The sequence below is a fragment of the Python bivittatus genome, unplaced genomic scaffold (assembly GCF_059951505.1).
Source record: "Python bivittatus isolate LINGU-HERP-01145 unplaced genomic scaffold, Pbiv_v1 ctg000440_np1212, whole genome shotgun sequence".
Lineage (NCBI taxonomy): Eukaryota > Metazoa > Chordata > Lepidosauria > Squamata > Pythonidae > Python > Python bivittatus.
This window is the reverse complement of record NW_028277063.1, coordinates 10,658,564-10,714,050: the sequence shown is the minus strand read 5'-3', so window position 1 is coordinate 10,714,050 and position 55,487 is coordinate 10,658,564. Positions and strand designations below refer to the sequence as shown.

General features: G+C 38.7%; 1 protein-coding gene across 1 annotated transcript; it reads right to left on the bottom strand.

Annotated features, from left to right (window-relative positions):
- Nucleotides 1–12,133: 12,133 nt before the first annotated feature.
- On the bottom strand, nucleotides 12,134–49,227 carry LOC103050897 (uncharacterized). The gene is made up of 13 exons (XM_088142892.1): nucleotides 48,978–49,227; nucleotides 38,700–38,738; nucleotides 35,434–35,821; nucleotides 34,254–34,484; nucleotides 31,591–31,815; nucleotides 28,958–29,047; nucleotides 26,653–27,000; nucleotides 24,319–24,429; nucleotides 22,118–22,348; nucleotides 21,526–21,573; nucleotides 20,443–20,502; nucleotides 17,401–17,967; nucleotides 12,134–16,372 (listed from the first exon to the last, which is right to left on the bottom strand). Exons 3-13 carry the CDS (start codon nucleotides 35,813–35,815, stop codon nucleotides 14,274–14,276), a joined length of 4,392 nt encoding a protein of 1,463 aa, XP_087999018.1. The 5' UTR covers nucleotides 35,816–35,821; nucleotides 38,700–38,738; nucleotides 48,978–49,227; the 3' UTR covers nucleotides 12,134–14,273.
- Nucleotides 49,228–55,487: the final 6,260 nt, after the last annotated feature.

Genomic DNA, 55,487 nt, shown 5'->3' with positions numbered 1-55,487 from the left:
AGAGCGTGTGAGAGTGAAAAATATGAACATGAAACTGTTTAAGCAAAACTTAGCTATACTGTCCACTATCCCCACTATTATTTATTCTGGTTTTGGAGGTACTTACAGATAAGATAAGAGAGGATAAAGATATACAAGGTATAAAGATTAAAAAGGAAATTTATAAATTGAGAGCCTTTGCAGATGACCTGGTTATCACTCTCCAAGATCCCATAAAGTCAACAGATAAATTACTAAAGACATTGCAAGAATATGGAGAAGTGGCTGGTTTTAAAATAAATGAACAAAAGAACAAAATGATGAATCTGAATATGTCTACAAGGGATCAGAAAATTCTTGAAATTAAATCTGGCCTTCAAAATGTTAAGAAAATAAAATATTTAGGTATTGAAATAGCATCAAAGAATGTTGATTTATTCCAAAATAACTACGTAAAAGTTTGGAAGGAAATAAAACAAGATTTAGCAAGATGGGAATGTACAGTGGGGCAAAAAAGTATTTAGTCAGCCACCAATTGTGCAAGTTCTCCCACTTAAAAAGATGAGAGAGGCCTGTAATTTTCATCATAGGTATACCTCAACTATAAGAGACAAAATGGGGAAAAAAATTCAGAAAATCACATTGTCTGATTTTTAAAGAATTTATTTGCAAATCATGGTGGAAAATAAGTATTTGGTCACCTACAAACAAGCAAGATGTCTGGCTCTCACAGAGCTGTAACTACTTCTTTAAGAGCCTCCTCTGTCCTCCACTCGTTACCTGTAGTAATGGCACCTGTTTGACCTTGTTATCAGTATAAAAGACAACTGTCCACAACCTCAGTCACACTCCAAACTCCACTATGGCCAAGACCAAAGAGCTGTCGAAGGACACCAGAAACAAAATTGTAGACCTGCACCAGGCTGGGAAGACTGAATCTGCAATAGGCAAGCAGCTTGGTGTGAAGAAATCAACTGTGGGAGCAATAATTAGAAAATGGAAGACATACAAGACCACCGATAATCTCCCTCGATCTGGGGCTCCATGCAAGATCTCACCCTGTGGGGTCAAAATGATCACAAGAACAGTGAGCAAAAATCCCAGAACCACACAGGGGGACCTAGTGAATGACCTGCAGAGAGCTGGGACCAAAGTAACAAAGGCTACCATCAGTAACACTACGCCACCAGGGACTCAAATCCTGCAGTGCCAGATGTGTCCCCCTGCTTAAGCCAGTACATGTCTGTGTCCATCTGAAGTTTGCTAGAGAGCATTTGGATGATCCAGAAGAGGATTGGGAGAATGTCATATGGTCAGATGAAACCAAAGTAGAACGTTTTGGTCTAAACTCAACTCGTCATGTTTGGAGGAGAGAGAATGCTGAGTTGCATCCAAAGAACACCATACCTACTGTGAAGCATGGGGATGGAAACATCATGCTTTGGGGCTGTTTTTCTGCCAAGGGACCAGGACGACTGATCCGTGTAAAGGAAAGAATGAATGGGGCCATGTATCGTGAGATTTTGAGTGAACACCTCCTTCCATCAGCAAGGGCATTGAAGATGAAATGTGGCTGGGTCTTTCAGCATGACAATGATCCCAAACACACCGCCCGGGCAACGAAGGAGTGGCTTCCTAAGAAGCATTTCAAGGTCCTGGAGTGGCCTAGCCAGTCTCCAGATCTCAACCCCATGGAAAACCTTTGGAGGGAGTTGAAAGTCCGTGTTGCCCAGCGACAGCCCCAAAACATCACTGCTCTAGAGGAGATCTGCATGGAGAAATGGGCCAAAATACCAGCAACAGTGTGTGAAAACCTTGTGAAGACTTACAGAAAACGTTTGACCTCTGTCATTGCCAACAACACCAGTATTGAGACGAACTTTTGATATTGACCAAATACTTATTTTCCACCATGATTTGCAAATAAATTCTTTAAAAATCAGACAATGTGATTTTCTGGATTTTTTCCCTCATTTTGTCTCTCATAGTTGAGGTATACCTATGATGAAAATTACAGGCCTCTCTCATCTTTTTAAGTGGGAGAACCTGCACAACTGGTGGCTGACTAAATACTTTTTTGCCCCACATATGCAATTATCTTTGATGGGCAGAATATCCACGATTAAAATGAATATCTTGCCTAGAATCTTGGTTTTTTTTTTCAAACTATCCCAATGACTGTAACCGACAAAATATTTAGACAATGGCAAAAAGATATATCAAAATTTATATGGAAAGGGAAAAAGTCAAGGATAAGATTTACGATAGTACAAGATTTAAAAGAAAGAGGAGGTTTAGGTCTACCAGATTTAAAATTGTACTACGAAGCATGTGGATTAGTATGGTTAAAAGATTGGATTACCTTAAAGAATAGTAAATTATTAAATTTGGAGGGCCATCATAATAAATTTGGATGGCATGGTTATTTATGGTACAACAAGATTGAAGCTAATAAATTATTTACAAACCATGTCATAAGAAAATCACTACTTAAAATCTGGGACAAATATAAACAAATTTTGTTACCTAGTTTACCGCTATGGACCTCGCCTCAAGAGGCCATTTCATGAAATGATAATTGGGAAAATATGAATTGGCTTAAATATGAAGATCTATTAACATTCAAAGAATTAAAATATTCAATGAAATCGAGGGAAGAATTAATGAGGGAGGGACATGATTTTAATTGGTTTACATATGCCCAGCTAGTAGTACAATTCAAAAAAGATACAAAAAGTTTTACATTTTCAAAAAAAATTGACAAATGGGATAAAACACTACTGAAAGATGAAGATCATCTTATATCAAAAATTTATAAAAATTTGCTACAAATTAAAACAGACAAATTCAAAATTAAGGATTGTATGATTAAGTGGGAAGAAAATTTTGGTTATGAAATTAAACATGAGGAATGGGTAAAGATGTGGACAAAAGATTTAAAAATTACACTTAGTTATAACTTAAAAGAAAACTTCTATAAAATGATGTTTAGGTGGTATATTACTCCAGAAAAATTATGTAAAATGAATAAGAATATATCAAATGTTTGTTGGAAATGTAAAATGGAAACAGGATCATTTTTTCATATGTGGTGGACCTGTAGAAGAGCAAAAAAATATTGGGACGGAATCCATAAGATTATTGGTAATATGTTAAAGATAAATATTGAGAAAAAGCTGGAATTTTATTTATTAGGATTTATGGACAACCAATCTCATCAGAAACATGGAAAAATATTATTATATTTAATTATTGCAGCCAGAATTGTATATGCACAACATGGAGATTAGAAGATTATATACCCACAATAGAAGAATGGACTATAAAAGTTCTTGAATTTGGCTCAGATGGCAAAACTTACAGAACAATTAAAGGACAATAATATGGACAAATTTCAAAATAATTGGAAACCCTTCCTGGAATACATTGAGAAAACACAGAACATACAAATGGATGTATTATAATATTGAAATAATAGAATGAAATATAGGTATAGAAGCAGTATAGTTAATAACAAATACAGAAAATGTTTATATTATTAGAAATAGCTTCCTCAAAACGAAAGTAGGAAGTCCTTTGTTTGCTTATAGGGGTTTGTTTGTTTTGTTCTGTTTAAGATATGTCTTTTGTAAAAGGCTTTTAGATGTCTGTCTGATTTTATGTTTTGTATTGTTTTATGTAACTGTAGATCTTATTTGTGTAATAATTTTTTTCTAAAAAATAAAGAAAAAAAAAAAGAAACACCCCCAACCCCCAACCCTCTTCATAGGGTCCATCAGGTGCCTGGGTCAGATCAACTGAATGTGTCTTACCTCCATGTATCAGGGAGCAACACTCCAGGGCAATCAGAAAGTGATGTAGCCATGACAGGGAGTCATGGTAATCTCCCCAAACTTTGGACCACATTGCCACTATCCCAACAAAAAAATTAGATCTGGTACATGACTTTGATCACCTGGGCCAAGTCCATGACTGTCATGGTGGCCATAAACTCCCAGTTACCTCAGACTCTGCCCCCAGAGAAGACAGGTTGAAGTCTCTCAAGACCATAAGTCTGGAGAACTCCACCTCCAGCCCAGCCACGGACAGGGAGGACATTATGCATCAGGGAAGCAATCCTAACTGATCTCTAGAGCCCAAGTAGGGTCTTGCATTGTTATCTCTGGAGCAGGGCATCTTAACACCACTGGTGTATCCTATATTACCATAATTGCTCCACCAACCCTACCCTGGGCTCTCAGCTAATACCATAATTGAAACCCAGGCAGGCACATTTTTGAGAGGGGAACTCTTCCCTCCATGCCCATCCAAAACTCAGTAATGCACATTAGGTCAATCCTTTCATACATAATTAGATCACACAGGGCAGGGTCTGAACAGCAGCCAAGGGGCCCAAGCTGACCCAGCAACACCACTACCAGCCTACTCATGCTCTCATGTTGCCAGTCTGCCATTGGCAATCACCATTACCAAGCAGGATCTGTCAATACCACCTGATCTTCTGCAGCCACCTGTTCTCAAAAGAATACTGCACTAAGCTCCTCCAGTGCTGCTGACATTATTCTTATGAGAGAGAAGAATGGACACTCATCCCTTCTCCCCAGTGTTCCAAATTTTGGCATGGGAGAGTTTGTAATTAATATAAATTGGATGGTCTCACTGAAGCCTTTCTCACATAGCACAAAATACCTGCAATAGCATCTGCTATGTTTAGAAAAAGAAATGATTCCTGAATCCTGTTTTCTCACCAGATAGGAAACATAATATATCACTTTGTGTAAATGTGGCATGCAATATTTCAAAAACGGTAATGAATTATTTAACATTTACACAAAGAACCCTATATATCTAAAGCATCATTTCCTAACTAAAGTACAATGCATACCTTGGGCAATCCTGTATACGATTCCTGTTCAGATTAAGATTACATTACATTACATACATCCTATATATACATAGGATTACATCCTATGTATATATAGGATTTTTCAGTGTTTTTCTCAGTGGAGAACTGATGGACATGTAGATGTCAGAAGGATTGTGATACATGATTATCACAGCCCTCAACTCTCCACTCTTTCCAGGACTTTTTCAGCATCAGAAATTTCTGAAATTGATACTTTATAATGTCATCCTGCCATCATTATGGGGAGATATTGCTAAGTAACACAATAAATAATTTCTTTACAGTCTTAGCAGTGCTTAGTGTCCAGATAGTGGGTGGATCTATCAAAACATTCCTGTGTCACTATTGTTCCTTGATCGAACAAGAACACAATAATAATTCTTTTGCTAGATTTTCTGATCTACAGCCACAAGAACAAGAAAATGCACAACATTTTTTAGTGTTCTTGGACATACCCAAAAAAAACCCTGTTTATAAATGGAATAATGATTGTAAACAATCAGAAGAATAATTTAGCAATGGATAATTTGGATTATACTTTTCCATTCTCTCTCCTGCCCCTACAAATTTGAAGAATTGGGGAAGATACCCAAATATATTTCCAGTATACACTGGTGGAATGGAACAGAAAACAAAGGTAACTGGTAGTACATTCCTACAATATAAATCCAATTACTTCTCCTCCCAAAATTGTGTGATGACATTTTGAAGTGCAGATTAAGGAATGAAGTGGAAATATTAGTAGTTTCCAACTGTGATTTAGTGAACAAAGGAATATACAGCTCTGAGTCTTTTTTCAGACCAAAAGTAGTTATGACATCTGCTGGACAGCCAGAAAAGTCGACTGCTTTTTCCCCTTTTTGCCAAGTAAATGAGATAATATCAGGAATATTAAGTTCTACTATTGATGACAATTTATTTACTTATAATTCAAATTTATAAGGCTGCCCAATTCAGTACTGATTTGGATAGCATGCAGATTAAAAACAGAAGCAATAGATAAAAACAAGCAAAAAATAACATAACAAGGGGGAACAAAGAAACATCCAGAACAAATAATACACACCAGAGGGACACACCCCAACCTGTCCAGAGCACAGGGAAAGAAACAGATTTTTAAAGATAATTTAAAGGGGTGCAGGATCTGGGCAGTCTGAACCTTCAGGGCAGAAACCATAACACATGAGACGTGCTTCCTAGGTTTTATCAGATGATATTGTTTAACAGATGGGATACAAAGGGCACTTGTTCTGTCAGATGATGTGGAACAGATAGAAATCATTTGGGAGAGGCTGTCCCTCAGATAGCAACTAGAATCGATATTGAATATTAAGAGGCTGGATATGTCTTTCTTTTGCTGAAGCCTGCGCTTTGCACTTGCAGTTCAAATTTTTGCACTAGGTGGCAAGATGAGCTGAGTTGCAACTTATCTTGACAGCTAGCGTTATCATTGAACTGCAGATGTGAAGCCCAAGCTTCAACAATGCTACAGTTTAAAAGGTACAGCTGTGTGTTTGAGCTGGCTAATATTCTTTCATTAATGTTTGATATATTTTATAAAATATAGCAAGGAAACAAAACTTATCCCCAAGAAATTAAACACAGGATTGTAGCCTTGCTGATCCCATTTGGAATGCTACCGTGTACTGTAAGTCTTGCAGGCTGTGTGTGTGTGTATGTGTCTGTCTTAGAGTTGTTCATGCTTCAATGATTCAGAAAAAGTGCTTTGAGATTCACATTAGCACAAGCACAGAATCTCAGTGCTATTCATTAAAGGAGTCCCCAAGAATCAAGCTCAGTTTGAACAAGACTTTAATTCCTGAGTAACAAACATACTAGGTAAAGACTGAACCTTTTTTCCCCAAAAACCGCACAGATGAAATCAGTGAGAATTCACTTATTTTGATCATAAGCTGGTGGTCTTAGTGAAAATACACAGTTGTCATAGCTAATGAATGATAGCTGTTGTGACATTGCAAAATTAGAACACTCATTATCATGTCTTGAAATCCTTTTCTCCAAAGGTTTTTTCCCTAATGGTAAAGAAAGTTTCTGAATTTACAGCAGAGGTTGCCTGTCTAATTAATACTATAGGGAACCAAAACTAAGAACTTCCATACTTTACAACTAAAATAACTGTGAAAACATTAGTATCAACTCTGACTTCATAAAAATCTATCAAGCTAAAGCATCACTTGTTTAAACCAAATTTCCCTCTCTTGTACTAACTGCAGATTAGTGTTCTACTGTATGCTCAGACCTGTACTATTCCTAGTGCTGCTGACCCAAAACACTGAATGATTCTAGATCTATGCTACAACTGCAGGCCTAACTGGGAGAATAGAACTCTAGATGATCGGAAGCACAGATTTTGCTTTAGGAAGAAAGAGAAACTTCATAGGAAAAGGGAGATAGGTCAAGCCGGAAAGTAAAGTGGAGAAACAGGATAAGAAAAAAGTGATGTGATAGACATCGGGCAAGGAGGCACACCAACAAAAGCTTAATCCATCTTGTGAAAATTTCAGAGCCTTCCCTCCCATTATATTTTCCAGTAGCCCCAGCCAGCCTTGCTAGTGGTCAGAGGTTATTTGAGATTAAAGGAGAGTACCAGAGTAAGGAAACAATACATTGTTTAATGACTTGTATAGATTATCTAGAAGAATGTTTCATACAAAGATGGGTGACTGCATCACCTTGGGAGCCAAGTTTTTTAGATAGCAGCTAGAACAAAATAACAAAGTTAAGATACATTTAAAGGTGAATTGTTTCCAATAGAGGTGAATATGTGTAGCTCAGGGTTGAACTTGGGAATCCTTGGGGTTCTCTGAGCTTGGTTCTTTTCTTGCAAATGTTTCATTACCCAGCTAGGTAACATCTTCAGTGCTAAGATGGGATGGGGTTTGCTCTCTCTTTATATACTGTTCATATATAGCTTTGCCAGTGCTGGTGGGGGTGGGAGTTTTGTTTTGCTCCTCTGTCAGTTCCTTGATTAGCACATGTTTACTGCTTGTGTCCCTGGAACTACCAGAGGAGCAAAACAAAACTCCTACCCCCACCAGCGGTGGCAAGGCAGGCCATAGTATATAAATACAGAGCAAACCCCATCCCATCATAGCACTGAAGATGTTACCTAGCCGGGTAATGAAACGTTTGCAAGAAAAGAACCAAGCTCAAAGAACCCCAAGGATTCCACAGGTGTATTGTTTATTGTTTATTGCTTTTATTGTATAGAGAAGAGTGATTTCATTTAATTTTGCCCCTGTATTTAACAAATCTGGATTGCTGACCGTCTACCAAAGGAACACTGGGTGGTGAACAAGGTACAAATGAAAACCAAATTCACAGTTAAATGAAAACCAAGTCAAGGCCATTGACAAAATCTCCATGTCAACACATCAGGCACAGTTACACTCACATCAGTGCTCCATTAACACCTGACTCTAATGTGTGGGGCAGTAGCCAGGTTTTCATGGGCTTCTGAAAGGCCAACAGGGTTGAAGACATCCATATCTGTATAAGACAGGTGCCATGACAGAGAAGACACACTTCTCAGGGCCTACCAAATGACACTGCTTCTCTGATGGCACCCAGAACATGGCCACATCTGGTGGGATGGGCAGAAACCATTGAAGAGAGGTGATCCCACAAGTAACCTGGGCCCGTGCCCTGTTGGGCTTTAAAGGTGACAACTAGCACCATGAATTGTACCTGGACACCTACAGTTAACAGGTCCAGCTCACATAGCAGTGGTGTTACACTGGCATACTGTGAAGAACCCAATACTATGTGTGCTGCTGCATTTTGGATCAGTTGAATCTTCCAAATGCTCTTCAACAGCAGCAATGTGTTGCAATGGTCCAATTGGGAGGTGACTAAGGCAGGAGTGACCATGAGCAGGGCCTCCTGATCTATGCAATTGGTACACAAGATGTAATTGTGCATAGGCCTTCCTGACCATGGCTAGCACCTGCTCCAGTTAATAAACGTGGATTAACCAAACCAAACCAAGCCAATTCATAAAGGTAATTTAATCATTGTACGATGACAATAGTTCTTGATGATTAACCATTATAATCTAACCAATGAAATGGAAGCTTCAATTTGCATGTGTCAAGAAAGAGGACTTGTAACCCCGCCTGTCTCTAGGCCTTACCCATTGGCCTCTGGTACTATAATTGTTAATAAATCAACTTATACTTCAATGTAAGCATACATTGGTCTCTAGTTTAAACAAACCTTAACAAAGGAATTTTTTTTCCTTCTACAAAATTCATGGAAGAACTGCCAGCTGGCCTGACAAATATTATATGCTGTTACCATAACAGTGTAAAGCTACAGGTATTAAAGGCTCTCTTCCTGTGTACTGAAGGCATTCTCACCATAGTGACAAGGATGCAGAATTAGGAGACAATTGTCTGAAAAGTCAACAGCATGAAACAAGATGAGATTATTACTATCAATTGAATTTGGGTGGTATCTGCAAAGAACAGCTTGTTTTATATTAAAAAAAAAAAAAAAGATAGATGGCATGGCAGCCACCATAAGGCATCACATTCCCCCAAACTCTAGTAAATGTAATGCAAAACAAGACTCCCAACCAGCAAGAAAGCATCATCAGCACGAAACCCAATTACTCTTCATGGTTGTGTAGTGGTTTACAGCCATGACATCTAGCAGAACTACGTACCTCTAGTGTTTCAGCAAGGATATAAAATATTAACTCAGCAGGAAGGGCAAAGAGACTGCCTTCTTCTTCAAAATAAGAACGCTAAAACTTAGGAGTAACTGTAGTGGTGATAATTTCCAACCAAGAGAAATTACTGAAAAAGTAGTACATGCAAAGAAGATGGTGGGAATCCAAGCAGATTACAAAGATGATCACAGCATTCTCACTACTGACAATATAAACATTAGGAAAAGGCATAAAAGTGGCAGCAAAACTCTAACAATTGAGATTTTTTCTCTGTCACTCAAGATCACTATACCTAGCATATTTTCAAAATAAAATAGATTAAAATAAAGTATCTTCAACTGACTTAGAAAGTTAACATATATTTCCCATTTCACTAAACAGAAGCTAAACAATGATTTGGGGTTAATGAACTGGCTGCCAGCTGAAATCAAAGGAAACAACAGAAAAGTGTCAGAATGAGAGCCTCTCCAACAGTTGCTACCTAGACCACAACATCATACATACCCCAGACAACACAGGACTTTGTAGGATAATTGATATGACTCAGGAGCATTTAAAAGTCCAAATGGAATGCTATGGAACCTAACAACCACAGCACATGTTAAAGGTTGTCAAATGGAAAGATGCTGGTGAGAATGCTATTTGTCAAAATCTTTGCTCCCATCTTATTTAGCAAAAATCTGTGCATCTTCATTGGCATTCAAAATATTATCTATTGTTGGTATAGGATGGTGCTCTCATCCCAGAGTCTTGTTTACTACCTCAAATAGATACGAAGACAGATTATTAGTATCTTTTTGGTCCAAGATCTTTAAACAAGAAATTGTACTCTTTCACCAGCTGATCCAGCTGACTCTAAGAATGAGCAATAACATTTGTAATATAGTTTATAGTCTATTTCCTGAGAAATATGAAGAGCAAAAGTAATTTCTCAACCAAGTAGTAGCTCTAGGTCTCCTTTAATAACATACCAACATCATCAACCATATTATTGTTCCAAGCAAATTGTGCTGTAAGGTTGTCAAATGACAAGGTGAGTGGGTGGGTGGGGTGTGACTCCTTGCTTGCAATTGTGCATAATAAAGTTTGCTGCAAATAAAGTTTTGTGTACTCTCAGTATCATTCACCATTTCTAGCTGCTTCCCCTTTAACACTCAGTTTCTTTTCTTCAGCATTTAGGGAAAAAAAAATTTCTTGTCATTGCCACTTGACACTTTCTGTTGTCCTACCTGCCCTTACAAACTTTGTTCTTGCATGTAGTTGTTTTATGGACTGCTTCCAAGATGCAGCACTTGGAACAAACTCAGCTACTATAGATGTCCTTCCCCCCTCCCCCCCCCCCAATATAAACAGGTGGTGTTCACTGCACCGCATTATTCTCTGGAATGGTGCAACACAGTGATAACAAGGAAGATCTCGCTGTATCTGACTTGAACCCTAGAATACTTCTGACTGCATTTTGCTGGCCTTTTCACCATATTTTAATTAATGGAAGGTGAATAGCAATGCTACTCCTTGCCACCATGGGCAGCTTTCTCCTTTCATACAATCTGGGCATGGCAATGCCTTACCCAGGTCAGATCTTCTTGCTGCAATTATTATACAATGCTTTTGAATGCATTTTTCCATCATATCTGTTTCTAAATGTCTATACTCACATGCTTGATCTGTATTCTGTCTCCAAATGTCAACCGCTCCATTGCAACATTTTTTCATGGATTGAAATATTTACCCAAAGCAGCTTTAGCTTATAAAAGGGTACCTTTTTCTCCTGCTAAGTCTGAAAAAAACTTTCCAACTAAAGGGTTGTCTATGAATTCTAGCTGATATTATTCAGTCACTGATTGTACTGTAGCCAAGTACTGTTCTTGTTAGATCCTTCCTGACTATGAAAGCCACACCATTCATTGTGAATATGGGAAAACTCAACACAGTGAAAAATGAAATGAATTGACTATATACTGCACTGAGCATCAGCAAATTGAAATGGATTGAATTTTATCACTTACAGTCAGAAGATCATACTATTTACTACTCTGTTCTGATCCAATCTTAAATGTTTTCAGAAGTGATTTTTCTACAACAAATACTGCATGGAATTTGATGTATTACTTACAAACAGTATATTTTATTATTTATCCCACCTTTTTTATATATAACTCAAGGAAGCGAATATACCTAATAGTCCAGCCCATCTATTTTCCCTGCAAGCGCCCTGTGAAGTGGGCTGGGCCGAGAGAGGGTAACTGGCTCAAAGTCAACTTGGTGGCTTTCATGTCTAAGAAAGGCCTAGAACTTATAGTCTCCTGGTTTCTAGGCCAGCACTTTAACTGCTACACCCAACTGGCTATCTCTATAATATAGATGATATGCACATCTGCTGATCTGTAAGTTTTGAGGGGGGGGGGGATGTAGTACTAATAAAAAAGGTTAAATAAAACATGAGAGATTCCTGATCCTTTAAGCAGTTCCAATAGATTTTTGCCCATATCCATTTACATAAAAATATGTGACAATATAATTAAAAAATGTCAAACGTAAGAACTTACCTCTGCTAAAAACATTTTATTATATCTGAAACAAAAAAATATGGCCAAAAGACCAACACACAATAAAATCAAACAAGTACAGAAGTTATTAGTTGTTTAAAAAAACATTACATTGGAGATAGAATGCACTAGGAAACCTCTCTATAAAAAATATGCACGTTTCTTGAATTATTGTTCCTTGAATAATAGATCCTTCCAAATTCTTGTCCTGTTGGGTCTAACTATCCCTAAGAGGTTAACTTCTTTCTCTATAGGGCTGGGGAAGGGGGGCAACAGCTGTTGGGAGAAAAGGCAGTTGCAAAGTAGAGATGGTTGATACTAAGCCAGAAGCAAGTTAGGGTCTGGGTTAGAGAAAGGATTTAAAACAAAACTATCTGCTCCCATTGAGGGAATAGACCCCCCCCCCAAAAAAATGTAGCTTAGTGAAGGCAGATACACTAGGATTTGGAGATTTGTACATGGAAGAGGTTGTTTGGGTTGCACTTTGCCTGAACCAAAACACGTTTCTAACGGTATTGGTCCCCATCACAAGACTGCTTCATTCTAGATGCAGACCAAAATGTGGCTGCTTCTGGAAGTTGTAGTTCCAGAGGAGGGTGGACAACAAGAATAAATCAGGGCTGAAGGATTTTCTTGGCAATGGCATATGCAGACATCTGCAGTGGCAGGGATGGCCAAGGAGCGAGTAGCGAGAGATGCGAAGGCACTGGGAAGAAGGGCAGGAGCTGGCTAAGGGGAGGGTACTGGGAAGACTGATGGACAGGTCATCCAGGGGTATACACTGCTCTGGGACATCAGTGGTAGCTGCAGGGGTGGAAAGAAAAAGTGCTGGGAAAATGGGAAGTGAGCAGGCAAGCACCCAGGCTGTGTGGAGGAGAAGCAGGAGGACAGAAAGCAACACATTTCAACTTAGCTGTATTCATTCTTAAAATCACTCCAGGATCCATCCCTTCAGATTCTGTTTTGGTCATAACTCAGAATCAGAACAGTCCAGGTTTTGTTTCTTGCCAAATCACAACCCAAGTGAAATGGTTCAGCAGAACTTCCAAGGGAAAATACAGACAGCACAACGTTCAACCATTCTGCTCCCAGACATTATCAGATACAGAGGGTAACACCTTCAACATCCTGCAAATCTGCCTCTTTTTCAAAGTTACTGATTCAAATTGCTTCAGAATTAACATTTCAAATGCTTTGTATGCAACAATACAACAAACGTTTGAAAAGCTTGAGAAAGAAGGCCGAAGATTCAGGGATCAGCTTCTTGCCCGTGATTTCAGAATAGAAAAACATTATGAAGTTATTATATGCAATTATATAATGTACGCACATCAGCAAACCAAGCTGCTTCCAGCACAGAATCTGACCACTATGGGCAATTAGAAACTCTTCCCTTTTTCTCTAAAAAATTCTAGTAAGTAAAACTGAAAGGAAGATCTCACAGTGAGTTTTCTGGGCAGGAACCCAGGGCATATGCTTACCTGAGAAAAAAATCCACTGCTTCTATTCCTCATGCAGAAAATGAATCAGCTGACATTGGTTGAATGGTGTTGGTGGATAGTGTTCTCTATCACACCAAAAGCCAGCAAATAAGCTAGAGGGCACTAAAATGGCTGTAATAGCAGCCATCGTTCTTTCCTCTATTACTGAACTGCAGCTCCGTATTATGTGCCATTTGAGGTAGCTATTTCACTGTGTGTAGGGACAGCTCTTTTTATGGGTGAAAAGTGGTTTAATTACGATACTCTTAACACGCTACCCTGTTATTTCAGCACAGTATATGCATACTGATCCCACTAGTCAACCAAGTCTACCTTAGTCAACTTCAGATTTAAATTCTCTGTCTCTTCACATGCTCTTTCTCCATGCCTATTTTATCCTTCAGAATTGGCAGCAGTCTTAGGAAAAACTGCAACATAAAATGGTTCAGGGACCATCACTGCAATTCTTTTTTGGACTGCAATATATAAGCACCATACAGAATTCTCTGAATTTGACACTTAACAGTGGTCACTGGTTGGCTCAGCACAAGGGTAGACTCTGAATGCACTCGTTCAGCACATTCAAGAGGTCATTCTTCATCCCTTTCCTTGAAAAAAGTCTCCACGTGGAGATGTTTTCATATGGACCACTTTAAGGCTAGCTATTACAGGATGAAACATTTATCATAGCTTTTGGAAGGACTATTCTGGGGAACAGAGTAGTAAGGCATTTGCTTTTCCTGCAGAGAGGCAGAAGAACTGTCCCCTTGTTCAGAAAGTGAGGATATGAAGTTATTCTGACTAGGAGGAGCATGGGTTAAACTAGTATTGAAACCAGTACTGGATGAACGATAGGAGGTATATTTTAAAGGGGAAGGTGTTCTGCTTCTTGATCTTGTCCTTGAAGAGACTGCTGAAGCAGTTGCGCTGCTATATTGTCTCTGATGTGTGAAAGCATATGCCTCAGAAGACAAAACATTGGAACTACTGGTGGTCTTAGCAGAAGCACAGGCATACTGGGCAGATAGGTCGGTGGTAGAGTCTAGAGAAGAAATGGAGCTGGCTGTCTTTGTGCTTGAGGCAATTACAGGAGCACTCGCCTGCACGTTCTGTCTCTGATGTGCGAAGGCATAAGCCTCAGAAGATAGAGCACTGGAATGAGTGGTGATCCTGGTGGAATCATATGCAAACTGGTGGGATGAACTGGTGGTGGATTCTGGCAGTGAAGAAGTTGCGCTTGATGCTTTTCTGTTTGAGACTCCAGTAGCAGTTGCCCTGGCATACTGTCTCTGCTGAGTGAAAGCATGAGTCTCAGAAGACAAAGAACTGGAATCACTGGTGATCTTAGCAGAAGCATAGGCAAACCGATCGGATGAGTTGCTGGTAGATTCTAATGGGGAAGAAGCTGGACTTACTGCTTTTGTCCTTAAGGAGGATACAGACGACAAAGCCCTGGAATTATTGGTGACTGCAGATAAAGCATGCAAAGACTGCAGAGATTCATCGATAGAACAGGTACTGAATGATTCTCTGGTTGAGGTGGTTTCAAGAGGATTCACATAAGCGGATTTTTTCTGATATATGGCTGCAGAAGATACTGTGCCCAAAGAAGTTTTGATGGGGCTCTTATCTGCTAAAGAAACAGAAATGGGTTGCAGATCATCTAGCTTTGCATGGGTATGCTGTTGTACTTGGTGATCTGGTTGGGATCTGGAAGGAAAGAAGCTTGCTGAATTTGTAGCCAATGAAGAAACAGAATGCCTCTTTGTAGAGGAGTCAGGAACTGAGCTCAAGGAATGCTGCAGGGCGGTGGATTGTTTCTGTACTTGAGAAAAGGGATCCAATTCGGCAAGAGTGTGATTACAGTTCCTTTGTTCTGTACTCAGGATGGGAGACAGTGGTTGAACTGGAAGCATAGATTGGGCACAATAGGAGCTCTGTGATGTATTCTTTGGAAGGTGAATTCCAGAAAGATTCACAGAAACTGGTGGAACTGGTGCTGGGTCAACTGATAGAACTGAGTTTCCTGGATACAACGGGGTAGGAGAACAATCTACTGGCTCCTGCCATGTTACAAAACTGGAAGGAGACGGAACAGTGTTGTCAGACATCCATGAATTAGCGAGAGATGCAGGTCTGGACTTAAGAATACCTGGCTGCAAATTCTCATCACATACAGCGTCTTGAGAATGTATAGGTAAAGCTGCAGAGGAATGCGGAGTGAGGTGGATCTTTGTTAGCTTGAGATTGGTCATGTTTTTTTGCACAGTATTAACTGAACTTGGGACATCCTGGGGATGAAGCTCAGGGCATGGCTTATTCCCTTTATTTTCTGGTGCTCCGACAGATGCAGAAGATTTCAAGAGGGAACGACGGGGCTTAGGTACAGGCATCATGACAGCCTCGGGAACAGCAGGCTTTGGGTAAGATTGTGGGACTACTGGAGGTTCACTTTTAGGCAAAGAGTGGCCAGGGAACACTGGAACCTCTTGTATTTTTGACAAATGAAGCTGATCTGAAAGGTCTGTGAAGCTTGTTCTGGCCTTCTCTTGTTCTTGCCATGGGGCTGAAGGCGCTCTTAGGGATAGGTCCTTAGGGGTGCAGGAATCCATCCCTCCTGACTTTCCAAGGGATTCCAAAGGTGGTGTCCAAATGGAATGGGATTGAAGGGTTTTTAGATTAGACTTAGTCAGAGGTAGAGGTTTGACCAAAGCAAGGCTAGAAACCACCGTAACGTTCTCCACTTTGGAAGAGGCAGTCTGACCTGGGGGGGAAAAAAAAAATTATCTGAAAAGTAGGTAGACAAAAGGAGTGGCTAGAAGCAGACCAGCCACTGAAGGCCAGGGAGCAGAGCACTTTATGGGATCTTGGCCAAGAACTTCAGGCTTCATACTCACCTGGGCAAAAGGCTATAAAAGAATGTGAAACTTATGATAAAACTGTACCAAGGGAATTTTGCCACATCTCTGAGCAATGAATGATTATGCTTACACATCAACTTTACATTGCTTTTGCTGGCTCTTTATTGGCCTTCATCTGGTCTACAGCAGAACCCAACATTAAGATAAGACGGGTTGCATCGCACATATAGATGTGTGGGCTGGCTGGGGGACAATTTTAGGGATTGTTTTAAAAAATTGCCATATGCTATTTTAGGGTTTACACAACAGTCTCATATGTTTCCCACTGCAAAATATCAGGAAGTTGCTAGCAGTTTTCAGCAATCATGGCCCAAAGGGGTTCTGAGGGCTCAATGGCCATTCACAAGTTGAATAACCAGTTTGATGAGAAGGAAAAAGTTCTGCACAATCTTGCATTTTCCTTCATGTCATGCCCTCCCTGAACCCAAACATAACAAAAGATAAAACATGTCTGTGTCCTTCTATACCCCTCTATTCCCATTCTCCCAAACTTGTCCTTAGTCTTGCCTTCCCACTTCAGAAGAGTGGGACTATTTCTTTCCCTCAAACGGTAAGGATACTGGGGATGGGGGTGGGGGTCAGTTTCTAATAATCAAATCTAAAAGAGCTCAAGGCAGGCAGAAGCAACAACCTCATTTAACTCTTCTTTATCCTATGTGCTTAGGATTTATAATGGTTGTGCCTGATGAAGATGAAGTGTTCTTGCTTGTTGGAACAATGCAAGCTCGAAAGTTGTTTTAATTTGGACATGTGGTTTGTAGAAAGCATGGAAGGAGAATTTGGGACAGTGAACCTACTTTTCTGTTTCAAAAACACAATGCAGAAGAAATGTGAAATTATGAATCTAAAAAAATTCTGTAATAGCACATACCTGATTTTACAGGTGAGATGTCAGAGGATACAGGCAACAGCAACACCTGAACACCATGGCCCTTCAGATAAACAATGTCTGGCATCTCAAGTAGACGTTGCTTGGCAGAAGCAGCGTCCCCCACTGGGAAGTGCTTCTCAAAGGTAGCACTGTAGGCAGCACGGAACTGGAAGAGAGACATACCCTCTGGATGCATGGCCAGAATGTGGGCCACTTGCTGCTTCAGTTCATCCAGGACAACAGAAGGTTGGAAAGTGGTTAAATGTGAATTGCTGGGTATCTCTTCAGTGAGTGATTCTGCAACAAACTGGTATGTGTTTGGGTGATCTGGCAGAACACTGGAAGGGGAAAGAGAGGTTCTCTTGGCTTTGACTGATAAAGCATTGTTGGGCTCCTGAAATAATGAGACATTTGGTGTGGTGGCAGATGGAACAGGCTTGTTGGTGTGAAACAAGTTGTTTACTTCAGGGTGCACTACAGCAATTGGAGCAGGTAGGCTTTGATGCTGAGAGTCACTTGCAGAGGGATCACTGATAGCCAAAGCAGGTTTAGAGATGTCTTCTAAGCCTAGGAAAGAAGTTGTGCACCATTATTGAAGAGATAACTGAAAGAGAACATTCACTTATGTAACATACCAGTAATTTGTCTATTATTTTAAGTCTCTAAGAGGGAGAACAAGAGACAAAAAGCTACTTTTAAAAAGAGGCTGTATCAGCACAGTTAGCAACAATCTGAGATCAGCACAACACAGACAAGTTCAACAGAAACTTTTGTGTATCTCCTTCTTAAGAGATTAAACTGTACAGCTTCAGTGTTACAGTCGAGAGAAGTAGACCACTACTTCTCATGGTGAGGACATATGAAGCAGAACCAAGGTAGAGTTCATCACACAGGTAGGTTCAAAAGGAAGAGGAAAGTTTTTAATGATCAATGCCAACTTTTACATTGGGCCTGGAAATTGTAATGAGTGATTGCAATTGCAGGTTGCACATAAGCCAAATCACTCAAATATCACACCAAAAAAAAAAATAAAAATTCAACCCCCTCCCCCAAGAAAACTGAACAAATAACAAGGACATTGCAAATGGAAATAATCTGAACCAAAGAGAAGGTATGGGGGACTTATGAATCCCCTCACTTTGTTCAATTTCAGTTTTCAACAGCTTCAGCCAGCATGGCTGCAGTTACTGTTAATGGAGCCTGTAATCCAAAAACAGCTCGAGAGGACAGCTTCTCCACCTGTGCTATTACTTAGACTAAGGATAGGCAGCCTGGCATTTCCCAGTTATTTGGGACTATAACCCACACTACCACCCCTCCATTTTAATGCATATAGTCAGCCTGCAGGAGATCTCAAAATCAAGAACCAACGTAGGATAGGGAAAGAACTCTGCCTGAACTTTAAAAGAGCTACTGCTGGATAGCATAGACCACAGCAATATTCAAGAGTTTTGGCTATCATCTTTTCCTAAGATAAATTCAAGCAAAGAAATACATATAAGCCACTAAAACATTTGCATATGGGGCCTCCTGAAAAATATATTTTCTGTCTATTTCTTCATTTTTTGCCCTCTATTTTTTTTCCTATAAAGGTCAGCTATAACTGTGCAAAGGTCAGATTGATCCCTACCCACTCCAATGTCCACAAGAAAAAGCTATTTTTCTAGCTGAACAAATATGAAGATTACACAAAGACAGTGTACTCTTATTGTTAATGAGTGAACAGCCACAGTCGCACTTTGACCAGAGACCTAATTAGTAACAGTTAGTTGAAAAACTTTCCAGTTACAAAAATTGAGTTATTCTATAAATATGTCCACTCAAAATACCAAACTATTAAGCTTGATATAAGGTAGGCCAATGAGTAACCTGAGGCCCATTACTGGATTTCAAGTCCTAGCAAAGGATGATGGAGACTATACTCCAACAATATCTCAAGAGCCACAAGTGTATTACCACTCCAGGGGCAGGACACTTGATGCCCTCCAGGTTGCAGAGAACAACTCACAGGAGGTCAAGGCAACATACAGTATTTACAGGCTAAAATAATATAAAAGATGCTATATAGCTTGCAAACAGCAGTTGGCCTGTTGTTATGGTTCTTTGAGTCAATCTTGACTCCTGGTAAATAGATGGACAAGTCCATGAAGTTACTTGGCAACATTTCAGAAGGGGCTTACTAGTACTTGCTTTCTAGAACCGATAGAAAGTGATTAGCCCAAAGTCACACGGCCGGCTTTCATGCCTAAGGAAGGTGTAGAACTCAGTCTCCCCACCCCTAGTCCCATGCCTTAAACCGCTACATCACATGTCTCTCTCCTACTAGAATTAATATTCCACTACTAGAATATTAAGAAACTGAATATGATCCACCTCCCGAAGGCTCAGGAAAAGTAAAATCATTCTGCGGCTCCCAGAAAACCATGCAGACTTCTGGCAGATTCTCCAGCTACATTAAATAATGTGACTTTGCAAATTGTCTTGAAAATTTGCTGATTTGGCTATCAATACAAACTATTTCCAAATAGCTTAATTAGGGATAAGTATGCAATGTCCTACCTCTTTAGCTTCTTCTTTTTTTTAATTAGGGGGAAAAAAAACCCTAGAGAAGCTTACATGCTGCAAAGTGCCAGCCTGCACACTGCCTTTGTTCATGAGAATAATCACTTCGTAACATTTCTAGCCCATTCTTTTCATTATTATAAATTATGCCCAAACATTCTTATAAAATAAAAATTGGGTGTGGCTGCAGTTCAATACCTTGTGATCTACAGAGACAACAAGAATAAATTAGACTGGGAATGATCGAGAGCATACTAAGTGGGGAGAGTACAGAACAATCTCACCAGTTTGCCCCTCTTGGTAGGTGTCTTTTGAACGGACATGACTGCAACGGCAGAATTTTGCAAGACTGTTCATGGCATGTCCTCATAATTCCAAGTTGGTGCAAAAAAATATTCCTTCCACCTGGCTTAACGTAGGTCTTGCTGAAAACCACCTGTACCTTAGTTATAGTATGGAGGAATCAGTTTAGAGGTTTACCTGGTGCAGAGTTTAGTGGATCAGCTGTTCCTGTGGATTCCAGAAGTGGAATGGGAGCATCTAGCAAAAGAGGGGCAAAGTTAACAAGAAGACTTATTGGAGGAGGAGAAATTGAGCCAATCACAATTATGATCCAATTACAATAAGCCACAGCTTACTACTTACACATCTGAAATCAGGTATTGACCTTTATTGTTGTATGGATCTCAAAAGTGAGATTTTTTTAAAAAGGAAGAGAAATATAGAAAACAAATATGCTAACAATTACAGATTAACGCCCATTGATAGAACAGAATCCAAGAATGGAGTATCATGCAGAAAGGAATCATAAATAGCTATCAAGAAAGTACAAGCATACACTAGCGGCAGGTTTTGTTTTGTACACATTTTCCCCAATACTTTCTGCATTTTTCTATACAACTTTCATGACAACCCTCCATTTTCTAAGCAAGTGCCCCACTATACTACTTTTTCCCCTATAAAATTCTCCCTAACTTATGGGTCTTTTCTAAATGTGTGCAACTTTCCCTGATGCACACTTACTAGCCAAGACTGATAAATGGCAGATGATTCCCTTCAGGGCTGATCTCTGAGTCATTGTAGATTATAGCATTTTGATGTGATAAAAATCTGTGATAGCTTTCTTTTACCATCCGATGGAGAGGAAAGAAAGTGGGGAGCACAAAACAGATTTATTAGATTTATATCTCGCCTTTATTTTTTACAACTCAAGGTGGCATACAAAATGCTGCCTCTTACTTGCTCCACAACCCTGAGAAGTAGGCTGGGCTGAGAGAAAGTGACTGGCCAGTTTCCACGCTTAAGGGAGGATTACAATTCATGATCTCCTGGTTTCTAGCTCAGCATCTTAATTACTATACCAAACTGGCTTTTTTTTTTAATAGCACTCCCCAATCCAAAGACTCTGTGTGTGTTATACAAACAAAGCTCCCCTCCCCCAAGGAGGGATGCCAATAACCATCACCTAGGGATGATAGGTCTATCCAGGCTAGCCTGGGAAACTGCCAATGTTGGATACGATGCAATCACGCACACAACATACATTTCCAATTGTCAACTTACGTGTGTTCACTGGATTAACTGTACAAGGCCTCTTCTTTTTCTTTTTTCCTAAATTAGACAAAGCAGAGAAAAACATCCACATTAAGGGAAGCCAATACTGTGGTTAGAATTTTAAGTTATTTGTGGATGATCTTTACCAGAGAGAAATAAGCTTAATGATCCCCTTGCAACTTTTTCAGATGAAAGAAAAAAACAGGTTGACAGAACAAAAGTATTTGGCAGAAGGTTTTTTATGTTTTTTTTTTTTTTTTTTTTAAGACAAACAAAGGACCAGGTTATAAAAGTATTTCTAACGCAAAGAGAGACAGATTTTAATCTGGTGCCTTTTGTCAGGTTCAGTGGGCACCAACTCTAAAGAGAATCTGGTGCTTTTTAAGCTTTGTTTTTGCAAGACAATAGGGTCAAGAAGGCACCTTATTTTCAACCCCTGCTTTAATTTTACTTGTTACAGCAAAAAGACATGGAAACTAATATTGATTCCATCCAGCTCAGTGAAGTATTTTTGAACCAAAACTACTACCCACTCTGTAAGCCTAAATTAGTAATAGGAAAATGGAACCTAGCAGTTAGCCCTTCCTCTTCCAAACATCACCTGATTTAAGTTCAACAACACTATTAATTCTGTCCTGTCGGTATTTCAACTTCAGTTTAGGCATCTGTTGCTCCAAAAATTCCACTGTGTCTTTGTGGCCTTGGGCAATGCTGAACTTCTCAAGATCAATTCCTTCTACCGCCAGCAAGAATTCTTGCACTTTCTTAACTCTTAGGCCACTCTTATACTGGGTTAAGAGGGCAGTGAGCGATGCCATGACTCCTCTCAGTGCTGTTGAAAAGGAGGGAAAATGTATAGACAAACATAAAGCTCATGAAAGCTATGGAGGGCAAACTAATGCATCAAGCCAATCCAACAATACCACAATGGCTATATTCGCACATAACAAAAAGAGTTATGAATCCCGTCTTAATGATAAATGTACATGTTTGCTTGCACTGAACTTAACATTGACTGAACTAAACAGGCACGCAATACCTTTCTGTAATGTGCGTAACAAGGTATTATGGCCAAGAATACCAAAGCAAATTAGACTCAAATCAACAACCATAATTTAAAGCCAATTTATATAGATCTAAGCTTGTGATTAGATTTACACACTGTATTAAGCCATAGTGTGATTTGCTTGGTTTTAGCTTAGTATAATATGCAAATCTTTGTGATTTGTACGGCATAGTATTATGTGTGAACTAGTTCATTGAGTGTGTTTGAAAACTATGGTCAAAACAAACTGTGGCTTAGTGCAATAAATAAAAACAACCTATGCAGACACACTTAAACCATAACCAATGGTTCACTGCTTGAAAGTGAATGAATCCCATTTTTTATGTATCCACCCATACATAGAGAGAACTAGAGAATAACTTGATTATTTGTTCAGAACAGCTTATTTATAGTGTGGTTTATCATGCCAGGATTCCTGTTTTAGCACTGTTTGTGTTCCACCTTTTGGGGGAATAAGCAGTAAGGAAAAGGCCAAATTATTTTGCTATTACAGAATTAATCACCAGCATTGATGTATAAATTTTATAATTTTTTTCCCAAGATGTTCAAAAGATATTTTTAAAATGTATTAATGTTTTAATTTTACACAGCTTTATCAGCTTCCTGAAAAAGATTGTTGTTAAATACAAAGCAGTTATACACTAATTTCTAAGCTTTCTTAAAAACATTTTTAATCTAGTTTTTCCCAATCTGGAACCCTCCAGGAGGGTTGGACTACAGGTCCTACCATCCCCAGCTAGGATTATCAATAGTTACATTAGAATTTTTAGATTAATAAACTGATTTGATACTAGATTGGGGTGGGCTGTTTTAATCAATGTTGATCTTTCCATTTTCAAGCAGAGTTGCACAGGTATCTTTCCTTCATGCTTTTCTAATAAACAGAATTATCTTGGAATATTCATGTACAAATATCCTCATCCAAGCTAGTATAAAAAAAGGGTGATCAGCAAGACTGCATCACACTGATATAGGTGCAGCAGAAAACTGGGCAGAACAGGAACTCCACAATTTAACTATAAATTGTTCTAAATGAAGTGGTGAGGGTCAGCTTTAAAATAAGATTAGACACATTCAGGAACAGTCACCTATCAAGAGCCACACACTAAAATGGCAATATGGAGCCTTCAGAATGGGACAGAACTAGCAACTGTTGGGGAATAGCAGCAAGAGAAGTCTATTGTCCTCCTATTCCATGTATGGAATACTTAAGCCAATTGGTTCTAATGTAGCAAAGAGGATGGTGAACTAGATAGGCTGTTGATCTGACCAAGCAAAGTTCAAATTGGTGCCCTCTAGATATGTTTGTGACTACAACTCCCAGAAATCTCTTTGAAACATGCTAGCTGAGAATTCTGAAATTCCAATTCCAACACATCTTAAGATACCAGAATAGGGAAAGCTGTTCTACTCTACCTGGAAAAAAAAAACAGATATAGAGTTACATCAGCCTGTTCTACACTAGAAACACGAAGTTCTATGCAAGCTTTCTTTTAAGTAAACCATATTCATTATATGAAGGAATATGAACAGGACTGAACTGAGAGAGTAATCATATGCAGTAACAATTATAACCAGATGTAGAAAAAGCTGAAGTATCTGATTGTCAAGAGGGCTTCTCATAATGGTATTAAAGATCTGTTTTGACAAAAATATACCACTTGGTCTAACGCTGCCTGACCCTCTAAGCCTGGTTCCCATTGTTCCCAATATTTCAGAATCAAATAAAAACTTACCAGGCTTTTTTTCTGATTCATCTTGATTTGAATTTTTTGATGTGCAGGCAGAGTGTTCTGACTCAAAAGAGAGAGAATGGTTGAACTGGGATGAAGAGTAGCTAAAGGAAGCTGAAATAGTAAAAAAAAATAGAGGAAAGTGTGAGAAAATTCAGGTCAAAGAAACAAAATCTGGCCAAAAAACAACAACTGCATAGCCTCAGTCACACTGGAAAACTGATCTATTATGCATTATAATAAGGACACTGTCCCAGAGCCTAGATTTTCAGGTTTGTTTTTTTTTAAGGGAGATATTGCTAGGCCTCGTGCTCACCAGGACACAAAGGATGATTGACGGATACATGTTCCTCTCTGCTACTGTTGAAGTCAACCTTGATTGCTGGTGACTACATAGACAAGTCCATGAAGTTTTCTTGGCAACATTTTCAGAAATGGTTTGCCATTGCCTTCTTCCAAGGGCTAAGAGTGAATGACTGGCCCAAAGTCACCCAGCTGTCTTTCTGCCTAAGTGAGGGCTAGAACTTGAATTTCCTTGTTTCTAATCCAGCACCTTTAACCAGCACACTGAATTAGCTCATATTCTTCCATACATCATTCTAATATTATAGCTCTCCTACTATAAATTGCAAGATTTTGGAGTAAATTTGATACAGGTTTGATTATCTGAACGTTAATATCATTATTAGGTCAACAGCTTTTTCAGGTAGAGGGACCATATCTCCAGAAGGACATCTTATCTACTTTGCGTCTATATTTCAGAAACTGGTAGTAATGAAGTAATAAGCTTTACTTATACCTCTTCTCCAGAATCTGGCTGGATTTGCATCTTAAGCTAAACTGAAGTCTGGCTTGCTTAATTTCATTTTAGCATGATGTGTAAATCCAGTGGAGTAGTTTGTAAATTATGGTTTACAGCTTAACACAATGAGAAAACCCAGCCACTGTTTGATGACACAGGTTTGGTTTGTATAGTTCTTATCTGTACTATTCCAATACACTTTTATTGCATTATTTAAAAATATTAATCTCACACTTACACAATAGCATATAAGCAAAAACACTTGAATGTACATGTTATCCTTCTTGTGCATTCTCCATCTCCCTCACTTCTTCTCTTACTTCTAGCATTTATCTCTTGACACTACTGCCTTTTCTTCTGTGACATCACAGTGAGTCCAAGTTGTTCCTATAAGCAGGTTGAACCTACTGTCTTTGGATTAGCTCTCTGAAGCTGTACTTCCCAGTTGTTCTGATAACCTGAATAAAGACTTTCTATTATTCTAAATATTATAACTCTTATCTTTTCTAATTTGTTGTCTTTACTCAAACACAAAAGAAGAAAACCAAAATTTGTATGCTTTTTATAGGGGAAGGAGGGTCAGGGATGAGTTAATTGTCCCAGTGAATGGTAGGTTACTGAGGCTAAATTAGAATAATGTATTTTAAACAAATAAAACCTAGAATCTAATTTACACATTTAGATGTGACATGGAAGTAAAAGGCATTTAAGTGGATTTTAGAGAGAATCTTCACATAGTTTTGACACAGCTTAATCAAAGGTAAAATCTAATAGAAAAAAATATTTTGCCTACATTGAAAATTACTTTTCTGTGCCAGGAATTGTTAGTCAGAATCCTAAGTCAAAACTGCTATCTTATTTGGATTCTTTTCCAATCCATTTCTGTTCAGTGATGCTGCTTTGCCAGTAGATTGGATTAGTATGGACTGAACGTGACAGAAAATAATTGAAAATAATTGACAGAACATAGCTACAGGAAGCTGGAAAAGCACCAAAGCAGGGAAACACATGAGAGAAACCAGAAAGAACTACATCAGAGCTTCCTAGGTAAGAGGCACATTTCTGGAATGTACAAAACAAGAAATTCACACCACTACCTCACAATGATTACAGGACAGCATATGAGGGGTCTACTTCAGAATAAAAAGTAGTGATTATAAGGCAACATGTAGCTTCTTGGATTCTGAATTTCAAGCTTCATAGCACTAAATTTGAAAACCTCTATATGTATTTGTCTCATTAATAAAATCCAATTTGGCACATACCAATTAGTTGAGTAGACTTAAAATCTCCCCTTTGAAAGAGATAAATCTGTTTTTATGTGATGGCAAGTATTTAGCCTCATGACTGATATTGATCCAGTCTTAATTAATGCACAGTGCTGACAAGAAACAGAAAACCTCTAGTGATCATAACAACTATGGCATATTGTAGGGTACAATAAGGCTATTTGAAGTTTGAATATTAAACATCCCTAGGGATCTGATATTCTCAATGTTTAAAGCAAAACCACGTTACTATCATAAAAAACCTACTATCACTTGGCTTTGTTTCCACCAGCTCTTGAGAAAGGTTTGATCCATTGGATGAATGGTGTTTATCCAAAAAGATTTCAGAACTATGTGGCAAGTGAGGAACAGCATGGCCACTTGAAAGAAGCATAATGATACACTCGTGGGGTTGCTCCCCATTCCAGAAAGACAAATGAAGTCCTGGCAGAGTCAACAAACATGTTATCACATCATTGCAGCCTGCTTTTTGGCTGAAAGCCTCCAAGTCAAATCCATGCTTCTTTTCCAACTTTTCCTTCAGGGTACTCAGATTCATACCACAGGGATATCCACTGAGAACATCTAGGACTGGCACCAAAGCAGCTGTCAGATCTAGAAAAAAAGCACAGTTCAGTCTGGAAAGAATTCTGCTAACTTTTCATTTGATGAGAGAGACAAAGCTAAGGAAGGTTATTTTCTATCTCTGCTACAAAGGCTGAAGGCCAAGGAGACCCTTTAAGGGAACCAAGGAAGAATTTATTATCTCATGAAACTTGCTGTAATCAAGAAAAAGACTTAATGGCTGATACTTCTCCATTTGACTCTACACGGTTCATTCCAATTGGCAGCAGAGGTCTTTACAAGTCTGATTGTGCTGTACCTCTTTCTTCTTCTTATTGTTTAATGAATTAGGGAGGTATCTGTCTGACCCACTTCTGAATGTTATCCGGACATCCTAGACTTAAAAAATGCTTCAGCCCCTTTTGCCAAGGCAACGGAACTTGCCTTGCTCTCTACAATGTGCGGCCTTAAACAGAAATGTAACCATTCAATATTTCAATCCAAAATTATAATTGTACAGGCAAGAATAAATTTGTTATAAACATACCAATATAGCTGAAGAATATTTATCAAATTTCACTGAATTTGTCCCTCATTTCAAAGTTTTTTGTTGCTGTATTAATTTTTCAGCCACCCCATGTCCCCACACTTAACTACAGTAATCAACATTTAAGATGTGCTTGTTTTTTAATGTTCTGCCGTAACAAACTTAGACACTAAAAATAAGAATGGAGCTTCCATTTGTAAGCTTTATGAAATAAAGGCAACAAACCAACCATAGGAGCAAATTATGAAAGGCTGCTGGGTGATTTTTCTTAATTTCTTCAAAAACTTTTATCAAAAGTATCGCTTAACTGTGCCAGAATACTATTTTTCTCCTTTCAGAAGGTGGATCATGTGCTGTATTGGTTTGTTCTTTTCAATTTCTCCAATAGGCAAGGCTTATAAAAATCAAAAATTAGATTTTTGTTCCCTGATAGTTGGACTATCAGTTGGGATAGCTGAGTTGTGCATGAAATGAAAAATATTTTGTTTTGTTCCACCTATGGGATAAACACATTGTGGCTCAGAAATTCAGCCAAACTGTTCTGAGTAGGTTGCAATCTAATTGAAATAAAAGCTAGACTATGTCAATTTCTTTACCCTTGATTCATCTGGAGAGGCATTATGGAACATCAAGGCAAGGCTGGTGCCCCTCTTCCCTCTTTCTTTTTCATGCCACCCCCCCTTCCATTACCTCCCCATAGCTGCACACTGCCTCCTTTGATTATATTCTCTACCCTGTTCTCCCCACCAATACCTCTATCCAGAATACATGTACAGTAGGCCTATGCCTGGACCAAACAGATGTCTCACTCTGGGCAAGGATTGCCAGAACCTCCTGTTTGGGCACAGAATGTTTTGCACATTACAAGCGTCTACCATCTTCCAGTCCCTCACCTGATTACTCTGTAACAAAGGGCTTCTGACTTTGTTTTCAGCTTTTCTTTAGTACCTTTGGAGCAATGGACTCAAAGTTTTTCTCCTCACCTAGCAATAGGTGCACCTATAGTTTCAAGTTCTCAGAACAGACTCAGCCATAACCTAAGAACAATACTTTGTGAACCAAGCTCACCCTAAGGATACTTTGATGTACTGATTTCAAATTTGAAAAGTTTCAAGGTCAAACTTTTGGGAGTTTTTGAATTTCAAACAGTTGTTTTGACCTTATCAGAAGTATACCAATGTTATTCTGATTAACCTGGATGTTTTGAGCTTATAACACATTGAGGATACCCAGATAGCATTTCTGGTATGGTTGGAACAACCTATTTCAAACTTGAAACATTTCAACTTTGAAACATTTTACACATTCTTACTTGACATTTACATAAAATAGACATGGACATAAGGTAAAACCCAGCTAGCAGATAACAAGGAAAGAACCAAGGGGAACTGCAGTGCAGGAAGATGACAAACCACAGATGGCCTACATCCCAAATAGTACCAATATCTCAAGCAACCTTACCAGTCTTCTTCATCACCAGCTTCTTGGAGAGAGTGCTTGCACTGTTATCAGAAAAATCACCATCCAGAGAGGAAGCAGGAGTGGAGGAACCTATCAGACAGGAAAAATTAAAACAAGTTTAGGACAGTTTAAATAAAGACACTGTTACAGAAAGTCTTGAGATGGTTAAAGGAAAGAGAAGCAACATTAAATTTTAAATACAACAGAAGGGAAATGAGTCAAGAATGCAAAAAAAGCATAATAGGCAAATTCTTTAATCAACTAAGATATTTTAAGCTGTAGCAACGGAAACAGCAATTTCTGGGAACATTTCCTTCTGAAGAAGGAATTCAGCTGTGTTTTGCCTTTCACTGTGGCAACAAACCGATAATTATATTAATTATTAATATCAATAATCAATATTATCTAATCACACCACAAATACCACAGTGTTTAAACTGGGCATTTTTAAAAATAATTTGGGTTCTAACCAAGAGCCTAAGAATCATGGAGATATCATTGCAGTATGTAAGAAGGGCTAAGCAAGGTATGCAAAGTCAGTGGTGTCACGTCTAGTAAATTTAAAACTTCCAAATACCTGGTGAATCTCTGATGATTTATTGGGTTGGGGACAAGATGGTGATTGGTTAACACCAACTTTTATGTGCGGTCTGCCATTGGCCATTAATTGCGGCCTATATGAAAGCACAGAAGGCTGCAATCATCCAAACAGCTACAAATTTAGGAGTTCCTTCTGCCCACAGAAGCTGTAAATAAATCAGTTCCTACTTACACCACAACCTCCAACAAATCTGAGGTGCCTGAATGGGATTTTCAAACAGAAATATAAAAATAGCAGCTGTTAGAGCTCTCAGTTTCCCTGAAGGATATTCTAAGTGGTCTAATCCCTTCCCAGCCTCCATCTGGCCCTCTTTCCAACTCATTTCATTCATCCACAGATGACAAGGCAATGACTACGGATAGGAGGAGGACTGGGAGAAGATATTCTTGCAGGGCAGCTCAACTAAATTTATACCTAAGCAACATCTTCTTACAACCCCGTTATTTCACTTTTTGAGCAGTTAGCTTCTATTAATGAAAGTCTGGACTTACTGAAGAATAACTATGAAGCTTTTGGTTGTACCAAAAGACTTTCTGCCTTTATTGAAGCTCATGAGTTAGATTTCAATAAACAACACTCTCTGGGAAAGAGACCCAAGCAATCTTGGATTAATAAATTTGTTACAGTTGGCAGCGGTATCCAAGCTGAAATTTCCACTATAGCAGAGAAAAATTGTCTTGTTTTTGCCCATCATAAAACTCTGAAGCACACTCGCTTCCTGCATCCAAATCTGACTACGTTACGTTAATGAACAGCTTAAATTTCAGCTGCTGGGTCAGAAAAAGAGCAACCTTCATTCCTCTGTGCCAACTTCTACACTGTGAGCTCCAGCAGATAGACCTCTGTGCCACTGAGTGGCTGGCAAGTGAGTCTGGAAGCTTATTAATCTTACTTGACATTTAAGCAAGCTATGAAGTATCATAAGCTTCTTAAAATGAAGTCATATCTTGCTGATTTTCAAATCTTACCTATTCAAATCTTCCGAAATGAAAAGGCAGTACTTCTGCTTGATCATGCTCCTACTGGTCTGTATAATACTACGACTAAGGTGCCTGTGGTTAGTTATCCCTCTCTATGCTTGCTCTTGAGAAAATATGATTCTGAGAGACAACCTGATAAGCAGTATGAGTTTAAGCATAAGCAAGCAGCTGAAGACAGTCTTATCAAAACTATTCCAAGTGAAAGGAGAGGCAGAGCCAAAAGAAGTTTGACCATCTTGATTTCTACATGTTTACAGATGTTACTCCTCTTCCCTTTTTTGCTCATCAAGGACAGCAATTTTATTACAATTTTAACCAGACTAAAATGCTGTTGATGAATGTTTATTTAGCCTCACTTCACTCCCATAAGCAAAGCAAATATTTCTGGGACAAAGTTGCAATTTCTATTAAGAAATGTACAGACCTTCACCCACAAACCTATACTTTAGTTGGGGACAACTTTAAGGCAGAAAGGGGCCCAGATGACCAAACTCTATATGCCCATTTCTAAGACTATACTAAGAAGGCCAGTGAAGGCTATCCTCTCTCCACATTCCTCACTAAAGACACAACCAGTAATTTTGCAGGTGATTGCCTGACCAAACTAGCCAACCAACTTGACTTGTACATCTTGAATGGTAGGATTTACGGTGATCAACTGTAGAGGATAAGGAAGATAACCTTGATGGAGATATGCAGGAACCACTGCCTAGGCAAAAAGGGCTAAAACATTTTTAAGTCCAGAATGAGATAACATTCTGCCCATTTTAGGACAGAAATTCTGGAAGCATATTATCACTTCTGATCTTAGGCTGAAAGCAGGAGCTTCAGAAAGTGAAATTAGGCATGCAGGACTGTTGAAATATTAGCTACATCAGCTAAATTTCATTTTATCACTAGCACATCCCCCTCCACATCCCCCTCTACTTTATTGCTGCTGTTTCCTGCCCAAACTACCTCGCTTGGCATAGCCACGCTGTTTTATATTCCCCAAAGCCACTCCATATTCATTGACCCAAACATCTGTTTGCCCATCCACCACATTTCCTTACCTGACTCAAGTCGAACAACACAATCTGCTTTTTTGCTTTTGTTTATTATCAGTTTAGGAATCTTCTGCAGGCAGGAAACCATGTCCTCATAGCCAAGCTGAGAGCAAAACACCTCCAGGTCATATCCACATTTCTTCTTTACTGCCTCTTTTAGCTTCTTCACCTTCAAGCCATTAGGATATATTTGGAGGATGCCACAAATTGGCACCGAAGCAACTGTTAAGTCTGCAAATGAATATAATGACTTCAGTTCTCATGTTATGGTACCCAGCACTGGATTCTGTAGCAAAGTCTTGCTAGAAATGAATCAATATTACATCAGTGGCTCCTAGAAATCTCCAAAAGTTGCTATTAAATTATAATTTTAAATGTGACAGAAAGGTGAAATTATTCAGTGTGGAACTTGAAAATAGCCATATTAACTATATTTAAAGATAATGAAAATGGATGAAATCAAATGAAATTTTGCTCCTGGCTTTACTCAATACATTTTGGGGAGGTGGCACATAGCACAATAACCAAAAGGCCAAATATGCAGTTTCTGGAGTGGAAAGAGTTGTTACTTTTTCAACCAGCTTCAGGAAGTAGATTAGAAAAGGTTTTGAGACAATGCCCACAGAATCAACCCTTGGCTAGGATCTAAATAAACAGAGTCACCATTTCATCACAAGGCACAGATATGTTCATTCCTCAAAAGCCTCTCACTGTTTTATTGGGAACCTGCCTCACTGATGTTTTTGTGAGATTCTGAGGCCTGAAAGAAGGAGAAAGTATAGACATAGCTACTGGAAGAGAACAAAATCAAACCAAAGGAGTAAAGCATCTGACATTCAGATTAGCTCCATACAGTACTGTGTCAATCACAGTAATTTGGAAAGCAACTCCAGAAGGATAAGAATTTGGAGGGTTCCTCTTAACAGGAATCTTGTTGAAGGGATGTTGTAAATGCTATCATGGACCCCAAGGAATTCAGGCAAGGGTGATTTCAAGCCTTTCATCTCATGCAGAAATTGGCACAAGAGAAAGTAAAATGAAATTCACAATAAACCTGAAATTGTGCCAACTCTTAAATGTATTCCATTCCCATCCCTTCTGAGATTCTTATAAGACTAGAGAAGACCAACTACATCAAGCCATACTGCTGTGTTCCCTGGAACGTAGTCCCAATTAACCCTTGAGAAATTGCTCCTGTGTAATCATAATACAAAACTTTCTTTCCAGAATAAGGTGAGTTGCTGTAAGACAAGAGGCAAACTGAGCTTGTAGGATAGCAGGTATAAAAAAGAAGGTAGAGGAAAATGTTTTGCTCTTCTACTGCAGTAATAATTATTGCAACAAAGGAAAAAGGCTCACACTTATAAATAAATATACACCTTACTGAGCAGGACCTTCAGAATAAAATAAGTAACGCCCCTCTAAATGTTACAGTATTTAATATTTTGAGAAACAGACAGTTTTCTATCTTGCTCCAAAATATTTTGATCAGGGAGGCAAAAAGAACTGCCATGATTTCTGATAAGTAGTCACTGCTCTGGCAATCCCATCAGCCACCGTTGACAACAGGAAGGTCAGTGTTTTCCAATCTGGGCATCTTCCAAATACATGAATTCACACACCCCTCCCCGAATGGCCACATCTGGAAGTTTCCTAAAGATGTACAAAATGCTTCATGCACAAACAATTCTGAGCACAGAACAGTTACTTTCAGGTGGTTTGTATCCAGTCCAAAACACCTGGGTTCTGCAAATAGAGGGGGGGGGGGCAAGGAAGTGGGAAACTGTCAAGGACATTGGCAGTACGGGCATGCAGCAACTAAGGGGAAATGGAAGAAAAAGGCAATAGGAAGATTGGAGGGAGAGGTAGATAGCCAGTTGGATAGGCTGCACTGCAGTTGAGGGTATCAGTGATGGCTTATGGGGATGCAGGAAAAAAAGGGGACTGGGATGGTTAGGGGGGCAGGCTGGCTGGTTTGGTATGTACCATGCCTGAACCAAGAACACAGGCAATGGTCAAGGGGTTGTAGGGAAAGAAACACACTGGGAAGATTAACAGGTAGGACAATGCGCAAGTCATGGAAAGGAAGAAGAGTGAGGCATACTAGCCTTGCCCTACTCACCCCATAAAACCCCTCTAGACTTCCTTTCTTCCATAATCTGGAAAACCAAAATGTTCTGGTTTTAGTTCTGCTGAGCCCCAGTCTACCAGGAACATTTGGCAGACCTCTGAGACATGTGTTTCACGCATACTCCTAAAGCTGCTCAGGTTGGGAGGTCCTGGGATAAATATGACCTGATTTGAATTAACCAGCTCCACAAGATGGCAACTGGACTAGAGGCCTTTTAAGAACAAGTTGTCTATAATCTCAAGCAGGTAGAGATAGAAATTAAAGGCACGCATGCAGTTTAAACCTATCAATACCAATTTGACAAAATGTGGGGAATGGGTGGGAAAGCTGAGAAGGGCAGGTAACATTAGAATAGTTTTTGGAAGCTTCTGTTTGGATGCTGTAGGAAAAAGGATTCTGAATTAATCAGAGTTTTTATTCAGGTCCAGCAGGGTTCTCATGTTCCTATACAATGTACAGAGCCATTTCTAATTATTACAACATTAAATATTCAACCGCCCCCCTTTCAAAATATAAAATTGAAATTTTTGCACTGTACCTTCAGAAAGTTGAACAACACATCTGCGAGCCTTCTCTGGATATTTGATGTTTAGGTTAGGTATCTGGTTTTCCAAAAATGTCAGGATGTCCTTGTAGCCTTTGCTGACACTGAACATCTCCAGATTAATTCCATGTGTGGCAAGCAAGAATTTCTGAATTTTCTTAATCTGCAAACCCCACTCATGTTTCTTTAGGAGACTGGTAACTGCTGCCAAGACTTCTGCCAGAGCTACCAAATAATGCAAATCAGAGATCAAAAAGCAATCCACATCTCAATGTAGTACTTTATAGTGATGTTATCAATGATTTTAGTATGAGTCTGTCTTCTCCCTGTTTCTGTCATTAACTGTATCAGACTGTCATTAACTTGGTCATTCTTATATAAAAGAACTAAAGAAATTTGAAGTATCAATAACCAGTTATCAAAATTTTGTATGAGTATTCATAGCACATGTATTAATTAGGAAGTAAGCTGGAATAATTAGGAAATAAGATGGAATAATTTACAGAGGTGGAAACCTAGAAATATTTGTTGGTAATCTCTTATATCACCTTGCAATTCAAAAAAAAAAAAAGAAGCTACTATTTATCATCTAAAAGAGCTGAGAAGCATGCTAGTATTCTGTAATTTCCATCAGTTATGGTGATTCAAACAAATGTAATTTTATAACACGAGTTACCATCAGGTGGACAAATATTTCATTTAGATTATCAGATGCAAGGCTGGATACTTCTATAAAGTTCTGCATCCAGTCATCCATTTCAGTGTATATCACACAGAGACCAGGCAATATGCTCAGTGAGTAAATGACTGGTGCATTGGAGCAATCCTCTCAGTCTGATGCTTGAATCCTGGCCCCATTCCTCCTAACAGCTGTTCTATTTGTACACTTAGAAGTACAAATAATCCTGGTTAAATTTCTGGGCTATTTGTGACTGCTTCACTTAAATGTGTTGCTGCTAAGTCATGGGATAAGACCAAGTAAAACCTAAGTCTCATCCAACTTGTGATATCTACAATGGAAGGAGTGACTTCAAGAATGGGCAGCACACAAAGTAAGCAAATAAAGTTTCAGATAAACAATTATAACACCATGTTTATGTATGACTATAAGAGGCAATTGCTGTAGTTCTAGCTATATTTGGCTGCCATTTTCCCCATCAGGTAATGCATTTACCTATTGCTGCTGCTGTTTCTTCTTCTTCTCCTTCTCCTTCTCCTTCTCCTCCTCTTCCATCATCCTTCAGCACTGGATCTTCCTTTTCAAAGCTGTCCAGTCCATACTTCTCATTTTCATCCATCCAGCCATTAAGGTTAAAGCCATTTGCTAGCTTCATGACTGGGTTACATGAATTGCCTTCTATAACCACAGCTTCCTTCATGTCATCCAGGAAGTGTCTGAGTGAACTATACCCATAACGAGAGAACTGGGGATGATAGCGATGGACCTGGTAAAAAGCTCCAATGAAATTCCCAAAGTTGACACCATTTGGGTATCTGAGCAGCAGTTGCAACATACTGCACTTTAAGATTCGAGGGTCCCTCAGCTGCAAGTCCATCAGTACCTAAAGCCAAATGAACATATCAAGAACACTGACAGTGGCTTACATCATCTGGGATCCTATCATACCTGGTCCAAGCAGTGAAGCAATCCCTCACCAACCCAATCTCCTCTAAGAATGTCATAACTGTATAACTCACAGAACTCCCAACCAGCACAGGAATAAAGAAACCAATGAAATTCAGCTACCTCTGAAGGGCCATGAAAAAGCAGGAAACCAGTCAGAGTAAACAGCAGATCAGATGCATCAGCCATCTCTCTCTCAATGACTATTTACAGATCATAATAAGTTCTAACATGTTTTAATTCTAGCTGAGTAGAAAGTGTGATCTGAGCTGGTTTTCCCAGCAAACTTGGGCAAAGTACAATATATAGCCACAATCTGTTATTCTGAAAGGAAAAAATGCTAGGGTGTGGAAGCTGCTCAGAAATAATGTAGCTCGCCATAAAAATGGTTTTGCAAAATCTATGCCAGAGGAAGAGAAGATGTATGAAAAGGGGGTGGGCATATGGATCCAGTTTAGCTATACAATTCTATGAAAATCTACCCAGAAGTAAGCCACCATGCAATGAATACAATGGGCCAGAAATAAGGATTGCAGCTATAAACCAAGACCCACTGAAACATATTTTGAACACCTAGATGTGATATAAGTTCTGAATGACTTCAGTGGGATACATGAAATTAATTTACTCAATAATTTCAAGTCTATTTATTTATTAACAAGATTTCTAAGGCCTCCCAACTCAAACATTTTGTGATGTACAAGATAAAAAACAATTAACCCCCATTCAACTTTAAATAAATACGATACATAAAAATATAAAATACAAAATGGTGATCAAGTGACTTAACAGTACAACCAAAAATGCATTCTCACTTAACTGGCCCCTAACACCAGGTGTTAATGGCTTTCCTAAAGGTGAGCATAGTTGCAGCTTGTAGAGTGTTCCACAGAACAGGGGCAACCACAGAAAAGGCACACTTTCTAGGTCCCATAAAATTACCAGATTTAATAAAAGGAATCTGGAGCATGCGCTCCCTGTGGGAGCATGTGGGATGTTCTTGGGAGAAAGCAGTCCCTCAAGTAACCCAGTCATATGCCATATAAGGCTTTAAAGTTGATAATCAGTATCTTGAATGGCAACTGGAAGCCTATAGAAGCCAGTGCAGCCTGAGCATAATGAGATCCACTCATAAGTACCCATGCCATTGCATTTTGGGCTAAACAAAGCTTCCATGTAGTTTTCAAGGGCAGCCCCACCTAGAGCATGTTGCAATAATCCAACTAGGAGATAACAAGGCACGAGCAGGGCCTTCTAGTCCAGGACTGGGTGCAACTGGCCCACAGTTTGAGCAGGAGCTGTGAGGCCAGAAGAAGCCCCAGACTGTATTCCAAGTTTGAACAGGGTAGTGCCACCCCATCCAGAACCAAAAGCAGAAACCCTCCAATTCCCGGATCTGGGAGACCCAAAACCCATAGCTACTCGGTCTTGGCAAGGTTGACCCGCAACCTGTTCTTCCCCATCCAAACTTCTGATTTTAGAAGGTAAGTAGAATTTGTTTCTGGGGAAGTTTATACACCAATCATTGGTAAACTTCAGTTCTTTAAATACTGTTCCATGATCCTGTGCCAATGTTGGAAAGACAGCTGCCAATCAGCAAAATAAATGAAATAAATGACAGTTTACCCTTATTATATAGGACTGGAGCTCCTAACTGGGGCTTATTTCAGAACAGACACCTAAAGTGTAAACTAAGCCATATCTTAATTATGATTTACTGAATACACTTCCATGTAATGCACTAAACTAGAAAAAAACAGCTTACTACACTGACTGGGTTCATGCAAGGCATTATGCCATACATAAGCCACATGTTGGTTTAGCATGTTGGATGAATGCAGCCAGAAACATTCACTATCAAGCATCCTGGACAGAGTCCAAAATGCATATAAGCAATAGTGTTAGGATAATTCAAATTTTACACAATGCCTTGCAAACTTTGAGTCGCAAGAACTCTTCCCTTAAAGTGATTAAGAAATAAAAGGGGAGGAACCACAGCTGACCCTCGTATGCTGGTTTACACTGCGAGACGAAAGGAAGAAAATGCCTAGAACTTCACAAATGCCAATGGAGACCTCTCAGCTCAAGTAGAGTTAAAACCAAGGCTTCCCCAAAGCTCTCTGGGGAAAAAGAAGGCAACGGGCATTAATCAGTTTTCTCCTTCTGAACATAAACAAGCTCATAAGTGTTTCCACGACGTTGATAATACAATCCTCTCGAGATACACGGACTGCTTAGCCGACCAACAGCAGCCAACTAAGGAGTTCGTGGATGAACAAAACTAATTTGGGTTATGTGCTAGCTAATACGAATCAACAGAAGCCTTGGTTACAGTCCCACAGCAAACTCTTTCCCAGAAAGGGGACTTTAAAAACGAGCTTGGGGGCTCATGTAATCAGTCTTGACTCCTAGCGACTGCCTGGACTACGAAATAGCTTGCCACTGCCTGTTCCCTGAGGCTGAGAGTCACTGGCGCAAGACTCCCGGTCTTCGGCTTTCTAGCCTTATCCACTGCACCGCTCTTAGGATGTCAGGCTTAAGCTACAGGAGAGCAGGTGCCGCCAATGACAGATTTCCAAGAAATTCAAGAGCAGTCCGGTAGCACTTTTCCCCACTAACAAACTTTAGTCGAAGGCATACGCCTTTTGCTAGTCGGAAAAGATGCTGTCAGACTTCTGAGTTTTTGCAATCACTGACTACTAACCCGGCTCTTTCTACTAGACTTGGAAGTGGCAGAGAAAAGGGGAGGGCGGGGGATTCCAAATAGTCCGGTGGAGTACAGCGAGACAAAGAAGCGATCGCCGTTCAGTTCTTACCTACGTGAAACACTTTCCTCCCAGGGAGGTCGGAGGAAGCTGAAAAAAAGAGAAGAGACGGAGTTAAGCAACAAAAGCACCCAAGCCTTTTCCTCTCCCTTCGTCATATGATCACCAAGCCAGGAGCACGTGACTAAGTCCTGTCTCCGCCCCGAAGAAAAATAGTTCAGAGGAGGGGAGGAGAGGAGGGGAGGGGTGCTGAAGCCGACAATGAGAACGTTGAGGTGGGGAAACAAAAGCCTGGAACGCAGAGGATTCGAAGCAGCGTCACGTGAGGCGCTGTGAGCAACAAGGATACCAACGGCCGCCAGCTGGTAGCAAAGAGACACAGCGAGCCCTTTCCGCTGCGGTTTGGGGTCGTCCGCAGTTTTGTACCCCGAGTTTTCCCACTGCCCTTTTTGAGGGGGAATTGCTGGCCAGGTTCAAGTTTTGCGCTAAACTGAGTCACCCCTGATTCTTTCGGTCTTGCTTTGTGTTCTGTGAACCCAGCTTTTATGGGTTGTTAGCAGTGGTTTAAGGCTGAACGCCTTTGGGCCCCATTTAGGGTTTGCTCAATGAAGTTTGTGAACCCGGTTGCCGTCTCACGTGCTCATGTTTAAAATCACATGATGTGTGATTTCAAACTTGGTATGAACGTTCAGCACGGGGGATTGCAATGTTAGAATTGTTTCTTACTAGTTCGTTTCTGAGCCGGGTTCAGAGAGACAACAGGCAGTTTCGTGAAATTAAGTTATTCTTCACCCAAAAGCGATGACAGTAAGTTGTTTGGTGGGCGGGCCGCAGTTTGACCTCCTCCCCTTCATTCAGTCTCCTTCAGAATACCGCACCTTACTCAGTCACCCATTTCCCACCTCAGTATTACTTCATATTAGGAACTTCCTTCCTTCCTACGGCCCTTGACCATTAGCTAAACACCTTTTCCAGAGGAAGAAGCTATCCTTGGAATGCACACCTCATTTTGTCTCTATGGGGACAACTTCTTATCTATCAAGGTTAGTCAAAAAGGCCGCCAAACTTACAAACTTGAAGAAAACAGGATACAGAAATCCTTAATGAAAGTCTAAATGCTTCAATACTAAATATAAATATATGTGTGTGTGTGTAAATACTAAATATGAAATATATTTGTATGTAATTATAGAAAATCTATCAGCAACATGACAGAAGACTTGACCAGCTGGTGTATATTTGCCAAGGTTGAATTAGTGTTCTGTATGAATACTGTTGGTTGAGAAACAACAATAGGGAATGGCTGCACTGTTTTAATGACCATACCCTTTGAACTCTCCCTCCAAACCAGGAGCACACAGGATGTTTTCACTGATCAATCATTAAAATGACATATAATTAATATAATTACTCTGAAGTCATCTAATACTTTTCCCTTTTTACATACATACATACATATATAGAATTTGGACTTCTGGAGCTCTCTGAATATTCATATCTCAGGCTTTCCAAGACTATATACAGACTGGGGACTGTGTTCCAGAACCACATATTAGGCCATTGCAGCATACAGGCCTTACCATCCTCAGTTTATGTAGTATTAGACATCCTAACCTGGGTTGCACAAATAATAACAATTGATCTTGGCTGAAGATCAATGCATAGCATCAAAGAAATATAGAAAACTATTACTCTTTGCAGCTGTCTAGTGATATCCAAAAATTTGCAATCCAAATGTGATAGTGCAAATCATGGGAACCTCAATCTGCTCTTCACAATCATCATTGTTTTATTAAATTTTATTAAATTTTATTTGCCTTTCCAGCAGTCATAGACTGAGTTTATACAACAGAACCAGGCTGTGCAGTTGGCTACTTTATGGCTCAGGAGCATGATGCAAACCCAGGCAGCAGGGTTAATTTATAGTCCCATACCCTGCAAATCCAGTGAACTAGGTTAATTAAATAATTTCCAACAGACTATGCTGTGGCTGCTGTGGGTCTTCCGGGCTGTGTGGCCGTGTTCTGGAAGTTTTGTTTCCTAACGTTTTGCCAGCACCTGTGACCGGCATCTTCAGAGTGCAGGAGCACAGACAGGAGCAGTTCTCTCTGTGTCTCCCCCCACCCCCCCCCCCAGATCTCTATAAATACCCACAAAAGGGTCACATCACCCTGGGCACAGAGAGAACTGCTCCTGTCTGTGCTCCGTGAAAGCCTTCGACAATACATAGACTATGCTGTAATTGATTAATTTATTTCTAAATTAAATCTTTTGATTTAGAAACCTGTAGCTTGGAGAGATACAATAACCACTTTTACAACTGTAGAAATGTGGTTAAAAGAGCTACACTGCTTCAACAGTTGGCCACTGGATGGCAGCAGGAGGAGTGACAGCAATAAACCAGTTTTGCATTTGAGTGTGAAAGTAGAATATTTTTGAGCTCTCAGCTGAAACTATTTGTATTTTTCCTTTAGCAGGACAGGCTGTTGTGTTAGAAAATTAGAATCTTGCGCACATTAAAGACTAGCAAATGTACTCTAGCAAAAGGGTTCAAATTTTAAGTTAGATAAAGCTTGACAGAAGATCTCACTTATACTCCTGTCTCAATCACCCTTTTGCCCTGCTCCCCTTGACACCAGGCATATTTTGAGTTTGCCTCACATGTTTATCTATGGTTAACTTGGCTATTACTCAGTAAACCCAATTTTATGAATTTGCACAGAAAACCTTATGACAGTGTTGTCCAAACTTGGCCACTTTAAGATGAGTGGACTTCAACTCCCAGAATGCTGGGAGTTGAAGTCCACTCATCTTAAAGTGGCCAAGTTTGGACAACACTGCCTTATGATAACCATAGATGCTAATTGGTAGCTTGGTATGTCATGTGAACACATGTATAATCTGCAATCCTGTATTTCCATGGATATTGCACATAACCCTATACTCTTCCTTTGGAAAGGAGATAATAACTTCCTCTACAGGTAGGCTTTCAATTTGCATGGCTGATTATTTAAACTTCTACACTATTTAAGTATAGTTTGAACTGGGCTTTAATTGGCTGTATTTTATTGTTTCTTCTTAGGCCCTGTTAGATTTTACATTCAGTCTTTTCTGTAACAGCCCAAAGCTCCTTCAGTTTCACCTACAAGCGGATGGGGTAGATTAAGCTGAAGGTGGGCTTGAACTTGTTCTCCCTGTCCTAGACCCATGCCCTGACCACCTTGGAAAAACACCTCAAGCATGTTAGTGATGGAGTTATAGTTCCTACTAGTAATAAATAAAGGAGTGTTCTGAGCAGATTATACAGAGACAGATGGGTTTGTAGATTATGCTATGCCATACTTTGCATTAAACATAGTTTACTGAAGAAATTACAATGGTTGCATTCATATCGAATACTAAGGTATACACTATGATTTACAAACCATATAGATGATACTAAATCAGACCCAAACAAACTGTACTGTAGTTGATTGTGATGTATAAACCTAGCTGATGCTGGAGAGAAAGGGGAAAAACATGTAACTGACAGTGTACATCTAAAACAAATAATACTAATTAAAATTAAAGCTGCAGTATATGCAAAAGGAAAGACAGGCTTTTCAAAGCACAACCACTCTGATTAATTAACACCTACAATGTGGGACAGAATCCACTGTTCCTCTATCCAGAAGGCTCAAAAACATACTAATTTTTCACACCAACAGCAGTTTAATATGGATGCCCAGTTTTTATTAGGCTTCTTGTCTTTTATAGCACCTTGATATGCAGGAAATAACAGAATCATTGGAGATGGAGTGGTGAAAAAAAAAAGGGAAGATGGCAGCTATGACTATGTGACTGAAGCCCCACTTTTTTTTTTTTGCACGTGTCCATGTAAAAAAAGGGGGGATAAGGCTTCAACCCCACAGTCGTGGTCATTATCTTGACTTTTTTTACCCCCTACAAATGCCCCTGGATAGATCCTTTGTTTTACCTTTTTTGGGGGTCCAGGGACTTGAGTCAGGCTTGATTCCTGGTGACTGCCTAGCCCAGTCCCTGCAGTTTTCTTGGCAACATTTTCAGAAGTGGTTTGCCATTGCCTTCTTCCTAGGTCAGAGAGAGAGTGACTTGCCCAAAGTCACCCAGCTGTCTGCTTTGTGACAAAGGCAGGACTAGAACTCAAAGTGTCCTGATTTCTAGGCTGGTGGTTTAACCACTACACCAAACTGGCTCTCTTTTGCAACCTACTATTACTCCATAAAGTTGCATCTATATAATATAAAAAGTTAGGTGAAGTCTTTGATGCCCTTGAGGGATCCCAGCAATAGACATGTTTCAAGCTATATACAGTAGTACTTCTGTGTTTATGTGAATACCAATAGTAGCAATATAGACAATACTGCCTTTCATCTGTAAGCTAAGATCCTTAGGTTCTGGCAGAACTGTTGTGATATTAAACATGTTTAACTGTAAATACAGAATTAGTCACAGAATATTAACCAACAAAGTAGGTATTATGCAAAACAGCTGGAAATTATTTTGGTAAGAGGTGTGGGAACCCCATATTATTATAGGGGCAACATTCCTGTTATTGCAAAGAAGCATGAGAACTGAAGAAGTAGATCTTGAAAAGAGAACCTAGTAAATGGGTATCTTACTAACAAAAAGGGAGGAAAACAAGTAGGAAATTGTGGCAGTGGAAGATTGGTGGATGGGTGAAATTGTCATTTTTTTATCTGGTCTTTGCAGCTGTGCCTTAAACAGCCACTTAGTAAGCAAAGATAAGCTGGGGAAGCTTTTCAGAGTGCAGAAGTGAATAAAATATATCTCCCAGGGGCATGAAGAAAAACTTTATTCTAGCAAGGGCCCCCTACTTTTGTCTCTTGTAAAAGTTTAATATAGTAAAGATATGGAGGATGGATATAAGTAAGAAATAGAAGCAGGAAACTGGCATAATCAGTTATGCATACTAATGGAAAATTGAGTACGTAGATTTAGTAACCATATTCTTATTTCTGAAAGAGGAACTCACAGTAATATGATGACAACTGGCATTTAACATGTCAGAATATTCTGCTATTTATTCTGACCTTGTAAATCCCTGTTCCTGCAATGTAGAGAAATTTAAATAACATTTTACCATTTCTAATTACTTCAGGACTGTGGTAGCTGACAATAAGTTTGGAAGAAATCAAACTTCTGAGTGAGTCATCACTTCCAGAATGCAAATATTTTATCTCATTATATCTTCTGATCAGATGGGTTTAGTGCAAACCCTGAAAATGGCCAAATAAAATAAAATGTGCAAACCCTGAAGTCAGGTAAATAGTGATCCTGCTCTTGACTTTTTCCCACTTTGGGGATAAATATAAACCATCTCAGTCCTGTAAGAAAATGAACTAAAACAGACTCTTGAAATGGGACTATAATATCACAGTAGATGATTATAGGAAACTTCTGGTTCATCAGCCTTTCTTTATTTAAAATGTTATTTAAATCTCTGTACATTGCAGAGGCAGGGATTTACAAGGTCCGAATAAATAGCAGAATACTCTGACATGTTAAATGCCAGTTGTCATCATATTACTGTGAGTTCCTCTTTCAGAAATTAGAATATGGTTACTTTCTCTATACAGATTGCATAAGACCACAAATCAATCACCACTTACCCTTTCTGGCAAATAGCTGAACCTGGAGATTTGCCAGTCAATGATTGCTCACTTGCCAGTCAACAACCAAGCTCCTCATCAACTTTCATATCTATGCCAAACCCCATGTCCCTTTCTTCTCTTCATAAAATAAAAGAGAATAATTTGGTAGCATTTCCCGCTACCGCACTACAATGACTTCTACTGTGTTCAAAACTCCTCATGCTGGCACACTGGCATTTCTGCTTTCGAGCCCTACCTAATCATGCCAGTATGCTGCTATGAAGGAATCCTAGGAGTTGAAAGGATAAACAAGATCCCCTACAAGAAGAACACAGACTGCCTGGCACAAGGCAGTGATACGTTGCCACTTCTGAAGTGGCATTCGCTGCCTTGAAACAGCAGTCCTCATGCTTCCAGCGAAGAATTATGGCGGACTGACGTCTCTGAAGTAGTGCAGAGACACTGCGACCAAGAACACAGGCTGGAAGGCAGAAGCCAGCCAGTGAAATCTCCCTGGATCAAAGGGAAATCATGAGATAACCTACTTGCACTCCGGATAGTGACTCCTCATGAGCGTACTGCAGAAATTGAAGTTTTTGCAGTCAGCTCTGGAGTTGAGCTGCCAGGAATCCAGGGATTCTATCCACACTCACAACTGCAGTGTAGACTATATGGACAATAAGATCTGCCATCCTCATTTCTTAACCATTTTAGGAAATAATCTACAAATTGAGAGATTTCCTTTGCAGCAAAGATAAGATTCCTTGCAGTGAGTTAAACCTTTCAGGGTTACAAAAATAAAAAGAGACCTTAAGGATTTAAAGATTCAAGAACTTTTTGCAAAAAGCCTAACAAAGAGGACTTTAAAAAGTTTTAAAATGGAAAAGGGGGACAGTTATTTTTCTATTTTTTAAATTACTTTTATTCTTGACAAAAGTGCTTTGGGAGAAAGTTGCTAGTTAAAGAGACCAGACCTTTGTGGGAATGGTTTTTGTTTACCCTCAAAGAGTGCATCTAATTGGAGGACTTTACATAACAAAAAATAAGGAAATGAGATTATCCATTTTGTTGCTATGGTGATGTGGTTTGTGATGTGGCTGGAAATTATGGAAAGCAAAAGTGTTAAAGCCACAGAAAAAGTTTGCCTTTTACTTTTACCTGTTTGAGATACTTTAGCTTTTAGATTATAATATATAATGGCAACTACTAGAAAAATGACAAGAGAGGGCAGGAAATTGATTTATACCTCACAGACACAAATAACAGTTAATGGAGATCTAACTAAACCGTGTGAGATACAAAAAGGAACAAAATGCTGCCCATTGTCCCCTCTCTTGTTTATTTTAGTTCTTGAAATATTGAATAGAGACATAAGACAAGATGAGGGGATTTAAGACATACAAGTTAAGAGCTTTTGCAGATCATTTGGTGTTGGTTTTGGAAAATCCTTTAAAGGGAATTGAATTATTAATGGGTAAATTAAAAGAATTTGGTGCGCTAGCAGGTTTTAAGATTAATAAACAGAAGGCAAAGATGGTAAAAAATATGAAAATACAAGATCAAACAGAACTGATGAATAAAACAGGTTTTAAGATTGAGAAGAAGGTAAAGTATTGGGGTATAACTATGACAAATATGAACTGTATGTTATTTCAAAATAATCATGTTAAGACATGGAATGAAGTTAAAAAAGATATGCTAAGATGGGATAAAATGCAATTGTCATTGTTGGGGAGAATTTCATTGATTAAGATTAATGTTTTACCTAGAATGTTATTTTTCTTTCAGACAATACCTGTTTTGACAACTGATGTATCATTTAACCAATGGCAGAAGGATATATCCAAAATTGTATGGCAGGGGGGAAAAAGCACAAGTTAAATACAAGGTATTAGAAAGGAAAGAGGAGTATTGGGTTTATCTGATTTGAAATTATACTTTGCTGCTTGTTGTTTAGTTTGGATGAAAGAGTGGGTGTTGCTGAGAAATAGAAGGTTATTGGAGTTAGAAGGACACAATCTGAGACTTGGGTGGCATGGATATGGTATGATAAAGCTAAGGCTAATGTAGATTTTAAAAATCATTATGTTAGATGTGCCATTTTGAGAATATGGAATAAATACAAATCTAGGTTGTGCCCACAAACACCTTTGTGGCTCTCAGCACAAGAAGTGTTTCATAGATGAGAAATTAAAGCATAAATGTTTAACTTACTGTGATGTATTAGAATTTTCTCAAGGGGGTTGCAAAATGAAATCAAGAGATTTGACAACAGAAGGATATACTTGTCAATGGTTTTCTTGTGTACAATTATCAGAAAGGTTTCAAGTAGATAAAAGATTTTTGGGTTTTGAACAAAATAAGATGGAGTTTGAAACAGAATTATGTACACATGATGAACATGTTAGCGCCAAAATATATAAACTTTTATTGAAATTTGAGACAGAAGAACAAGTGAAAGAATGTATCATAAAATGGGCCCAGAATTTTGGTCATAATATACAAATTGAATAATGAGAAAATATGTGGTTGAAAGGATTGAAATTTATATTAAATTCTAGTCTTAAAGAGATTTTTTATAAAATGATGTACCGTTGGTAATATGTCACCAGATAAATTGTCTAGAATGTATAAAGGTACTTCGAATTTATGCTGTAAATGTGAACAACATGAAGGGACATTTTATCATGTTTGGTGGATGTGTAATAAAGTCAAAACATTCTGGATACAAATACATTCACTATTCAGAAGATTTTAAAGACAAGTGTACAATTGAAACCAGAGAATTTTCTTTTAGGAGTAATAGACAGATAGCTGGAAAAAAGTTATGGAACTTTGTTTTTATATATGACAACTGTAGCGAGATTATTTTATGCTCAAAAGTGGAAAAGTTTGGTATTACCCACCATAGAGGAAGGGTTGGTGAAGATTATGGAAGTTGCAGAGATGGCTAAACTGACTTCCCTGATTAGAGAAAAGATAATATCTACATTTATTGCTGACTGGAAACCCTTTATAGACCTTTTACATAAAACAGAAAAAAATGAACTGATGATTTCTGGTTTTGATGATTAGGGAGGAAAAAAACTAAATAATAGAAAAAAGAGAGCTTTATCTTTTTGTAATCATAGAGTAAGAGATAATTTTGTAATCATACTTGTAGTCCATCTCTAACTTCCATCATCTTCACCAACCATTCATTCCTCTGTGGTGGGCAATGCCGAAACTTTTTACTTTTGAGCATAAAATAATCTTGCTGCACTTGTCATATATAAAAACAAAGTTTCATGACTTTTTTCCAGCTGTCTGTCCATTACTCCTAAAAGAAAAGGCTCTGGTTTCAATTGTACATTAGTCTTTAAAATCTTTTGAATTAGCGAATGTATTTGTATCCAAAATTTTCTTTCTTTGCTACAAAGAAAATTGGAAGCTTCTTTATATTTCTTTTCATCTTTTCTTTTTGCACTTTTGTGCTTCCTATTTTTCTGTTCCTTTCTTCTCTTTCTTTACATCAGTTTTTGTTAATTTTTATCTTCTTTTTAAAACTTCTAATAATGTATATAAATATATATACACATGTGCATACGTACATACAGCAGTCCTCCCATCTGTAGGCACAATACTTCTGGCACAGAGATATACTGAAATTGCTTAAGATCTCAAATCCCTTGTTATGTTATTTTATGATTAACGGGGGCTCATCTCACACAGATGCTGGAATGACACCTTTGTCTGCAAGACTTCATAGTTGTGAAGCAATGATGCACAATCCTGATTTATTAACTTCATACGCTGCCTTTCTGTTTAGAAGAAAACACCCAAGGCAGTAACAATTAAAATAAACATAAATGCAAAAGTAAAGTACAAATAAAGAGGAAAGAAATAGAAAAACAGGAAGATGAAAAGACAATTTTGGTGTATCTAGTGATTGCAATAAGTTATATCATGCTTTGCAGGATAACAATCTTCCTAAGGTGACTTTCAAGCAATATATATAACTACAAATGAAATAGAATAAATATTTAAAAACAAACACAATTCTAGGGTCCTTCTAATAGGCCAGTTGATAGTAACAGCCTGTTAGTGGGAATAGGAAAATTTGAACTCTGTGAGATTTTGGTGTCAATCTTGCTTATCTTCCTCTTTCCTTGGGGACATCGGACATCTATTAAGTGCCATTAAGAATCCTTTAAGTTCAATATCCTGTTCCACCAGTGAGCAGACAAGTATCTCCAGGACAACCCTTAATAGGGCACATTAGTGGGGAAATAGTCACTCTCCAGGTGTTGCTGTGCTATAGCTCCCAGCATTCCTCACCATTGGAGAGATTGGTTGGAATTCCTGGGAGATGTAGTTCAGCAATATTTTGGAGGTCCACAGATTCTGTCCCTAAAGGGAACAGTCCTTTCTTGTCCTTTTTGTCTAGTATTGAAATTTCAGACATATTGCCTCTGAACATGGGAGTTAAATTAAGCTCTCATAATTCATCAGGGTCAATTGTTATTAAGTTGGTCACATTCAAATCCCTTCCTTTCCCACGCATCACCAAAGAAAACAAATAACATATGCTGTTACAAATGTGTGCGGCCCCTAAAAAAGGGGGTTAATCGATTAAAATGCATCAATAGTAATCAACATATGATTATTAAAAACCCAACCAATTTAACTTTGCCCCTTTGATTAATAGGTATCTCACCTTTCTCAGTTGTTCCATCTTCATTAACCTTGATTTTTGCTGCTCCATGCACACACAGTGTCTTGAATGATGTAAATATAATAATTTTCTACATAGCAGGCCTCCCAATCTTGTTTATCTTTCATCACCTTCCTGTTCCATAGTAAGCTGACAAGTAGCTGGTGATCTCTTTTAGTTGAGATAGCAATTTAGTTGAGATAGCAATATGAGATTTTTCTCATATTCCAGAGAGGCATTTTTTCTTTCTATATTGCTTTCTCATTCTGTTTCCCTTCCTCCAACTGTCTTTATCAGTGTTCTTTTTCTTTCTCCTTTTTTTTTTAACTTTCGGTTCCCTTAGCAACTGTCTCCTAGCAACTGCCTCTCAGCACCAGTTCCTGGGACTTTTACGAATTTACATAATATTGAACTTGTTAACCATATATATCCTGTTACACACAAATTAATATCTACAAGTACTTTTCTAATTAAAAAAGAAATAGAAGATTCTCACTATAATGAGGTAATGCAACCCTTGGAATTCCCTCTGACCATGAATACTGAAAATTTGAAGACACAATTTCCCACTATATGGGGATGAGAAACAGATGATAATTGTAGTGTGAGACCTAAAACAGGCATATCAGAATTTTTAAAAACCCCAATTTTCCTCAACTCCTCTGTGTATATGATATATGGCCCTACCCACTCTGCAGCACTCAGGTCCTTCCCCCCGCTCAAGAAATAGTCCTTGGCTATTAAAATATTGCCCATGCCTTTTCTGTGCACTACTTCTGATGTCAATTTCAAAGCTCCTGCTCTTCCATCTTAAGGACTCCTACCTTTAAACAGAATATGGGGTGAGCAGTTCTTCAAACGGAGTACATTTTTTTTGTATAAAGTAAGAAACATGGTCCATCTACTTGACAGTAGACACATTTGCATGACACACTAGGCCATAGTTTTGGTTGGGCATAGCATATAATTCAAAGTAGGAATCTGTTCCAGTTTAAGGTTCCTCTAGAAAGCTGTGCATCCATAGCTTGTCTTGTGCTTATTTACATTAATTATGTCTCCATGTGTTATCCAGACCCAGACCTGGAGTTAACTTCCCTTTTCACCCTCCAGATGCAGAGCTAGAAGACAGAATGGAGGTATTCCTGGAGCAGCAGCTCTGCTGGTTGCCACCTTTGTTTTTCAAGCTCTCCATCTGTCCAGAGGTACAGTCCTGAAAGCTAGCAAGTCCCTTGTTTCCTGTCTTCATAGTTCTGTACCTCCAACCATTGGTTAGCTACTAATCTACACTGTCTGAGCATTCACATCTATCTATTCAAGCAGATATGAATGTCCCCAAACTTCTGACCTATCCAGAGAAGCAGAGAGTCTCTAAGCCAAAAGAGAAAAGCCATCTATTGCTGTTTTTGTAAAAAGCCTCAGGGGTCTCAATGAGTCAGGTTTCTTGTACACTAGAGATACATTTTCCCCTGATCAGGGTCACAGCTGCCTTCTGCATTGAAAGTCCAGGCCTCTATGCCTCTGCCTGGAGCAGTAAGCAGGCTTCTAGGACAGAACTGAAATTTCTCAAGGGCTTAAATCCAAACACATGATTTAGCTGTAAGGCTTCGGAGCCAAAGAAAGCCTGGAAAAGGGATCCCAAATTTTTGCAGTGTTACAGTCATTCCATTTGAGCTTTTTATTATTTTATCAGCTGGATTCTGCTCTCAAGAAAAAAGTCAGTTGGACCACTAGGAAAGATAAACTTTGAAACTTATCTCCAGAGTGGAGATAAGTTCTCAGAATGAAACCTCTCCACACTATACTTTTATCCTATTCTCATGAAATAAGTTTGTTTGCTTGTCTTTCTCTTTCTGACTTTCTTTTTCTGCTAAATACTAGTTAGCAGAATATCCAAGATATCTCTTTTCCAGCACAATTTTTCAGACTCCTTTCACCACCATACCTTAATTCTCAAATCTTCTGGAGTTCCTTCTCAGTAAACTGTTCTTCAGTTTGCTGGAGGGTAAGGTTGCCTGTAAAATTATTTGCAGGGTACAAATTTAATTAAAAACACAGAATTAGATTATAAAATCAGGCAGGAAGTGAGAATACTTCAACAAGGCATAGATTGTGGATACTGACAATAGAATATAAAGGTGTAGATCATGCATGGATTTCCCAGTATCGTCTTAATTTAAAGCATCCTTTCCCAGCCTATTTGAGTTGAAATGTAGCACATATGCAGACTACCAGATTGGTTAAGGATGCCTTGGGAGCTAACGAAAATATATTTTCACAGAAGCAAGCAAAGAAGCAAGAAATGAGTTTCCACCTTTTCACCAGCACTTCTCCCATAGTATTTGCAGTAGCTGAAGTCACAAACATTGAATGTGACATACAAATCTGTGGGGGCCAATGTTTGCAGCTCAGTGTCCTACAAAAGGTGCAGAAGCAGACCTGTCTACTTTCATTCTACGCTAGTGGAAAGCCTGTGCTTGATTCATCTAAGGAAAGGGGGAAAAAAAACAGTATCTAAGGAGATGGTGGGCCAAGTCAGCACAGATAATCCATGGTTGAGATGAGGTAAGAAAGAAGAGATGGTTCTGCCTCACTTCTCAAGTATCAGGACTCTCAGAATACGAACTTGCTGCAGTATCTCTTGGAGTCTTAGTGCTGCCCAAACGTGTAACACGGCTGCAGGGCTATTTTGGAACTGGGGACATCTCATGGTAATTATTACAACAACTTCTGTCACCACCTTGGGGCTTGCCAGCTTTTTCCTCCTCCAGGTTTGGACCCACAGTTCTCCTAAACACATGGGTCTGGTTGCTTTGGTGCTTGTAAACACACTACTCAAAACAAGAGGCTGTCAAACTCAACCTCTGCCTGAACACAAAAAAATACAACATAAGGAAGAGGGCTGCAAAATCCTAGAACTAGAAATATGGAAGAAGGGTCTAGATTTATTTATTTATTTATTTATTTATAAATCAAATTTATATCACCGCCCAACTCCCCCACAAGGGGGGGACTCTGGGTGGTTCGCAACCAAACAATTTAAAACCAATAACATAAATAATACAGCATAAAATACAATTATTAAATATTTATCTCGCTTGGTGTACAGAGATCTGGGATGCTTTTCTAGAAAGCATCTTGATCACAGGGGACTAGAATGATCAGTCCCCTGATCTAGTCCCCTGATCAGTGAGTGATCAGGGGACTAGAATCAAATCAGATTGAAGGAGCTAGGTATATTTAGCCCTAAGAAAAAGTGACTAAGGAGATGATTCAAGTGTTTAGAAAGAAGAGAGCCAAGACCATTCCAGAGGGCAGGATTCAGAATAATGTATTTAAGTTACTGGAAGGCAGCTTCCAACCCAACACTAAGAAAACTTCTTAAGAGTAAGAGCAGTTACTCAGGAAAGAGTGGCTTTCTAAACTGCCCTCTGTCTGGGAAGCTTTAATCTGGATACATGAACTGAGCAGGGAATTGGACTTGATGGCCTAAATGGCTTCTTCTATGATTTTATGATTTTTACAATGCAAATATTCTGTAGCAATTTTACAATAAGATTTTTTGGTGACAGAATCTGTCAGGTTTTTGTAACTTTAGGTGAGCCTTCCCTGTCTTGATGCCTTCCAAATGTGTGGACTTCCACTCTATTCAACTCTATGTGTGGCCATGTAGCCTTGAGAGGGAGTTGAAGGCTGTACAACTAGTGGCTGTAGGCAGTGCTGGAAGTTAGCACATGCTCAGTTTCAGGTCAAAATAACAGAAGGTTAGGGGTAGGGGTGGGGTTCCCAAGGGAACAGAGGTCATTTTAAATTCACATGTTGCCAGCCTTAACTTTGGGGCAGTTGAAGATTGAGCAAGGCAGAAGCCTTCATTAGCAAAAGTGAGTCTTTCTACTGTCCAGGCCAAAAAAATAAGGTTCAGCTTAAACCATTTTTAAATGTCAAGAATTTATCACCCGAACTGTTTTGTCCCTGAGATATAAGGGCAAATTCTCAAGGTGTCAGACTTAATTATCAGTGTTATCAGCTAGTGCCACTTGACGAACCTTGAATTTGGGGATATCACAATTAATAGCAGTTACTATTGTATATTATATAATAGTATATTATATACTGTTATATAATAGTAATATATTAATATATTACTGTTACTATATTATATTGTATATATTTATAGTAATATTATATATATATATATATATATATATATATATATATATGTAATATTAATAATAATTAATTACATAATGTAATATATTATGCTACATTATATTATGTACAAAAGCCTCCCTGTGTGTGTGTGCGCATGGATGTATATGTTTGTGCCACCTCCTTTTAAGGTTCTAGGCAGCTCACATTAGATATTTAATTTAGTGTTTTGTACAGTTTCCCAAAATTTCAGATTTTCTACTTAAAGCAATGGAGAAAAGCCTGGGTGTTACTTTTTTTTTTCCCCTCAATTTTCCACATATTAGATGCTCTTCTTTAAATGTAAGCAACATTCTGGACCAATCCTCTGATTCTGACTATCAGATCATTGGTTATGTAATGCCTTAATATTTTTTAAAAAATTACTTCCATGGAGAGAGGCAAGTGCCTGATTTGCCCAAATACCTTGCTGTGGTATTTTGCATCTTGACAGCCATTTTTCCCCTTTGCCCCCAGTTTGCTGATCTATGCTTTTGGCAGCATAATGGTTTAGTCCCAGCATCCTGTTGCCTTAGAGTGCTATCACAAAATCCTGCCTCTGAGCCACCTCTTGGATCAAGTAATGTAAACCTGGTTATAGAATGTCTGCTTTCATAAAAGAGCTGGCACCTGAAAAAATGAACATGTGCGAAATTAGGTGGTCTTGCACCCCATGTCCAAAGATTTTATGTAGAATGAAAACTGGGTTGAGAACAAGAAGGTATACAGAGCAAGCAGACAGGTATGCTAAAATACAAAGTTAGATATCTTTGGAGGCACAGAAGGAAAACTGGTCAACAGCCTAATAGGATTATTATCAGTTTTCTTGTTAAATTAAATTACAGGTCCTAACTACCTCATGGACTTTTGGTTCCTCCTGAGTCCAGTGTGTCTGTGAGTATGAAGGATTGAAACAGAATATTTTGCAAAGACTTCTCTGCATACACGTAACCAAGGCCAACAATTTGTGCATATTTACAAATCCAGGGTTGTAATCCTGCTTTACATATATCATTCCATAATGGCTTAGTCAAAATATTGTTCTAAACTGTAAAGAGGTTTGTTAGGTTTTTTGCCTAGATTGATGTATAATCCAACAGTGTCTGAAGAGGAGGTTAAAAAAGTAAAGATGGCAATTCCAACTGTGCAATTGAAGCCCTACCCTTTTGTGTATGGTCATTATGTCAACACACATACAAAAGGGGCAGGGCTTAATCTGTATGTTTCCAACTACCATCTTGACTTTTTTGATCCCTCTGTAGACATCTCTGGTGTGATCTGCTGATTATAAATTGGAGGTTATATGTGAATCAGACTTGTTCAATGGTAAAAAAAAAAAAAATTCCTGGCCTAGTGTGATGTGTGTAAACTTTGTTCAATCCATAAGAGTCTTGATCTAAATCCAGCAGATTTTGACAATCTCACAACTCCATTTTGGGGTGCTTTAGAGACAGCTACTACGTTCTGTTCCTCACTCCACCATGCCCTATTTAGGCATTTGTAGTTAAAACAGCAACACGATCAGTTCTGTCCCTTTCTAAAGGGATACTAGTGGTCCCAAGTCAGCAAAGTCTTATATAAATTAGCAAAGAGCCAGTATGGTCTAGTGGTTAAGGCACCAGGCTAGAAAGCAGGAGACTGTGGGTTCTAGTCCCACCTGAGACATGAAAGCCGGCGAGGTGACTTAGGGCCAGTCACCTTCTCTCAGCCCAACTCACCTCACAGGGTTGTTGTTGTGGGGAAAATAGGAATATAAGAGGAGGAAGGAGTATTAGGTATCTTTGCCTCCTTGAATTATTTATAAAAATAATAAAGGCAGGATAAAAAAAAAATCTAAAAAAAAAGAGACTTCCATACATTGGGCAGGGAAGTGTGCAGGAAGACAACCTTTGCCTATACAGCTATTTCTGTATCCACATTGATTTGCATGTAAGCCAAGATGCTGCGCTCTCAGAATATAAATACCATCAAGACAGGTCCAAACAAGTCAGCTCTGCTGCAGTCATATCACTATTCACCATCTGATGGACAAAATGCCAGCTTCAGAAATCTCTTGAATTTTTTTTTTTTTTACATCTGTTTCCACTTCATGTAGGTTTCCAATATATAATTATTAAATGATATAATTATATTCCAATATATAATTATAAATGATATAAATTACTATATATATATATATGTATATATAATAAAGGGATAAAAATGATATAAATCTTATTATGAAAGCTGGTGTTATAGACTAGTAACAAATAAATAATAATTGATAATTGATAAATATATAAATATATGTTAGATAGATGACATGAGATTCTATATAAAATGATGAGT

Bases quoted from the DNA above. Each gene is read 5' to 3' on its own strand.
- LOC103050897 (XM_088142892.1), bottom strand. From the start codon at position 35,815: ATGGACTTGCAGCTGAGGGACCCTCGAATCTTAAAGTGCAGTATGTTG. The intron at 34,485-35,433 runs GTAAATGCATTA...ATTATTTGGTAG, and splicing joins AGAAACAGCAGCAGCAATAG to CTCTGGCAGAAGTCTTGGCA. The intron at 22,349-24,318 runs GTAAGTTTTTAT...CCTTTTCAACAG, and splicing joins TGAATCAGAAAAAAAGCCTG to CACTGAGAGGAGTCATGGCA.